General features: G+C 44.5%; 1 protein-coding gene across 1 annotated transcript; it reads right to left on the bottom strand.

Moving 5' to 3' along the window:
• Positions 1–17,318: 17,318 nt before the first annotated feature.
• UGT8 (UDP glycosyltransferase 8) lies at positions 17,319–53,346 on the bottom strand. Its single transcript, XM_059843673.1, has 6 exons — positions 52,969–53,346; positions 37,003–37,826; positions 23,591–23,733; positions 21,976–22,052; positions 20,613–20,832; positions 17,319–19,664 (listed from the first exon to the last, which is right to left on the bottom strand). The coding sequence occupies exons 2-6, from the start codon at positions 37,822–37,824 to the stop codon at positions 19,301–19,303; spliced, it is 1,626 nt and encodes a 541-aa protein (XP_059699656.1). The 5' UTR covers positions 37,825–37,826; positions 52,969–53,346; the 3' UTR covers positions 17,319–19,300.
• Between the last annotated feature and the right edge of the window lie 18,743 nt (positions 53,347–72,089).

Raw genomic sequence — 72,089 nt, 5'->3', positions numbered from 1 at the left:
GCATCCCCACTAAAATAAACGTGGAGGTGACTCTGAGGCTGCCTGGACATGGGAATGTGGGCAAAGGAGGGACCATGCCTGAACCCAGGTATTTAAAACTGCCCTCCCTCCTCTGAGCTGGCCACAGACAGGAGAAACCAGCAGGGATGTACCCATGACTGTTAGGAAAAAAGAGGGCAAAAATGTTCTCCAAACAGGACTTTTCCTCCACTGCCCTCTCCTGGGCTCCTCTCCTGGCAAAGCCAGTTCGGCTCTCCAGGAAGGCAGATGCACAAGGGCCACAACTCTTGTCTCCCACCTTGCAGAGCTTAAACACTCTCAGTAGCAGGGAGCTGTGTCTTCTCCCATAACTGAATTTATTCAGGTTCGAAAGCACTTCCTTCTTTTTTTTCCTTAATGAACTGAGCGTTTGAACCGCACCTCATGTGAGACGAGAGAGGCAGCAGCAAGCAAGGCGGGGAAGCAGAGCTGAGGAGCCCCGCGCAGCATCGGGCAGCCCGGGTGAGCAGCCCCACAGTGCCACCTGGCTCCTTCATCCGGCAGCAGCTCCAGGCAGGGCCGAGCTGCACCATCTCCCTCCTGACTCACACACACACACACCACTCCCCACAACGTATAAATGCAATAGAAGACCCCAAAACGAGAAAACAAACCCACCCTGCTCCCCTCAAAAGACACTTTGCCAGTGTCCAGCCCTGGTGCCGACAAACTTGCCCATCCCAGCCTAGGGAACTGGCTTCCTGGGCAGCATTCCCAGGACTATAAAGCTCTCTGGTGCTGCCATGCTCCAGCTTTCCCCCTGCTGACCTGTGAGAGGAGAGAGCTAAAAGTACCCAGGGGACTCTCAGAGAGTCCCTGGGAGTAGCATTTCTACACTCCTAAAATAAATTAATGCTCCAGGGCAGCAGGGCAGGGCTGCCATGGGCACTTTATGCCTTAAAATCTTACCAGGAGCAGGCTCTGTGCCTTCTCCAGGTGGGAGTTGTGCCTGTTCATGGACTTCCAGCTCCCTCCAGCCTCGGAAGCCTCCTGCCACCCTGCCCAAAAAGCCACCAGCAGGCAGCTAGAGGTGCCACCCCTGGGGACAAACCTCACAGGAATGACTGAAAGGCTGCTCACAGAGATGTTGGCAGCCAGGCCCAACCTGAGGTTACCTGAAACAATCTGTTCCTGCTCTGGAGCCCTGTGGATGCACTCAGCACAACCAGCCTGAGGGGCACAAAAGATGTGCCCAAATGTTTCCTGCTGAAAGATTGCTCCTGGTGGGAATGCTAGAGTGTTAGAGAAGAGAAAGAACTTTTTAATGCCCCTTAAAAAAGAATTCCACAAGGAGGAAAGGCATAAAATCCTGAAGCTTGCTTAACAAGAGGCTGCTCTGGGATGATAGAGCATTAAATTGGTGAACTTTAGGATGGTTAAACAATATTAATATACAACCTGAGGACCACAAACGTATCTATGCACTCCTTACCTGCTCACAAATAAAGCAAAGCTTGGGGGAAAAAAAATCTGGAAGAAATCCAGAGAAATATTGTGGCTATGAGCTGCGATCCCAAGAAGATTCTGGGATAATGAATTAATTAGAAATAAATTACTGAATTTAGGTTTTTATCTTTTTATTTTTTTTTAATTCCTTAAGCTCAAAGCTGTCATAAAGCCTATGACACTGCAATGCCTGGAATACTTATAAGCTGCCAAGGAGAGAACCTGTCTTTATTTTTTATGGATTAATTACATGGTGCTGGGTAGGAGGCTTTGCTCTTGTAGGGCCACCTGCTAATCTCATTAGAAAATGTCTTGTACCGAGTCAGGAACTGTGATGAACCACCCAGTGAGGCTGCACAGGCACAGGGAGGGTTTGCAGAGCTGGTGTCAGACCTGGTGACCCTCGTTCCGCTCCCTTTCCTCACCTCCTGACAGGCAGTGATGGGCACTTGCTCAGTGTGAGGAAAGCAGGGCCCCCACAGAGCCCCTGAAAGCCTGTTCACACCCACAAATACCCACAAAACTGCTTTTTTCCTGGGGACCCTGCAGAGCCTTGGGACATTGGTGCTGGAGTGAGCTGGGGCGGCGCTGGGATCGCTCCTGCCCCGCCCTGGGGAGAGGTTTGCCCGAGCTCTCATCCATCCCAGGAGCCTGGAGCAGCACTGCTGGAACACACCGAGTCTCTGAGCCCACCTGCCTCGGCTCCTGCAGGCTGAGCAGACCCAGAGCCTGCTGTTCCATCTCCCCTTTGGTTCTCCAGCGAGTAGCCAGAACCAAACCCAGCATTTACCACACTCCTCCTCTCCCTGCACCGGCCCAGCGAGAACTTCCTCGGGTTTTGTTTGCTCTCTGATCCAGCAGAAACTGAAGAGGGGCTCTGAAGACAAAGCCACCTTTGTGGCAGCTGTCAGCAGAGTTTTATTATTGTTTCCATCCTGATGGCTGTCGAGATAAAGGAGGAGCTCTTTCAGATCACACAATGGATGTAATTTAATAAGTGATCAACGCAGCGGTGCTGAGCAAAGAACTCCTTCTGTTCTTTCTCCTCCCTTCCCTCTGCAGTCAAACCATTTGTCTCTCATCCCTCTCAATTCCCAGTGCTAATTCCTGCCTGGCCAGGGAGCAAACAGGAGGTGCTGGGCAGAGCCAGGTCCCCCACTGCAGCCACAGTGGACAGTTCAATGCCCACCTGAATCAGGAGTTCTTCTGGAAAACAAAGATGATTTTCTGAAAAAAACAATGGAGGTTTGCACACTTATTTCCCTTCTAATTAGTTATTATATCCCCTCCTTTATGGATCTCTGCAGGGAAAAACTGCAGCATCTGGCCTCCTCCTGTGAGGAGGGTGTCACGACCTGGATTTTTAGCACCATCCAAGACCCTTCACCCTAGAAAGGAACCAATAAACCCCATTTCAGCCTCCTCACAGAGGGAAGCCAAGTGCTGACAGTTCAGCTGTGCCTGTGAATTACAGGAGCAATGGGATGGAGACAAGCAGCAGATTTACAGCTGGAGCAGCAGGATGCAGGGCTCCTGTTCTCCACCCCCATCCAAACCCCATCTGCCTTTGCCAGAGCCTGGGAAAGCAGGGTAGGATCGGATGGGTTCCTCTGTATCCTGCCACCTCATAAACCACCCCTGAAAAACAGCTCCCTGAATTTCCCAGCGAGTCTCCTCATTTTGGGGGTTTCACAACCCACATTTACCTTATCCAAAGGTGCTTTTTTATCCATTAACAGATTCAGCAGCAGGGAAGCGCTGCTGACATTGCACAGAACACTGGAGCACTGGGGAAGTTACAAAGGTCCAAACACAACTGAACTATTCCCCGGCAAACCAGGGCCTGCTCCAAAAAGCTGAACTCCTGAGGAGCTGCAAACGTGCCCACGACAGAGAGAAGCTGAACAACACCATTCCAAGGCAACATGGAAGAGCCTCCCATCCCTGCAGGACAGCTGCTGGATGTGCCAGTATTGTGAGAGATGGGTAAAGCGTTCCCTGAATAAACCCAGCTACCCTGGCTCCTGCTGAGCAGGCCCTGGGAGGTCCCCTGCCCCCCACAGCCTCGGGAGCTTCAGGTGGAAGCTGCTGCCAAACCACAAAGCCCTGGAATGCTTTGGGTTGGGAGGGACCTTAAACATCATCCAGTCCCAAGGTCCCACCACCGGCAGGGACACCACCCACTACTGCAGGCAGCTCCAAGCCCTGTCCAACCTGAGGCACTTCCAGGGATCCAGGGGCAACCCCAGCTTCTCCAGGCACCCCGTGCCAGGGCCTCCCCACCCTGACAGGGAGCAATGAAACAGCTCAGGATAGGGTTGGATCTCTGACTTGGCTTCCTTTCCCTCCTGCGGGGCCAAGCACACCAGGCTCCCCAAACGCTGTCCCGTGGCTCTGCCATATCCCAAGCGATCCCCTCAGGCTGTGGATGATTCCCATTCATAGTAATTCACAGCAGGGCCAATTTTGGAATCATTGTGGGCACTGTAACACTTTGTTCTGTAAATGTTTACCTGGCACACATCAGCCTGTCCACTCCCAGCACCCCGGGAGAGCAATCTGCATGGGAATGACAGGGAAATGGAGACAGGCTCTGCTCCACAGATGCTCACAGAATTGCCAGAGCTTTGGATGCAGACACTCGAAGACATCGCATCGTTCCCCTGATTTATCTCCTGTTGTTCCAGCCAGAGAAAATAAAACCTTAAATAATTCCATCACTTTTGATGTCCGGCCTTTTATGAATTCCAAGGGACATTTGTGGGAACGCTTCCCACTCAGCTTCTAATTTGATGGAGGTTATTTGAAACATGCTGAATATTTTTTTTTTCTTCCTTTACAGATAGAACAGCCCCTCCAGGAGGACGTGGAAATAAATAGCAAGCAAGGGAGATGAACGGGAATCCTTCACTCACAAGGTAAAGACAGCATGCAAAAAATCCTATCATTTTTTTCCCCCTATGGAATGCAGGTCTAAGTGCATGAGGAATACTCCTTGTTTGAACCCCTCTGTTAATTGAAGTCTCAGAGTCAAGGGCTGGCAGATTTAACCTGCTCTGCTCCCTCACTCTGAGGGGGACAATCCCTGCAGGGACACAAACACTGGTGGCCTCGCCAAGGCTGAGCCTCATCCCGAGGATGGGATGAGCTGGAACAAAGTGGGAGAATCCCCAAGGAGACCAAGCGCTGCTTTCAGTCCTGAGCACAGAGGTGATTCCAATCCCATTAGCTCCAGCAGACAGGACTTCTCCCTGAGCACACAAAGGGAGTTCTGCTCTACAGGAGACACACACACTTGGGACCATGGGAATACAAATCCAGGGAGGGACACAGCTCTTCTAAAATGAAGGAAACGAGGCAGGGCACAGCAATGCACTCTCCAGAGAAGAACAAAATTAACAAATTGGTGAAAGGATCCCAATCCCTAATTCCCCAGAAAGACTCAATGATAAGGGATTTGGTTTCCCTAAGCAGGTCCATTGTCTACAAACAGTGAGGGCTTTGCAGCCACCCAGGAGGGTCCTGGCCACCACCTCAGCTCCCCTGGCTCCTTCCTGGCTCCGGCTCCAAAGATGGACAAAGCACACTCATGGAACCTCACAGGGAGAATCCAAATACTGCATAAATCCACGGGATTCATAATTCAGCTGCTTCAGACAATGCACCAACAAGGCTACTTATCCTTTCCACCAAAGTTCACCAGTTTGGTCAAAATGTGTGGTGTCAGGCACAATTTCTGTAGCACAGCCCTCAGCACACTCAGTAGGACACTTCCTTGGGATTGAATTCAAATGTAAAGATAGATTCTGGTTTAATCTTCAGGGCACACAGGAAAAGGGGAAAAGCAGTAACTTATGTTAAGCCCTCATTATCCCTGGATTTGACAACGTTATTAACATATTTAGAGAGCAATGAAGGAGCATTTTAACAGAATTTTTTCCATCTGCTCTACTGGGAAGCAACAGCAATTAATTTCGAAAATATTTATAAATTTTGCTTTGCAATTACTCTGTGTTTTGGAATTATTTGTAATTGCTATTCATTTCTGTAAATATTTATTCTTAGAGATGGTGATTTGGCTATCCATTAGGACAAGTAATTACTTACCCTCATTTCTGCAGCCACTCTTAAAAAGACAATCTCTTGAGAGAGGGAATCCCAGGATGGTTTGTGTTGGAAGGGACCTTCAAGATCATCCAGTTTCAAGCCCCTGCCATGGGCAGGGACACCTTCCACTACCCCAGATTGCTCCAAGCTCCATTCAGCCTGGCCTTGGACACTTCCAGGGATGGGGCATAGAGGGAATAACAGATGCAGCTGCATCCTTGTTTTTGCCCTGGGGCTGGTCAGGCCCAGTCCTATCAGCTCAGCTGAGAACCCACAAGTCATGGGCTCTCAGCTGAGCAGATGGGACTGGGCCTGACACCAGTGCCACCAGAGACAGGGGGAGGAGGGAAAAGCCTAACTCAGAACTGTCTGTCTTGTTCTGGTAGCTCCAATAAAAAGATCCAGAATTCAGACAGTGATCTGATGGAGAATACCCTTGCTGAGTTCAGATGGAAGGGCCCTGATTAAGCAGGATAACACCCTGGGAAGCAGAGGGATTTCTGTTTCCTCTAAGCCAACACCATTGCTTCACCCCAGGATATGCAGCCCTGTGAATGTTCCCTAAGCCACCCTGGGCACTGCTGGAAGTATCCAGCAGGCTTTACCACGGGCACTGATGCTTGCCATCAGGGCAGTTCCGCTCCCATCCCGTTTATTCCAGAGGAATGCTCTGCCAGGGTTTCACTGCCCCACTGACAAGCAAGCAGGCTCTGAAGGGAGAGCAGTGGGAAGCACCCCGCAGCTGGCTCTCCCTGCAATTCCCGTTTCCAGGCACGCTGAGCCCCTGGCAATAAGGCAGACTGTCATCTTTGTCATCTTCCTGTCACTGCTCTCGCTGTCAGCTGCCCCCGGGGAACGGGAATCAGACGGAAAGCGCAGCTCCCACCAGCCGGCACCGGCACCGGCCCCGCCCTCCTCCTGCCTGACAGCAAATCCCCAGCTCTTGCACGCCGCTGGATTATCCCCATCAGAGGTGTCTCTGTCGTGCAGGCAGCGATCCGGGGAGCAGGAGGGATGTGGTGACACTGCAGAGGGTGGTGGCAGGCTGGGGAATGAGCTGTGGGGGTCAGCACACAGGGCACGTTTGTCCTCCTTTGTACTCAAGCTTTGACTTTGAGTTTTGGCCACTTAGTTTCTCTGCAAATACAGGCACTGACTGAGGGCACTCCCCAGGTGTCAATCCCGACTGCCCAGCAGCTACTCCACAATACCAATCCCAGCAGTGACCACTGCCATGGGCTTCAAGGGCAGGCTGGATGAGGCTTGGAGCAACCTATTGGAAGGTGTCCCTGACCATGGCAGGGGCTGGAACAAGATGAGCTTCAAAACCCCTTCTAACCCAGACTATTCCAGGATTTTAGGATTTTACCTAAATAAAAAGCTTTAGACCCTCTTCCAGGAAGAACTGCAAATGAGTTCAGGCATGTAAGCACTCCCCACAAAGACACACACCTCCTGATGTTTTGACCCATCCTCCCCAAAACCATCAAGTACCTTGCCCTAAACAGACTGTGAGGTCACCAGAGCCCCCGTGAGCCCATGGAGTGGCTGTGGAATGTGCTAAAGCAGCAGGAAAATAGCTGCAATATCTGAAATTCTGGTCATCTTGGGAGAGCTGCCAAAGCGCTCCAGCTCAGAGCTCCCGCCTCATCCATTGGGAAGGCCTTGTCAACAGGGCAGCACCTGTGGCAGAGAAAAATCCCTGTCGGTGTTTTCCTTTCCAGAGTGCCATCCATCCTGAGCAAATGGACCTTGTTCCTACAATCCATCTGCTCTGGCTCCAGCATGTGGCAGAACACTTCATAAATGGGGACGTGACCAAAACCATCTCCCACAGCCAAACTCCCCCGTTCCCTCGGCCACCAACACCCCCAGGCTCCCCTTCCTGGAGCAACACGAGATCTGTGTTTGCATTTATTTATTTATGTGTAACTGCCCTTCCTGGTACACCTTGTGTGGGAGGAAGAGCAATTGGAATGACTGCTGTAATTGAGGAGCACAGTGCATTCTGCCTCTTTGCTATAATCAGGAATTCTGACAAATGGTTCCTCCCCAAGCTTCTGGCTGGTGAAATGATTGAAGACACCCAGATTTCAGTCAAGCAGGCTAAGAAAGGCTTTTTTCCCTAGCCCAGAGCAATGGCCAGCACAGCTCCTCTGGATTGCTGTTTATTATACCTCATTTACTCTGATCTACAGCTAATACTGAACCTAAGTTCAAAATCTGTGAAGGTCACATTTCCCTACACAGGCAAGGCAAATCCAGCTTGTCAGAAGCACATGCTTCAGCCCTATCCAGCACCATTTCATCTGGGCTGTCCTTGCCTCCCTTCCCTTAAAACTTTGGGTCTTGTACTATCTCTCCTCCAGCCTACAGACCAAAAGACTTGGAGCAGGCTATTTCATGTATTTATCTCTCCTGAAGATGAAGAAGTGGCACCATTCCCTGTGTCTCTTGGGTAACACCCGGATTTCTCCAAGGCTTTTCTCCAGCCACACCAGCTCCTCCATTCTTTAACCTCCTCCCTGTAACTTTTCCAAGATTTTTGTCTGTGCCACAGGGGATTTCTTACCTCTTTGTGCATCTCCATAAACTGGCCGTGTCTGCAGCTGTGGAACTCCAGGAAACACAGAATGACAAGGCTGCAAAGCCACGTGCTGAATTTCACACTCCAGCTCCCCGACATGGAACACAGCCCTGTCTCCCTCGTGCATCCTCCAGCCTCGCAGGCCTATGGTGCTCAGCAATTTATATTCATCAACCACCTGACAGACAGTTTTATGGATTACACTTCCAGCCTGGAGCCTATTAAAACATCAACAGACAATGCAGAAGTTATTGAAAGCTCTAACCACCCCCCTCCGTCACCGCAGGTAACCAACATCCTCTAACAGTGCTTTAATACACACACAGAGTACCTGCATCCAAAACATTTGGATGTTCAGAAGGGTGAGGATTTGGGGACTATCTCCACTGGAAGGAGCTGCAGAAGGAGAATCTGCTCCCCTGTGTTTCTATCCTCTCCCTCTCTGCCACCACAGACCTGCAGCTTCGCAGCTCCTGCCTTTGCAGGGCAGTTTTTGTAGCAAGCTGAATGCTGCTGTGAGAGGAAGCCAGCCCTTGGAGCTTCAGGCTATCCCCAGCGTATGTTTTCATCTTCTTTGCAATAATTTTTCATATATATATATATATATTTTTTTTTTTTTATTTTTTTTTTTTAACCAGTCCAACAGCACAGGTAAATACAAGTAAATATCCCATTGTATTAAGGAAACCTGAAGCAAAACACATTGCTGGAACAAAACCAAGTATTTGCAAACACAATCCAGAGTAAATGGGCCCTGGGGAGAATCACAGGAATCATCCCACCTTGTACTGTGCTGATATGGCACCATGGATTGTACAAAGCTTACATGGAAACACAAGTTGGAATTCAGCTCCTTCACTTCTCTGAGGGGCTGATTCACCTCTGCTGATGAAGAAAGACCTGAGGTGCTGAAGCTATAAAACTTGGCGTGTCTTTCCCCTGATTTATGGATTGAAATGCATCTGAAATCTCAGGAGAATCATTCCCATGACCAGCAAGGTCAAGCCAAGCAGAATTCCTTTTCAACCTTTCGAGCACTAACTTGCTTTTTAATTTCTTTTTTAAGCCTTTGCAGAATCCATTTGGGTTGAAGATGGATGTCAGAGCAAAGCCATTAAACAATGCCAAGGATGCTCTGAACAACCTCCAAAGTCGCCTTGAGGAGGTCAGGGTGTTAATTCATCAGGAACAACATTATTTGTGATATCCACTGACTTCCACTCTGTGACTCATTCCCACCTTCCCTGAGTTAGGGATGCACTGAGGAAAGGAATATACTGAAATCTTAAACTAGCAACTATTCTTCTGCACTTAGTAACTGATTATGTAATTTACTCCATACAATCTACGTGATTCTTGAAAGGTAAAATGTGTGGAGAAAATGTGCTCATTTCCCACCCAGGAAAGTGAGAAATCCCACAGTTAAAAAACCAGGGGTTTAAAAACATTGCCAATTCTCAAATTCATCTTTGAGAGAGAGGATGCAGCAGAATGAAGGGGTAAGACATGACCTGGCAGACCTTAAAATTATCCCTGCCTAAGGTCACCCTTGTTTGTCAAGGCTGAGATGAGACAAACTGCTGCCTTGGGTTATGTGTGCACGCATGGATGTTATTTCCACATCCAAAATAAATCCCTGCCTGCCCAGTCTGGCTATAATTCTATCTCACATTTCCCTGCCATCACTGGCTCCTTTCACAGCTGCACTTACATCCAGATTTTCTTTCCCTCAGATTTAAAGCTGTGGAGCAGCAGCAGATTAGGGAAACAAGGCCCATCCTCGGCACGGAGCAGGGGCTGCAATTTCATCCCGGGATGGGGCTGCTCCACTTGAATCCTGCCTTTGTGCTGGGGGCACCAATGGGAGCCTCTCCCAATCCCTGAATCACCCCCTGGTATTCAGGCACAGGCTGCACTCGGTGCTATCTAGCTCCTCACAAATCCAAAGGCACTGGGAAGGATAGCCAGGGCAGGGCTGGAGCAGGATCCACCCAGAGCTGCAGGCAGTGTGACTGAGCCCCCAGCTTCCACATGGGCAGTGGTGGCACCCTTCAGGCCTGCAATTAGTATTTGCCAGGGAGATTGCCTGTAAAATAGAGCAATTTCCCATTCTCCTAAGGAAAAATAAACATTACCCTCCTCTTCCCCCAGCCTTCAATCCCAAAGCCCAGCATATTCATGGCCATGACTTTTGCTCCTGACACCTGGTTCTACCCTCAGAGCCTTGCACAACCCAGGAGATGTAAATATGGGAAATTAGTGGGAAAACACATCTCCTGAACCACAGGGATCCTTTGGGACAAGGGTAACATGTGGAAGACTCCCCTTGATTTATTATAGAGATCAAGGAACAGGGATAAGGAAAAGGATACTGGAGAAGGGCTCAAATCCCAACAGCATTATCTAATCAAAACTTCTAATAAAGAATACATAACATCTAAAAAAAACCCTTCCCAGGGAGCAGCTCTAGCTCTGTGGGAGATAGCAAAAAAGCCGCTGTGCTTCCCTTCTTTGTTGATTTGGTTTTTTTGGGGGGGATAGTTGTTCATTGATGGTGGTTTTTTGAAGGTCGCACAGCCCCAAGGGGCAGCAGAAAAAAGACTTTTACTGAGAAGGAAGATGCCCCTTCCCGGCTTGCCGGATGGTGACGCCAGGTGGCAGCACAGCCCCACCTATGGACGGCAGCGGGAAGCAGCGGGGGGGATCGGAAAACGGGAAGAAAAAAAGATAAAAATGGAAAAAAGTGGCGGATGTCTAACAGGCTGTCTGCAGAGAAAGCAGCTCTGCTGCGGGAATACTTCCAATGGGATGCTCCAGCTTCCAGCCCCGGGAAAACGCAGCCCAAGATGCTAAAGGGCTGGCACAGAGGACAGGGATACATGGACACAGATGTAGGACGCTGACACATGTACAGGGATGCACACATTTGTTATTCCTCCTCAACCCCTCAAAAAACCAAAAAAAAATCTGATTTTGAACCAGAAACACACATGACTGTGAATTTCCCAAGAACTGGGATTTGCCATCTCAAATTAACATGTCAGCCAGGCTGAGCAGCACATTTTGGAATGGTTTAGGCTGTTAAACTGCCTTTTAAAGGCAAATGGGCAGAGCACACTTCCTGACGAAAGCCATCCTTTGAATCAGATAGTGAGAAGCCAAGGTGATGCTGGGAAACAGAGATATTTCCCAGCCCAGAAATGCCCAGAAGTGAAGTGGAAAAGGTTTTCCAATCTGCATGCGAGCCAGGAGGGGCTGGCTGCAAGTTTATCAAGCTCCAGGGTGAAACTAAGCAGCATTTTCTTCCTGTGATACGATCAAAAAGCCACCAGCCTAAATCACAGAACGAATCATGGAATTACTGAGCAGCTTGGGTGGGAAGAGACCACACAGCCCATCTGATCCAACCCTGCCATTGGCAGGGACACCTTCCACTACACCAAGTTGCTCCAAGCCCCATCCAGCCTGGCCTTGAACACCTCGATATTCTCCTGGCCAACTTTCCCTTTACCTTTCTGGTTTTGCCTCACAGAATAGTTATTTGGCTAAACTCCCTTTCCAGGCCCTTTTCCACACTCCTTGCTGTGTAACCTCAGTTCCTCCCAGCTTTTGTCTGTCTGTGGGACAGAACGAGCTGGGAATTGGCCTTTCCTTCCCTGAAATCCAGTGCCAACAAACCCAGGACTCTGAGAGGAAAGAGCAGCACTCCTGAGTGCTGGAGCAGCCTGTCCAGAGAGGGGCTGGGGAGACTCCTTCCCTGGGGATATTCAAACCTATCTGGACATGATGCCCTGGGAGGGCAACTCCTGCTGAGCAGGGATTTTTCTGGGAGGTGGTTGTGTCTTCGTATTTCTCCCAGAGTGAGGCAAAGCATTAGGAGAAAAATGCAAATAAAGGCAGTGAGGAGAGTGGGCAGCAATGCTTCAGCAGTTATGGGAATATTGGTGTTCAGCTCGACTGAACTTCCCCAAAAATGTCAATAAGAGTTGTTCTGGCTTGCATGACTGGTCCCCTGCCATGGATAATGATCTCTCAGACCACACCTGACATACCTTTCCATGACCCTGCACGGGGCAGAGCCTGCTCAGGGCTCTTACCCTGCTCCAGCCCTGAGAACCAATTGTTCTCTGCCGGGAAGTTTCTGAACTGTGCACACTCAGGAAGCTGAAGGAACTCTCCCTTGGCACCCAGACTGTCCATGGACACTGAAGGGGGGCTACAACCTGGCCTCCATTTTACACAGACCATGGGGGTTCAGCTAATTCAGCCTCAAACATAGCTCAAGTTGTATTTATAGGCTAAAACCTTGAGAAATCAGCCTTTAAAAAGTGACCAGAACTACACATTGCTTAAATCCCTCCAGCCTGAACACTGATATTTAAACTTGGCCTGGACATCTGCCCTCTGGCTGCCACAACACAGCTCCTTTATTCCCCACTCCCATAACTGGGATGTAGACCGTGTTCCCAGTCGTGGTGTGACAAAAGGCATCTCCCATCCCAGCATCCCCACCTTGAGGGCTCCTGCATGGCCCAGGGCACCTGCCTCCTCCTGCATCCCAGCCAGGAGCACAGAGGGCAGGAGATGAGGAGCTCCTACACAGAACACCACCCAAGATCAAGAAGCAAGTGGTGGGAATAGTCTTTGCTCTGTCCTGGAATAGGATGGGGAAAACTCAGAGCACTAAAGACAACCACTAAATAGCCTGGCCTGAGGAAGGCCACAGGGGTCACCTTTTGGGCAGGGCAATGACCTGAAAAAGGTACAAGGACACAGCAGGAGCATGAGGCAGAAGTGACACAGCATGGGGGGACAGTCCCAAGAGGAGCTCCCGAGACATTCCACAACCAAATTCCTCATGCCATGGGATGGCTAAAAAAAAGGAGAAGGTCAACACTCTTGCCCTTCCTCCCCCACTCCTCAAGGATTCCCTCTGTGTTTTCTCTCTGCCAACACACCAGAGGTGTGCCCTCACCAGGGAGGCCACCCAGGTGGACACGTGGTGACTCCTATGACAAAAGGAAGAGTGTCCAGCTTTCCCAACCTTTCCTCCCACACCCAGAAACCATCCTTAACAACACAGCTGGTGAAATGGTTTGGGTTTGTGGGACATTTCCTGAAGATGAAGAAATGATCTGAGAAAGTAGTAGCAAGAAAGTTGCTCACAGGTCTGGGAATGATAACCTGCCCTAAAGTTGCTCTTACGTTATTTGTTCAGTGATGATAATTTGTTACTTCTGAAAAGTTGTTTTACCAATAATGTTACTTAAACCCTCTTAACTAAAAGCTTTTTTTGTACACCCCCCTCCCCCTTAATTTGATACAGCAATCCCATCAGACTCCCATGGATGGACTGGAATGTTTTTTGGCTATTGTTACCTTGAGATGCTCTTCTCTTTACGTCCACTAAAACACAAAAAACAAAGAGAAATAAAATTAAAGAAGCTGACAAATCTTTCAGCAATCTTAAGTATCATGCACAGGTGAGGATTCATTTGCCTTTTTTGGAAAAGCATGGAGTCAGTCCTGCCCCTCATTACACATCATTCCTCACCCCCTGGTTTCTTCACTGCTCCGACTGCTGTTGTGAGGCTGCTCTGAAAGAGACAAACAAACAGGCAATGACCTGGGGTTTATTCCCTGGGGGTTATTTTTAACCTGGATTTTCTCACCATGTTCATTTGTGGTGCAGCTCCACACGAAGGAGATCTGTCTGCAAAAACCAGGAGCCATTTGCAGTCCACAGCAGGAGGGGTGGCCAGTGGGAACAAGTCCTTACAAAAGGATGGATGAAGCTCTTGTATCTGAGTAACAGAAGCAATGGGATCCAGGGAATAAACAATTCCCCTTGCTGTACCCAACCATCAATCACACTCCAAGTTCTTATCACTTCATCTAAAAAACCAAACTCCAGCATGTTCTTCCAGTAAAAGCAGTGCAGATTTTAATCATGTGTCTTCTTGTCATCCTTTTCCCAGCGCCACCAAAAGACCCAACAGTGCACCTTTCCCCACAGCAGAGGCTGCAGAGCCAAAAACAACAAAGAGGAAAAGCTAAATAAACATTCCTCTCATCAAGAAGCTCATGGGTGAGGCCTAAAGCGTTGAAAGGTCTTATCTGCAGTGAAATCCAATGTCCAAACTTAAATCTCAGCTTGGAAACGCTCCCTGGGGCGAGGTCACCTCCACCCAGGAGCCAAGAGAGCTCAGGGAGGACATCCTGGATACACAGGAGCTTTCCAGACCAGCAGAGCTGGGATGGAGCTACTGGAACAGCTTCTGGCAGAGTTAGGGTGTCCCCAGGTGAGTTACCCTGAAAAGCAAAACCGGGAGGGCAGGGAAATGCCAAGGGGCTTTGGGCAAGTAGCAAATCAACAGGTGGCAAGCTCAGAAATTAACACACAGTAAAAATGCTGCTGAGAAAGGCTGATGTAGCAAAAGGGGAAGGTACAGAAACATTCAGAAAAAAAAGCAGAAATGCATAAAAAAGCAAGGCACAACAGAGTAGAACCTCTTACAAAGACAGACACATGTTAATTCCTTACAGGTCCTTACAGAACTCTATTTTCTCTACATATATATTGGCTGTCTCTACAAAGTTTTCCTTAGCGGGCATCTCCTGGAGCTGAAAACTCTTATCCTTGCTGTAAATCTCACTGGAGCAGAAATTGGGAATTTATTCAAAGCCTCTGAGATTATCACATATCTACTGCTTCATTCCAAGAAGCAAAGAGCTGTTTTGTGTTTAGAATGAAAACAATTTCTTCCCACCAGGCTGTCACAGGAGTTCAGTGCATCTTTTATCAGAGAGCTTGGAAAATGACCAGGTGAGCTTTGAGGAGCACAAACAACACAAAGACACCCCAGAGGCTGCTGAACATCCCTATGCCCACTGCAGCTCATCTCCAACCAGCCCCTTAAGTACAAGCACCCTCCTGACCTTTGCCCCTTCTAGTTTTGAACACCTGCTCTAATTCTGCATTTTCTTGTAGCACCAGCACACACAAACACACAAAATGCTGCTTGAATCTCTCTCAAGTTAATTACTACACTGGACAGTCCAGCTGATTAAACACCATGTCAGGAGGAGAGACACAGAATTCTTCCAGATCCGGAAAGAAACATCTCATTGTCCCCTACAGCCTTCCAGGATTTCCCAATCTCAGCTTCACCCATTTGTCTTCCAAAATCTAATATTCTCTATTAAAAAGAGCAGTGTCTGTATTTATGCACATGTGTACTCACCTACACTCCTTATAATAACTTCTCCATTTTATGAGATCTGGCAAGGCTTTTTCCCCCAAACAAATCCAACTCATAGACACTAAATTACAATTTTGACTGTTAGCTTGTTCTAAGCAATTCTTAAGTACGTAGGAATGTAGTAAAACATTTCTAATAATATAAAGCTCTGGTAAAATTTGATCACTGCACAACAAAATGACAAGAGAAACAGATGCACATAAAATAACTCTGTGTCCATTACTATCAGTACAGAAATGTACAAATTGAGATTATTTCAGTCTCTTAATCTGGAGCAAACGTGTCTGCAGGTGTTCCCTGCATTAAGAGAATTTGGCTGCCAAAAATATTGGTAGTCATCTGCAAAAGTCAAAGTCTATGTTGTTTCTTGCCTTAGTAACTATTCCCCACTAGTTCTTACCCCCAGAGATATCATTATTTCATTAAAACACAATCACACTGACACGGAACAATTAATGCTCCATGCAATGCAATTCTGCTAAGTCAGTGCTTCTGTCTTCCACAGACCAGCACTCCTAAACCTATGGAAGGCTGGTGTTTGTGCCTCAAAAACCCACCTGACACAGTTACATCCTTCAATCTCAGCCCACACTGCTCTTTTAAGGAGCAATTACTGAATCTGCTCAGTAACAATCCAAGGAAGGTTTGCATTCCAGAACTGTTCATGTCCTGAACTACTGCTTAATACCTAAGTAATGTAAGCCTCATGTACCTAAACAATTGGATGATTCTGTCCCCTACTCTAACAGTAAATTCCAGAACAGGAATTCCCAACCTTTTCCAAAACACTGTTCAGCCTTCCATCCCCTCAGTCTATGAGGAACACAGTCATTCCTAACCAATTTTGGTTTCATTACAGAGTGACGAGGACTGCCTAACTTAGTGTGTTCCTTCATTTTGCAGTGAAATGAGATTCAGCAATTGCTGCCTTCTGCTTGAGAAAACACACACACACCCCCCTGTAAATAAATCAGGTTTATAGCTTTCAAAAGGTGATTTTCATTAGGATAAGTAAGGCCCAACTGTGGTATTTTCCAATTGGTGGCAGAGCACTGTCTTGGAAGATGAACTCAGTTTCCTTTAAGTGTCTTCTCTGTTCAATGCCTAATGACTAATATTGATCAGAGGGGTGACTAAAGCCTCAGTCCTGACACTGTGACGCAGTCTGGAGATACACGTGTATTTTTAAACCCTTCCTTGAACATTCCTTCAGCCATCTGGCTGATTTCAACACTGGCTGGGCACCAATAGCAATCACTGCTCGATTCTGTCTCTGAAACACAGGAACAATTTGGGGGATTGAATAGAACAAAGAGGGGATGGAAATAACCACAGTAACAGCTTGTGCTTGTACTTAGAAGGAAGTTGAAACACAACAGGTATTTCTAGACATGAAGTGAATCAGCCTCATCAGCAATTTGGCAATACAAGGAACACAGCAACTGCCTCTTCCTGCAAAAGAATTGCAGCATGTTTGTAGCTACAGAGAGTACTCAAGAAACCAATCCATCATCTCAACTAACATCACTGTGAAAACCCTTTCAGCCCTGCTTTTCAAATGAAGAGTTTACCACCTAGAGGAAAACAACAACACAAACCACTGTGCCATCTATGCCCACCAACCTCAAAAAATTTGAATTGCCTTTAAGCAATGTAATTAACCATTTTCTCTTTCAATTCAAAGATCCTACAGGAAATGGACCTACACTCACCAAAACCAGCAATATTTTTGATTTCAAACACATATCATACACCACAGTAGACACTGAAAAGTTGTGTGCACCCCAGTAAGCATCCACATTTAGGTCCACACACACAGTGGGTACTTGGAGACACCCAGCGTGCAGCTGAACAAAAATATACTTCCAACAACAGAATTTCTCTATTAAATCCATGTTTATTGCTTAAGTTTTATCACAGTGGAGATTAAATTATGCTTAATCATCCGGTCAGTGCTTTTGTACCTTCTTTAATGCCAAAACACCCCCACATTTTAAACCAAGTCATTCATACACTCGAAGTCTTCTCACCATCCCACCATTCATCGCCTCTGTGTGCCCCTGTAGTTGCCACGGGCTGCGAGATTGTAAAAAGGTATAGCTAAGAGGCTTATATTTATAATACCATTTTTGTGTTCAAGTATTCAGAGAGCAGCACGAGTAGCTGCCCTGCGTATTAGAAACATATCTGCACTGTTATTTATTGCTGTAGGACGGAGGCTCCTGATGGAATGGTGATGAAATTTTGCATCACTGTGTATGAAGATGAGCTCAGCATCCCGTCATCATCCCAACTCCTCCCATGTTAGTGAGCGACACAAGGCAAAACCTCTGGGCTTCCCTCCTTTCCCTCTCAGCCACGGGACCTCGAACTACAAATAAATAAAGCGTACACTCACAACGTGTGTAGTGCAAATTCCAAGTAAACAGAATGACACGGAAATAAAACTCGGAGTTGCCAACTTTGGTTCAGCAGGGCAGCAAGGACCCCGTGCCCGGCATTCCCGCCCCGGGAGCGCGCACCACCGCCGGCGTCCCGTCTCGGCGACAATGATTGAGGGAGGCCGCTGGAGGCAGGGGGACAGGGGGCCACCTCCGCAGCCAGGTGGCCAGGCCTCACCCCACACACGCCACCAGCCCCGGGCAGGACGGCTGGAGACCGCCCGCGGCGCGGAATTCCTATTGGCAACTACGTGGAACATGGATTGCGTGGCCCAGACTAATGGAAGGTAATGTTTCTGTTTCTCCAGAGACAAACGTTGAAAGAGAACATCTACAACATTGCGATTCAGAAAGAACTTAATGAGAATTAACAGGAAAGACATTCAACTCTGGGGGAGCGCTGTGTGGGGTCGTTCCCTTGAAACAAACCCCAAGGAGTGGTTCGAGTCTTGCACAGCTCTGGGCCATCACAAAACCTTCTGCACTAAGCACAGAACTAGATTTTTACAAGTTCTTTTTGGTTTGTTTTTTTTTGTTTCTTTTTTCTTGCTGTTGTTTCACTTATTTTTCTTAATTATGCACATCTACTTCCCACACAGCCATATTTGGAACTGAAATAAGACTCCCTAATATTTTTGTGGCATAAATTCTGTATGCAGAGAAAGGCGACAAAATTTTGTCTCAGGTAAAGTTAGGACACACCGTAGACTTACTCAGGACCCTTTTCTCCCAAGTACTGGTAGCGAGCAGAAGAGTCATGCAGCTTTATCAGTAAAACAAGTACATATTTTTGCCATTTTTCTTCAGTGCTCTTTAAGATTATCCCTATTTTTTTTTTTTTTTTAACGTTTGTTTTCTCAGTCCACAACTTGCTAGTTCTCACATAAAGACTGGGGGAAATCACTTGAGCTTTAAACAGCATTCTTACACAACAGGTTGAACCTTCCACAAAGGAAACACAGAACTAGCACTAGAGAGTTCTCTCAGCTAAAAGGATGGAGATATTAAAATAATAAAAAAATAAAAGGAGAACACCTCTGCAAATAAAAAGAAACATCTCCTGGTTTGGGACACACACACTGAGCTTTTAAAAGCTGAAAATTCATAAATACGGTCATTGTATAGAACTTTAGAGAATTAAGGCTTCTAAAAACTTCAGTGCCAAAATAACCTCTCTGCATATCAGTATTAAGAATAAAGTATTTTCCATTTTAGGTTGTGCTTGCCTTTTTTTTTTTTTTTGTTTTTTTTTTTTAAAGACTTCTCTTAGTTCCGTAGAATTTTGTCACATAATATTACATACTGAGGGGGAGTGTTAGAACTGCTTATTGAGGTTTTAAGTAGTTGTTAGACTAAGTTACAGCGATAAAATTCGATTACTGATCTGATTCATTACTACTTTACATGGGGCTGTTGGCTCATTTCACCTTTTTTTCATGCTTAATGTGGCCGTTTCTTCTATACTTGCCATTGGGGATCCCGTTCTGGTAGTGTCCATTAACAGCGCTATGTTTGTCATTGGGCCAGAGATGTTTGCTCTGCTTGCAGATTAACTTTGCCATCCTGGCCAAAACATAGTAAAGTAAGGCAGCACCCACTAGTAGGACCAAGGCAATATCCAGTAAGAAATACTGAAAGAGGGAGATGCTGTAAACAGCAGCACGCAGGTGCTGGGCTCCGTTGTGGCGCAGGATGTAGTTGATCCAGTACACAGTCCGGTTCACGGGGTGTCCAGGCTGGTCCTTGTGGATCTCCGACAGCCTCCGCGCCCGCTGCCGGTAGCTGGGGGGAGGGAAGCAAACAAGGAACAAAGGAAAAGCTGTCATCTCGTGTCATTGTGCCACTGAATGACCAGAGAAATGCACAAGAGTGAGAAACCTGGGGTTGATTTTGCAGTAGACCATTTCCACCCGGGTCCAGAGTTTCACCCAAAACTTTTGGTTTTTCACCCTGGCAGCCGATCCTGCCAATTTCTTCCTCTCCTGTCTGCAGCTTATTTACACAGGACTTGCCTTTACACCAAGGATAATTGCACAAGGGGAAGGTGATGCAACTGATGTTATCGAGGTCATTATCAACATTCCCCCTCTCTGCCGCTGCTTACTCCTGACAGCAATCTCCTTTCCCAGAAAGACTCAGCTGCCATGAAAGCAAGAAGCATCAACAGCATCATGCTCCAAGATTAGGGTTAGCCCAAGACTATATACTGCCAGATAACCCCTCACTAATTTTAATCAGGTGATGAGTGGAATTACAAGCCAGAACAGGAAAATAACACTAAAAATAATTTTTTTTATAATAAAACCACAGAACTTAGAGCCACTCTTCATGAACACCACCCTATTTTAGCTAAAACACAAACTGTGTACAGGTATCTTGCTCCAGGCCCTGCAAGTAGCACCACAGCCAGACTGCTCGTGTGGAGTAATCAAAACGGACACAAAGGGACCTTGGTCTGCAACACGGAATAAGTTGGGACAGGTTTGTTTCCATAACCTCTGTGCCCTCCACATGGCAACTGCTACAAAGAGCAAGTGAGACAATTGAGTTTTGGTGCTGAGCAACTAGCCCAGCACCCACACAGAAACTTCAGCTGTTGGGTAACCCTGGGAAATAGGACAAACACCCCAACTCGCCTCAAGTGTACACACAAATAATAAAAGGCAGTTTTTTTTCCACTGCACAAAGGTTTCCTACCCATTCACACACAAACAGTCGCTCATTCCATACCTGGGGTCATTAATAACTTTTACTAGGGCTTCATAGAGCTCGCTCTCAGTCATGGTCTTCCAGTTGAGCAGTATTCCCATCCCTTTGGCCTGCACACGGGTCATGGTGTCGTAATGGTCTCCGAAGAGGGGAATGCCCACCACCGGCACCCCGTGGTACATGGTTTCAAAAATGCTGTTCAAGCCTCCGTGACTGAGGAAAGCTTTAATGTTAGAGTGACCTGGAACCACAAGAGGCATGAAGGTTACAAAATACACTTCCATCTCCTTTATATGAAGCTGTTGAAGCACCTGGGTACAACAAATTCATCACCATGTTTCTGTAACTGCAACTCAGGCAGGTTACAATTACTGGAGCTTGTTCTGAAGTTCTTCCTAAACCCACTCCGCAGAAATTCCTCATGCATTAAATCATTTCCTTATACACTGAGAGAGAGAACAGCCAAAGTAAAGAAAGAAAAATTCTCATGTGTATGAGTCCTGTAAAATGATTAATGGAGTAATTAATATGCATTGCCTACTGCTGAGGAGCTGCAGGTGGTGACTCCAGCAGGTTCAGCAGAACACCTGAGCAAGGGGGAGCACACTTTTGTAGGGAATATAATAATTTTTTTTCATGGCATGACAACTGAAGTCACACTCTCCCTAAAGTTTCACATGCCTTACTTGAGCTTAGCAAGACCTGACAAATCACAGCAACAGCCTCATGTGATGGAAAAAGCAGCCTGGCTGCCTCAGAGCAACTCTGTAACCAAAACAAATCTACCTGCTCTAGGAGTCATCTGCCTACTCACTACATTCTCCAGCTCACACACACACTGATGCTGAATGCACTCATCAGCTCCCATCAGAGCTGCTTGGGGAACACACAAACATCCATGTCTCCCAGAAGTAGTCAAATATTCTGTGGCCTCTCAGATCTGCAAGGGGCTCAGGTACCCTTTGAGAGGGAAGACAAAGAAAAATAAAATATCAAGTTTCATTTCCCCCTGAGAACATGAAGCACTTCAGTTCAACAGAAAGGTTATCAGCTTACATCATGTACCCAAGTTATGGTAGAGCTTTCTTGTCTTGATCAAACAGTATTTACAGACTCTGAAACTTACTCTGACACTCAGTTTCATGACTCCTCCTTGAACAGTGTTTGAACTTAGAGAAAACATGAAATTCATATCAGGGAAAGACAATTAACAGAGAGGTGTTCAATTCTCTCTTCAGATCCTAATTGAATATTCTTGCTCCATGACTGCCACGACAGAAATTATCCTGGCTTCATAGTAACTGCTAATTGAGTAGATTATTTCTGGAAGAACAAACTGAACTCAAGAGAGAATTAGCATTAAACAATGGAAACAGATACTCACCAAGGAGGTCATTTTGTGGCAACCATTCGATCAGCTTGGTATTGTTGCCTAAATTCCTTGGTTTGTTTCCTGAAAACCTAAACCAGCAACATGAAATAAAAACAGTTAGCAAACCCTCCCAAGTAACCACTAAAGGATAGGGTTGTTTTGTTCATTAGAGAGGACTGGAACTGCAACTTCAGAAAGAACCAGCTACACTTTGCCAATGAAGCAAAACATACATTGTTGGAACTCTGGTTACTGAGCAAAGGATCCACAACACATCTTGGCAACTGGCTTGTACTCCTGTATGTCAAAAAAAGCCTAAATTATTTCTGCTTAGTTAAAGAAAAGCAGTCAATTATGTTACTGGCTCGTCCTCACGAACCAAAAGGGCATAAAAAAGACAAAAATCCTTTGATTTAGCCTCATGACATTAAGACTGCCAAGCAGTACTCACTGCTTTGCTGCCCAACACACAGGTCCATGATCTGAGGAACAAAACCAAACCCCAAATCCCCAAAAAACACCAAGTTACAATTGACTGATACATAAATACCTAAATTTTAATAGAAAGCTTCAAATGAAATTGTTGGGTTGGCACTTCAAAAAAGCTATCCTCATGAAAAATCCTCCAGATTTATTTACTACAAAACAGGGATGCTTCCTAAAGAGACATACTCCAGGGAAAGCAAAGTAAAAGGACAGAAGAACAGCAGTAAGATAAATTGGGATTATTAATTAGAAGCCAAGCAGTGTTGTGGGATTCATAAGAAAACAATGGCTCTACTCCAAATGAAAACTGATGTTACCTTTACTACCACAGATTCTGTGCCACAGAAAAAATTCCATTTTTCCTGTTCATTAGTGGGATTTGATCATTCAACTACACATAGCAGCAAGGACATGCCCTGAAATATTGTGAGGAACAGGCCACCCAAACTAATAATACAACTCCAAGAGTATGGCAGGGTTGTGAGACACCTACATGAAGTGTAAGACACTGAGTATTTGAAAAATAAAAAAAAAAAATAGTTCACATGAACTCCACCAAATCATATCAGCGATGCTTGACACGAAGCAGAGCTGACTAAACCGTTTTTGGATTTTTACAGGGAGTTGTGAGCACCACTCAAGATGTTTTTAGAACTAAGAACGCTTCTTACTCATTCTGACTTCTGAAAATTTCTCTTCCTTCAATTTCTCACAGAGAACAAGCAAGTGGGAAAATCAATAATGAAAGGCTGTGTTTACACATAAAAGAGGAAAAGGGCCTAAAAGAGTGAGGGAAAAGGGGAAGAAGAAAGAAAACGGAGCCTTTTCATCATCAGGATTCATTCTTCAGCCCTGGGGTAGTTCCTTCATCAAAAATAGAGACAGCATGTCCTAAATGTTACGATCTTAGCTTCTTTCACTGTCCCTAAACGTTCCAAGGACAAACTCAGCCTAGGAGTGTAACCACGCCTTATTCTGCCACGACAGTAACTGCTTCTCCTTGTTACCAGGATATTGCAGTGTTTCCATGCCAAGTGTTTTTCAGGAGTGTCACACCGTCTGTGCCACCCAGGCAGCCTCAACTCCAGCAGCAAACAAGCACTGCCCAAAGCACCCCAAGTTCCTCCAAGAATGCCTTTACCTCCAGATGACCCTCTGGGGCAGCCTTGCCAGGGCGTGTGCCAACTTATTGGCGATGTCTTCCGACAGGTACTTGACTCCAGCGCCGAAGGAGACGAGGACAAAGCCGTTGTCGTGCGCGCCGTTCACCCACGCTTGCAGATCCTGCGGAGAACAAAGTTCACACTGAGCACCGCAGAGGCAAGGCACGGGAACAGTAAGCAAGTGTGGCTGAGAAAGAGCAGTTGGTGGTGCCTTTGATGCTTCAGAAGCCAAGGTTCACAAATGCCAAACATACTAGAAGTCGCTGGGAACAATGGCTCGAGGTTCAGAACCCAGAGCAGCACCATGAACAGCAAAACCCTTCCATGTTTGTTTTAGCTGCACTATTAACCACCACTTCAGACAATTTGTCCCTCCTTAACTGAGCAGTTGACACACATTCCCAAGTTAACAGGCTGCATTTGAACTCAGCAAGGCATAAATAGATCCATCTCAGAGTATCAGCTTGGAAGCCCTGCACAGGAGAAGTGTGAATGAAACCCGGGACTCAGCTGTGTCATTTCCAGCCTTTAGCAAAGGGAGAGTGCTTCAAAAGCCTTGCTTTGCTTTCATTTATATAAAAAGAATAAACACAACGTGAAAGAAGCCAGTGCTTCTAAAGACACTCTCAGCTCCTACTGCACCAGGAGTAAAGAAAACATACCTTTTACTTTTCAAAGCATAGATTTAATTTCTGGGTTTTTCCTAACACAACTGTTAGCAGTGTAAAAAACCCAAAAAATGCTACAACTGACATATCAGTCACAAGAAGACTATCTCAGGATACGGTTTAATTCTGGTCTTATCAATTTTAAGCACAAGCCTGCTCAACACCAGGGCAGCAATAGGAAATGAGCAAAGAGAAAGTGAAGAGCCTTGCTCACAATGTGCCTCTTGTCCTGGTAATAAATAGGAGGGCAGACAGTCATGGAGTAACGCCGCGCTGTCGTATCCGAGCACAAAATCCAGCACACAGCACCGGGGCTGTGCACTGCTCTCTGCTGTACAGCAAAAAAAATTTCCATTTTCTTGAAAATCCACAGCTCGTCCTTCTCCAATGCACTCTTTTCCTTTTTTTATTCATGTGGAGGGAGAGGGAGAAGGCAAATGTGGCAAAGTGGCTCTGACCTGCCTCAAAGCCAAATCATTTATTAGGGGCTGAACTTCTGACACACAAGTTTCCAAGTGGTTCTGTGATTTATTTAAAGCTCGTCCTTGAATCTTACTTCAGGACCTAAGGCACACTGCAAATGTCATTACATTATAGTCACTGCAGTGCTTCAGCTAGTTACATCTTGAAGTCTTTCCCATCAGCTGCTTAAAGCTAAAGAGAAAAGACCTTTTTGTGGGCTCTAGGACAAACCATCCTGAAAAACCCAGTCTTCACAGGGCACTCACCCAGCCAGAGGGGCAGATTGCTGGAGGTTTCCAGAGTGCCTTCCCTGATAGAGGTGCTCAGGAAGCCACAAGCCAGGAATTGGTGCTGGCTCTCACACAGACATGGCAGACCTTGGGACACAAAGGCCAGGGCAGCCTTGCCTGCAGTGACCATGAGATGGAGATCAGGATACTGAGGCAACGTGGCAGGGAGCAGCAGCATCTCCTGGGCTGCAAGGAAGCCAATTCTAGCCTGGAAGAATCCCATGAGACACAGACCTAGAACAACAGGCTTGGGAGAACGTGTTCCAGCACCACTTCCTCTGAGCTCAAGCATGCTCCATGCTGATGAGCAGGAGGCCAGCAAAGGTGGCAGGAAGATAAAGATGTAAAAAGAAAAAAAAAGAAAAAAAAAAAAGCACACAAGTCAGAAACAGGGACAAGTGGAATACCCAGGCACTGCTTGAGCAGGCAGGGATGGGGTTTGGAAAGCCAAAGGTGAATGGGACAAAGGACCTGGTGTCACAAAGTTCCAAGTGCTTCCTGCTTTCATTTTAGCCTTCATTGGTTTGGCCTTGGGCAATGCCAGGCCCCTCAGGGCAGAGGGAAAGCCTAAATAAACTGGACATGGACTACTTGCACAGGACCCAATAGGATGCACCCAGAAATGCCAGGAGTCTGGAAACTGGTGTGGAATGGGTGGGGAAACAGGATAAATAGCAAGTGTCACATATGTTTTTATAGAGGAAAATGCATGGAGCAGTCTACTCAGCTTCAATTTGATCCCTGGAAAGTGATGAAAAAGAATCCTGGACCATCCTGGCAGCAGAAAGTTCTCCCTGTGACTACCTCTCCTTGGCTAGACATTTGATTTCTGCTGCTGGAGATGAGCCTTTTCTGGCTGAGAACTGGCTCCCAATGCCACTTCTCCTCTGGGCTGTATGAGAAATTCTGAGAGAATTCATGGGAGATCCCATGTATTCACACAGTAACAGTCATTATAGATGGATAGAGAAAGTATAAATATTTTCCTGTGATGGAATTTCTAAAATAGCATTCAAAACCCCCCCATGTATAATAAAAAATAGCTGCTACGTACTTATGATTTCATGTAGAAGAACATTAATTCCTAAAAAATGAATTTTGTCACCTACAGACTTTTGCATTATGTTGTGCAACAGCAAAGCAACCTGCTCTGTGTTGTTATGGTGGTTTCATAGCCAAGCCTCTGTAATCCTTCCCTTTGAAGGTAATCCCACTGCTTCAGTGGAACATCACATGGACAAAGGTAAATTAAAATCTTGACAAGATTCGTCTTGGCAAGACAAGATCCTACCATCAGGCCGAAAGCATGGGATTTGTTTGCCATATAAAATGGGATTACATTAAAAAAAAGCATACTGGAATACAAAATAAAATAGTTTCTATCAACAGAACCTTAATATCCAGACTAGAGCTGGATGATGCCTAGGCAAAGCTGAAGCAGAGGAACCTAATGCTGTCCTTGGAGTTTCCTTTAGAATGAAAAATTACAAAGAATGCAATTTATTCCTCAGGGTCAAAACTGCCCAGTGCCAACCTCAGAAAGACCCAGAGTGTTTCATCCCAGCTTGGTGTTTTGACATCAACTGAAAGGTTCTTTCCCACCCCAGATTTTAGGTGTGCTTCACACGGTGCTGTTAGCAAGAGGAATTGCTACCTGCCCTCTGACCTGCAGCCCCTTTCCCATCTGCTTCCCCAGAGAGGTTCTGGACATCACTACTGCAGAAAATCAACTGCAGACTTGTCAGGATGAAGGTTCTTCCTACAAACATCTGTGTCATTCCTGGCATAACACAACCCTGATTCAAGGGGATCACTACAAACGGAGGGATCTGGGTAAAAATTAGGCTATGGAAAAGAGGGAACTTACACTGCATCCTCTTAGAGCTCCTGAGTTTGTGATCTGTAGGAGTCCATTATTCCCAGGTTCCCGAAACTTACTGTAATTATTTCTGTGACAGCTTTCTAGCATGTACTTTCTAAGCAGAGGATCAAGTGAAACTGAACCCAAGTGAGTGGCATTGCCAGGCCTTGGGTTTTAAGACACTTCTGAGTGTCCTGGTACAACTAGCCAGGCCATGGCACAAAGCCTCAGTATTTCCTTGTATTTTGCCTGTTCTTTATGCAGTATACAAGGTGTAGCTGTGATACCCACAGCAGATAAAGAGCAGGCTGTGCTCTTGGCACATCTCTGAAAGGGACTGAATACTTCAGCAGCACTGTGACTAGTGGCTGTCAATGTCACTTAATTCTCGCACATACACTCCTAATGCTCACCAAAGACAAGCTGGGTGCAAGGCTCACAGAATCTGAACGCTGGAAAAGCACACACTGATGCCACAGAACAATTTTGTCTGCCTACAGTTTCAGCAGCCTTCAGTCACCTTCCTACCTTCCCACACTCTAGGGCCATATTAGCCCTGACATCCCCCACAGCAGCCTCGATGAACCCACCAAAGAGCCCTCAGAGACAGCCAAGTTCATCCCCATGAACTCACCCCTTTCTTCCCCTTAAATCCACTTACACTTTTGACCTCCAGCACATTCTGCCCCAGCGATCTAATTACTCTCTGTATGAAAAGGCACTGAGTCAGGATGAGTCATTGAGCCGCCCTCATTAAAATCAGCATTCCCTGGTCAGGCAGCACTTCCCAGCTCCTGCCTTGCAGCACACCCTCCTCCTTTTGCCCACTTTAAAGGATTTCCAGGTTTCCTATCAACTCGGGATGGTTTTCTTCTAACACAAGGAAAGGAAATTACCCTTTTGGAGGTCTAACCTACAAAAAAAAATTGGGGGAGGGAGTTTGTTACATGCCAAGCTGCTTTGAGCCTTCCTCAAACTCTGACTCAAACTTGAACTGAGCACAGAATTGAAAAGTTAATTCAAACTTAAGCTATACATCATCAGGACATGCACTTCTTTAAATGGGTGTTTCTTTCAGTGACTGGAAGAGAACACCTAAGCCTCTCCCTCACCCCAAAATATACCTAATTTTCAGGTTTTCCTTAAACTGAGGCAAGGGCTTTTCCTTCTAAGTCCTAGCAAATCCAAAAGACAATATTGCCCCTCGTTGAGGCTACACTGCCAACCTGACAAACCTAGCAGAGACTGAGAAACAGGGAATCTGGGTCTTCCCTTCCAAACCAGCAATCAAACCTGAAGGAATTATAACCCGCAAACCTGGATGAACTTGACAGCAAGACTGCCAACAGAAAGTCTAATGAAGAATCAGAACAGAAACTCCCAGAGCTTGTGTACATCATGTCCACTGAAAGTGTAGGCCTGGCGAGTCCAATACAGCACATTCACATTCTAAACTCAACTGGGAACTACATTTTCCAGCTCAATTTTGGTTTTCAGTTACAGATTTATACACATTCATAATAAAGGACCATCTGATACACATATTATAACCGATTCAAATTTTCATTTAACTGGTTTAAAAACCAGTAAATAATGCAAATATTACCCAACACCTATATTAATTACCATTTTCACTGAAGTTATTTTAAAAAATAATTAAAAACGCACACTAAAGCATAAAAACCTTTAAAGGCCTCTACTCAGAACACTCTGCCCAACCCTGCTGGGTCTCTGCTTGTTTCCATGTAAGTTCTGTGCAAATCCATGTCCTTTGGGAGAAATAGTACAGGACTCTGCGCTTGCATAGGGACAAGAAGCACTTATTGATCCGTGATGTACTATAGGAGCAAGGGGGGGAGGAATAAAGAAATCAAATCCATCTTTGACCAATGTGAGACAGGAATGCTATTGTGCCAGCCCCACTGTGTGGGCTTTGTTCTGCCTGGCTGTCTAATTAGCCATTCTCTGCAGGCCCGGGTGCTGAACACACAGCTGCGAGCAGGGAGTGAGGGCCCAGCTGGCAGTAACCAGTGGTGCCTAATACTGAGCTTTGTTTCAGATAAACAAAGTGCACAAATACAAACATAACCGGGTGTCATATCCGAAGCTTCCCCTGTTCAGCTGCTCCATTCAAATGTGCAATAGCACAAACGCCTGTTCTTCGGATACGGCTGCAAACCACCCTTTCCCCAAGGCAGAGCACAGGCATCCTATGCAACTTCTCCTACCAAATGTGGCTCAGAGCAGACAAAACCAGATCTATTTTAAAATAAGAAGCCACATTAAGTCATCTTTAGAAAAGAGATACTCACTGAGAAAGTAACAGAAAGGTATAAAGATCATTTTTCTGAGTGCCCCAACTTTTCTGCTGTCCTCTGAATAGTACTTCTCTCATGTGACATACTTAAATTCTGTATTAATACATTTTTGTTTCAGATTTTACCAATGCAACGTATCAGAACAGGTGGTCTAAGGTCATGCAGGTGCCCTTTTACAACCTTTACTATCACAAAACAAACACGATCATATCATACAACCTGAAAGTTATAAAAGCCCATAATTCCACAGCAAACTCAGACACTATCACTCCAGGCCAAGTAAGCTGTTTGCATTTACTTGCCATGAATTTTCAAGTCAGTCTAGAACCAAAAATAGGAGTTTTCATTTGCTTGGAGCAGCAAAGGACACAGCAGAGGCCAGTGCACACCGAGGGCACGAGGCAGAGGATGGAGTCAGCCTCCCTGACTCCGCACATCCAGCTGCTTCTGCTGGCTCCGCACCGCCCGGCGCCTCGCTCACACTCCCAAGGTTATTTTCCACTGACTGCACTCCTGCCTTTTAACAACTAGGGCCACCAGGCAAAAGCCATCCTCCCATTTTATCAGGACTTGCTCCATTCCATAGCACCCGTCTTAATTAAGTTCTTAGTTCAATTAGGAGCAGACACACAGCTCCCAACAAGGACGGGATCCTCCCGAGCCCCCATTTCCCTCTGCATTAACAACAAGTTAATTCTTCTCTTCCCCGGGGCTCTATTTACGAGCTCTACCATACAAGAACTGCATGCAGTTAATATACACACAATCCTTTCATATTTTCTAATTTATACTGGCACAGAGTAGGGTTACTCCAAAAATAATACCTTGCACCCATTAAAGAGTACCCAGATTGTGGCATGAGACTAAATCTCCGTTTTCTTGCTGGCTAAGAAGAAACAAACTTGCTAGCTGTTGGGAAACAAACTCTAAAAATCTGAACTGTTTCCTATCAGAATCCCAAGCATTGCTAAGTACAGTCACCACATATTCATCTGACAATGCTGTTAAGTTTTTTCAATATTAGACTCAGATTGAGTCCTGCTGAAACACAGACATCTTCCTGTCATATTTTTAACTAATTATTTGCTGTTCCTGTGTATATGCCTTATCCAAAACACATGAGGTATAAAATTAAATTTAAAAAAAAAGTCTTTAAAATCCTACAAAGTTTTCCAGTGCTTAAAATGTTTTATTTTCTGATCCCAGACCTTGACTGCCTTTCCCCGTTTATCATCCAAGAGGGACAGCGAGCTTAAATCCATTTAACTTCAAAGAGGAAGGTAATTCCCAGTCTAAAGCAGAGTGAGGAAATGCAGTCCCCCAAGCCTTTGCTGCTGCACCCGAGCCCCCTCTGGAGATGCAGGCATATCCAGTGAAGCTCTGGGAACAGGCTCTACCCAGAGCTAGAGGTCAACCAGGAAAGTGCCGCGCAAGGACTTCCCTGGTGCAAAAATCCATTACTCACCAGAGCTCTGGCAAGCACCCTGGGAAAGCAACCTTGCCTTTCAAATGAATGGGAGGAGTGGAAAACAAGGAGCTTGCCCTTCAGGAGAGGTTATTAAAATCACTGCAGAGAGTGGCAGGTGCAGCAGAGGGATCCTCACACCCAGGGTTCCAATTAGAAGCCTTGCTGGTATTACCCCACAGGCAGTACTCTGTTAAAAAACACCCCAACCACCACCTTCCAAAGCAGGAATGGAAAAGTTGATGATCATCAAATGGAAATGCAAAACGAAGTTTTACCAACCCTCTCAGCTGCTCCATATGGAGCAAAAAACTCTCTACGGGAGTTAATAAAAAACAGCACCAAGTATGGAGACAGTTTTTACTTACTCTGTCTACAGAAGTCAAATTAAATTGGTAAAAACACCCTTAGGAAGAAAATGGACAAGAAACTAAAATATAAACACAGACCTCTGTACTACAGATATTGACATACACCCCCACCTATAAATCCACATGATAGTCTCATTTAACTGAGAAATTTTGTCTGTCATTGTTCTTGTATGGCACCTGTGCTCTGTGGATGGTAGGACATAAGAACTCTAACCTGGAGCTTGAAATCCTTTAATCTAATAATTGCAATTGCTTCTGCATTTTCCTCTCCAGATAAAACAGCTTGTCCTTCGTCCTGGGGTTTACTTCCTCCCTTTCATTTTTTTTTAATACATATTTATAAATACATGCAAAGTGTACATATACATATGTACACAATACCCATATATCTTTTCATATTATTTTTATGTAAAGAAGCCATCAGTCACCAGAATTTCTTGGAAAAGCCTAAGATCAGCAGGCTTCTGAGCCTGTCTAAGACCCACATCCTCCACCCAGAACCCTCTTGCTCAGGGTGAGCAGCAGAACATGCTGCTACCTGCAGAATTCCCCCTGTGAACAGCCTGGGAAGGCTCAGGAAGATGTCTCCTCACAAAGCTGGAGACACGTCACCCCCCAAAGCAAGGTATTAGCCATAAACAAATTATCCACTTCACCTTTAAGCAACTAAGACATCTGAAAAGCTGTCTTGATTAATGATTTTTTTTTTTCAAGTCAGTAATATTAATAATTACGTTTGCTACTTGTAAATGTCAAGTTTCGAGTACATCCCAACTTCCCAAATTAGAGGAAAGCGGTACCCAAACTCAAGGATGTTCCAAATACCCTAGGAAAAAAGAACACTCTTCGAAATAAATTCCTATCCTCTGTTTTATGTTACAAATGGGATAAATATGGGAAAAACACTGGCTTGCTATTTGTCCTTTGTGGAGGTCATTCGTCAAAATTTCGAAGAGACACTCAGTTAAACCACCACACGTTCCAAAAAAGAAAAAATCTTGTTAGTTTGTGTGTTCCAACAGGGACATGATCAATTAGAATATTGAAAACCACAAAGCCTGTTTACAGTAGTAGCTTAGAGTGTTGGGTTGCTACAGGTTTTTTGGGGCTTTTTTTTTTTGTATGAAAAAAAACCCAAAAAGTCACTTGTCTTAATTTTAGTTTTCAGCTTTCATCATCTGACCTATCCAACATCTAAGGTCAGGAAATTCTATTTTCCATTCCCAATACAACCAGCTTCTTTAACTCAACAAATAACCATCCTGGACTGGAACCCATGAACCACATCAACTTGCTTTTTGACAGACAGCACAGGCTCGCTGAAGGTTTGGCGCTCCTTGGTCGGCTCATGGGATGCCAGCTTTACACCTGGCACGTGCACCTGGAGGACCTGCCTTCCTCACAAGTTTAACTGGAGACACTTAGCCAAGCTCCAGAATCAGCCCTGGGTCCTTCACCCTGTGTCTTGCACTCAACAGACAAATGCTGAGTCACATTTCTTCCCAAATTTAAAATGCAGCAGTACAGCAGACCAGACACGGTTCACCAACCCAGTCCTGCTGGAGCAGCTGAGACTGGACACTACAATTTTAGGATTGTGGGTACCTGGATCCACAACACTTTCTTGTGGAGCAAAACAAAATCTGGGAGAAAAGAAGCTTTATCTAAAATCATTTCAGAGCCAAAAGACATGATCATACAGTTCAGAACAGAATTCACACAGTGCTGCATCATCTCAATCATTCTTAAAAGACTTTTTGCTTCCCCAGCTGACAGCCACATGCATTTTAGAACAGCTCTGGAATTGCTTCACAACACCAGAAATTTACTGTCCAAACACATCTGTAAGAACCATTCCCTGGACTTCAAAAATAATACTAAAGTGATGGTGCTATGCCATGCCCAACAATGCACTGCTACAGTCTGCAAGGGCTTATAGATGTGTCCTTGAATCTGAATGAAGGAGAAAAGCCAGGTTTAAGGAATAAAACATCTTTTGATTCTTCCACCTCTTTTTCAAGATACATATCAGTATCAGCTAACACACCTAGTAAACATATGACTGTCAGCAAGGCTCACGAAGGGAAAAAGCCAAGAAAACCTACAAAAAAACCAAAATACTTTTTAGTGAAGCTATTTCAAAGGCACCAATTTGCTGCATAGACTTTGATCTGTATAATAATGAGCTCAGATAAGAGATGTCCATGGAGGAGTGAGGAAGTTCCTGTAATTATCTGTTGACAACTGCAGCTGAAAGGACAACTTACTACACCAAAATGAGAGCACCCTCCTCTGCAGCATAAATTCAGTTTACTCATGTACTCAGTACTTCCCAAGGCAGCTGCTTGGAGCACCCCTCAGCTTCTTCCCTGATTCAGGATGATTAATGCCTGATATGCATCAACCTGGTCACAAGGCAGAAATGCCAGAGGAGACATTTCCCAAAAGAGTGCCCCTTTAAAAAGCCAGCTTCATTCAGGTCCCTCTGGAGAACTGTAGTAAGGAAGAGGCAGAGGAGCCTTTGATTTCCTAATGGCCAATGACAGGTACCTGCAAAATCCTGCCAGGGAACACTATATCCTCAATAGTTTGAGGCACTGATGACCTTAAGGAGTTGATAGCGAGTCTGTCTCTAGCTTTTCATCTTTTACAGCTAATTCTGTTCACACTGTCCTCTAAATAATTCAGCATATGGTTTTATGAGGTATGTACACAAATCCTGGACTCTGCACCCATCGCCCATAAGCAAATAAAATTTCACAAGCACGTGGGATAAGTCACCTTAACCATCTCCTTGTCTTTTACTGAGCAGCACAGCACACTTAGTGCAAGAAGCACCGTCCAAATCCAGTTTAACCAGTGAAAATGTCACACTGGCTGTCACGGAACTCATCTACAATCGCCTGGGCAGAGCTTGGCAAAGCCACCATCGGCCCACCCAGCACGGCAGAGCAGAGTGACAGGGTGCGCTCGGTTCCATCCACCCGCAGCAGGGATCCGAAGGGGCCATGTGCCATGCCCAGGCACTTCAGCCACCGCCCGCCCAGGTGGGGCTGTCCCTGCCTTGCCAAGGAGGGAGCCGCAAGGCGCCGCAGGGAGCCGGGCAGAGCGGCGACCTCCAAAGGACCCGCTGCTCTCGCCGCTGGCTCCCCCTCCTTGGCACGCCGATCTCTGCGACTTCCCGAGGGACACTGCGCCAAGCGCAGCCCGACACCGGGGCACTGCCTGGGAGGGAGAGCAGGGAGGAGGATCGGAGCCTTCCCGAGGCATCTGGGCAAGCTGCAACCCAAAGACACGCTCGCAGGTTTGTGTGCCACAGCCGGGGGCTGCAGCGTAATTGCTACAGAGCTCAGCAGCAGCTAAAAATCACGCTGGACACAAGGTAGCTGCAGGAGCAGCAGGGACGATGTGCCCCAGGATCGAAATATTAACGCAGATGGGACAGCAAAGCTGGGTCAGGTTATGTATATGTATATATACACACATATATATAATATTAACACAGATGACCAGCAAAGTGGGATCAAGTTATGTATTTGTATATATACACACATATATATAAAATATAATATTAACAGCGATGACCAGCAAAGCTGGATCAGGTTTGTTTCCCCTCACACTGTTACACTACATGAATATTCAGCACCCACTCCTATGTGCTACCTTTAAATCTGTGTTTTTCCAACTTTTCTTTCAAGAAGTTCAAGGAACAGGTGCAGAATCTGAGAAAAAAGCAGAGCTACCCCATCCCCTGGAATGAAAGAATGGCTGCCATGTAACACCTTTAAAGATCTTGACCTTGATCTCCTCATTGACTGCTTGTTACTATCTGCCTCTTAATTTCAAGATGCTGCTTATGAACAGAAAGACAGAACTTTTAACTCATGTGTAGGCCACCCATGATGATTAAACAAACTACTTGGTTATTTTTGGTGGGGGGGGAAACTGTTAACAACACAGGGGTGCCACTACTGAGGTGCCCAGGTAGTCTGAGCAGGTATTTTGGACTTGAAAGAACACCCCTGATTTTTTTTCCAATATTTCTCTAGCAGACAAAGTTAGGCTACTTTCATGCAGTTTTGGTGAATGCAAGACACCTTAAAGGCTTGTAATAACAGCTTTAGTTGGCATATTTTAGCTGCTGCGTCCTGCTAGGTGCTCCCCTTTTCTAATCATCAGCCATGGACAAGAAAATGACTTGAGAGAGCTGCTGAAGCATCACCAATTCCAGCCCAGCACAGAAACATGAACTAGCTCTGCTTCTGGCTCACCTTAATGCACCAAACTAGAAGCTGCAGAAAATAAATTAGCCAAGGCTGCTGCCTTGGAGATGCAGCAAGAGCAGAGAACAGCCGCAGCACGCGCTACCCGCACTCCCAGTTCTCATCTGCCAGGACAGAGGGACACTTAGGAATTTCATCCAACTGCTCAGCAAACAAACTGATTGCCTAGCAATCTACCTGCAGTACACCCCACAGGGGGATGTGTAACAGCTTAGGCATGGAGAAATGACAGGATAAAAGAGGAACATGCTCACTTGGTCCCCCTCTCACCTTCAGTCCAAACTCAGCTTTAAACACTATGAATGAATTGCCTGATAACACTGAAAAGGTAAATAACATCTCAGCTCACTAATAGGTAGGTAGTTTCTTCCCCCTTCTGTAACAAATATTTGCCATCATTTACTTCAAACAGACACTACAGGTCTGTTTCAAGGTCACTGTCACTCCTGTTACACTGAACATCAAAAGACACAAAACAGCGTTAACCTCATTGCCCAAAATGATTATGCAAATACCTTTTTTCTCTTACAAAAAAAAAAAAGGAAATATCAGTCTGGGACATGAAGGAAAAATTCAATCCAGCCGCCAAGTGTTCCTGGAGGGAAAATAGGGATGAACTTTTAGACAGTGCAAGGCTACCTTCAGTCTGCTCTCTCAGGATACCTAACCCTTCCTCAACACAAACCCACTGATGCACATGTGGAAAGAGCCAGGGAAAAGCAGCACTGCTACGGTCATCTCTGATGACACCCTGGAGAACTGACAATAGTGCTTTCCATACAATAACCAAAACCACAAACAGCCATTTCAAAAAGCAAATTGTTGAGCGCTGCAGGAATACCTAGCCCTTTTTATCATCAGACCAAAGGCATCCATTAAAAATCCCCTCCAATTCAAGATCTATTTGTTTATGTACACATAAACCAAAGGGCAAATGACATTGTTTTCTGTGAGATTGTTCTGCCTGTCACTCACCAGTGTATTGCTCAACAGAGGCATTCTTAGGTATAACATATCACAGATCACTGAACTAATCAAACTTAATAATTAATCCCTGCAGCCAGAATTTCTGGAGTCAGTCCAGTCACTATCACTGCTTCAGTCTGAAGTTCTGAGCCTGATGTTGTGCACGTGCACAGTAAAAACTGATATCTGAGTGCAGCCTTAGTGCTATTTTGGCCAACTCTTCTCTCCATTTCTCACTTGGTACATACAGTCTTTCCAGGCTTACATACTCCTAGTCTTGGAGTCATTATCAAACCTAAGGGAGGCACAAAAACAAATACCGTAAAAAAACACCCATACCATGAAGATACCTAGCATAAACTACCAGCAAGCTTCTTTAAGCATAAACAGTATTCAAACATTCTCCCTCGTGTTCATTTTAAACCACATCTGGTTAAAAGCTACTGATGTGATTTCCAAGGCAGAGTGCACTGTTTCTCACCTCTAGCGCAGCATTAAGCACCTCACTCAAAAGCAAAATACTTCCTGCAACTAAAAACCATGAATTTTGTGGAATTTGTGGCTAACAGTTCCCCTCACCACCACGTGAAGTGACGTCCACAGAATATTTCACCAAGCAACAACACAACAGGTACCGCCTGAAAAATCACTGACATGAGGCCAAGCAGAAAGCACAGGAATGACTGTAAAACTCAGCAAACCTTACTTCTGGCAGAGGGCTGGCCGGCTTCGTTAGGATTCCTCCCACATAAACAACGTTGGGTAGCGTAGGTCTCGGAAACTCCAGCGCTACATCAGTACAAAGCATCCACAGGCTGGATCCATGGACCAAGTCATACATGGACCGCTCTGGAAGAACCTTGTGTTTCTGCATTATCCTTTCATATTTTGGCAGAACCAAAAAACTGACTCCAAATCTTGAAATAAGATAAACAACAGTATTTTTAATCCTCTCGAATAGGTTCATGTGATCCGTGAGCAGCGAGTTAAATTCTGGAACGTAGGACAGGGGAGCCGGAGCGCCCACTTCTGCTGGATACCAGAGGCCAGTGGAAAACACGGCATACTTAACCCCTAAAAGATGGGCTATAACAAATCCACACATCTCATTGGGATCTACCAGGAGCAGGTCAAAGTTCTCCTGCTTGAGGGCACGCATGAGGTTTCGGTTGCCAACCATCATGTCGCAGTTCTTGGAGTAGTGGTCCAGGATATCAAACAGTTCGAGGGCGGTCAGCCTCCCCGAGAAGATACTCCTCATCTTGGACTGGAGGAAATCATCCGAGGTGCTGCTGTTAAAGATCCCTGGGTAGCGCTGCAGTCTGTAGTGATTAGATGGAGGAATCTCTCTGCCCTCAGAGAGGAGAAACACTGTCTGGTGACCTTGGTCATGCAAGGCTGAGGCCAGAGTCTTGAAAATATAAAGATGGCTTTCAAACATAATTGGCGGCACAACAACGATTTTGGCAGCCCTCGCTATCCCAACAGCACTCCACAGGAGAATGAAGGCTGGAGCGTACGGCTTCATAGCTGCAAGGAGAAATAAGAGCATTACATCACACAACAGGACTGCATTTCACTGTTGAAGCACACCACCCTTCAGCTTGCATGGTTATGAGCACTTCCACTGCGGGTCCTTCTCTGATCGTTACCCACAGGCTTCGAGTTGTCCTCCTTCAAGCTGCAACTTTACTCTGATTTTAGCATAACATTTTCTGAGGTTTTGTTTTCAAAACAAGCTAACGGGACAGAGAAGATAGAGGACTTGCTCCCTCCTAAAAGGATATGCAAATTCATGGTATGTTTTTCTTTAGTATCAATGACGATCAGATACATAGGAGTGGAAAGCAAAAAATCAGGCAGGAAGATGCTACCATTGAGTAAGAACCAACTTTGACCCTCCAAAAATGACATTCTGCTTACAAGAACAAGAGTAGTAACAGGAGTTAGTACTGCCCGTGTGAACACAACTTCCACTGAAGCACTTGAACAGGTACTTGATTCTCAACCTACTTAAATCAGCACTTGAACACCAGCTGAAAAACCCCACTGCCATCCTGAAAGCACTGCTCCTGACAGCAGCACACCGCTGGGGAAAGGGAAAATAGTTTTCACACGTGGCTGGTGATTTAAAATGCTGTACGCAGCAGAGGAAAGCAAAGTGCCTTAGAAGCACATCAAGGACATGTCAGAAACTCCTCAGTCACCATCACCCTCCTAGGACAGCGAAATGAGTACAAGCCAAACCAAACAATCTGCTCTTTCCTCGTGCCAAATCAATCCAGGTGGAAGCCTGAGTCTGTTGCAGTGTCCTTTATAAATAACAACAACAGATAACACTGCTACTCAGTCCTTCTCATCTCCCTGTGGTATAGTCCTATAACCCTCCTACAAGCCTCCTCCCTCCTGAGACGGCTCAGGACTTGTTCTTAGTTAATGTTATATGGGTTACCAGCTAACAGATAGAGCATCTCATATTTTATACAGCTATTTATAAATTACCATATTCTTATATGCTCATTACATTAAAAGTTTAAGGGTTTTTTTGAGTTATATCACTTGGTAATAAGTTTTCTGAAGGATGACCCTTTCAGGTAGTTGCAGACAGCAGGTCTCCCCTGAGCTTCTTTTTCCCCCAGCTCCCTGAGCTATTCCTCACAGGACTTATTCTCCAGATCCTTCCCCAGCCTCACTGCCCTTGGCAGGATGTGCTCCAGCACCTCCCTACTGTTGATTGAGGTGAGAGGCCCAGAACTGGACACTGCACTCGAGGTGTGGTCTCAAAGGGCCAAGTACAGAGGGAGAATCACTGCCCTGGCCCATGCTCAGTTATCCTGAACAGGACCCTGCTGGAGGGTACTGCTCCTTAGCTAACAGAGGCGTCAGGAAAAGTAAGTAAACATGGTTCACCAATGAAACACCCAAGAAAAATGATAAATCAAACTCAGAAAAACCCCATTATTGATTCCATCTCCCCATGCTAGAAGCATTCCCACGGTATTGAGTTACTGCTCCTGTCAACAAGAGCGATATTACAAAACCCTGAATGGAGGCGCAGGACTGGCAAACTCAGCTATGTTTCTATCAGCAGCAGAAATCAAAGGCTCCAGGAGCCTGAGGATCCAACACGTTGCCACAGGCCAGCTCCACTTCCATCTCCTGATCCGAGGCCTAGAGCACAGCACAGAAGAGACAATCCTTAGCCCTAAGGCATAGTTCCCATGGCTGGGGTGACACACGTGCCACCAAGAGCCATGGGAACTACAGCTATCCTTCCCCAGGACGTTGACAGTGTCTCCCCACTGCTTCCTGTCCCCACGCTTACCTGGCAGCCAAGTTTTAAGCAGGAATCACATGGGACAGGCTACTCCATGCGAAGGTATTGATACTAACATGAAAACCTGGCAATATAACTAAAACCATTTACCAAACATTATTTTTTTTATCCTCTTGCAGTCTATCAGTGTCAAGAGATGACACAACACACTTCCCTGGCAGTCTGTACCTCGTGGTATCTTCAGAACTGGTAAAACAATCATCACTTCTCAAAAACCTATTATGCAACTCCACTTTTCAACATAAGCACCTTCCACAGGAGCTGGAAAATATATGTACAGGACCTGCCAAGCCATAGCAATATTCAACACATGATGCTATTAGAGCAATGCCGATTAAGTGACATTTTCACTGGGAAAAATTGCATTGACCTTCTATTGAACTTCTGGCAGGAACCTGCAGCCTCATAATTTCATGCCCTGGCCAAACAGAAGCAGGGAGCTCAGGTTTGAATTCTGCAGGAAAAAGGGCAATAGGTAACAGCATTCTGTAAGAATTAATCATGAGCCTAATTCCCATTTGGCAGACTGGGACTGGGGAATAGGTGGGTGCCCAGTCCCATCAGCAGGGAATCAACACACAAGCACCCAAGCTCAGCTCCACGGTCTCTCCCAGACACTCCCCCACTCCAAGCACCCTCAGCAGTGAGCTCCCCCAGCACAGCAGGTGTTCCCCCTGGGACTCTTGCCCATCCCAGTGGGAATTTCTGATTCAGCTCATCTCCCAAAGCAGCAGGCAGTGCCCAGGCACAGAAGCCTTTACAAGTGTCAGGACAAGGCCAAGGTGGTGCTCAGCTGAAGCCAGCTAATAACAACTAGAGCTCAGAGATTCTTCCTACTAGCTCCCAGCCACAATCCACCTGTTAACTCCCAGAACAAATCATGGGCCAAAATAAATAAAAAAGGATCAACGTCCAATGCAACTGCCTTCTGTTTCTGCACACCAGAAGCATGAAAAAGAACTGTCAGGTGTCCTGAAGGAAAAGAGGAAAGAAAAGCCCAGAGACAGAGAATGATGCATTTCTCTAAGATGGTTGATAATATAAAACCACTTAGGACCTCTACCTTAAGTCCTTCTTCTTAGGATTTGCCTCCAGTAAACGTGACTGTTTTGGCATCTGAGCTGGCATGCAACATCCTTTTATCAGAGAAGGTGAAAAGGAAAATCCAAATTTGCTAACACTTAAACCCCCAAAACATAACGTAACGCCCAACAAAACAACACCCACAAAATCATCACTGAATTGAAGCCATTCCTTTCAGCCAAAAAGCCTCAAAAACAAAGATATGGAGAAGAGCCAGATGCAGAGTGGCATTATAGTAGTGAAACCAATTAGTCATTGAAAAGGGTTTTCCTATTCCACAAGAAAAAGTTAAACATTAACTTCTTGGTATGCCTTTAACTTTATGAGCAGCTGTTGGAGTAAGTTTAATGACCTCCATGTGGGGGTTTTCAAAAGAAAGAGTAAGGATGAGTTTTCAAGGGTTACAGAAAATCAAGCACACTCCGGCACAGTCAGACTTTTGGGGCAGTTTTCAGATGACCAAAACACTTCGAAATCACAATTTGTTTTTTTTTAAGGAAGTATTTTTCCATTCACCCAGAAGAACCAAGCAGAACCTACAACAAGAAGTGTGACTACATGGAAAATAATGACTTTCAGAATTGGAAAAAAGGAGGGAGGATCTTCCCCCCTCCACCCCATCTTCTTCACAGAGTTCCAATACTTGAAAGCTGGGAAATGTGGAAATGAACGGAATGACTTGGAAATAAGTGTAGTGCTAGCTGAATTGCAGAATACCAATTGAAACATTAAGACATAATGTCATTTATATAAACATCAATCTTAAATTATTTTAGATAAATTCCAAGTAGTACTTGGTATAACAGTCAATTACAGTCCTAGAACACGTACCCAAGATCACATTTAGATTTGCTGCCAATCCTTAATAATCTGCTAATCACTGCTAATATAACTTTTTGGCACGTTTGAGGGTTTTCTCCTGCTTTACACTCCTGGCTGCCTACCTGCTATTTCTGAAACTCAGAAATAGCTACTTTCAAGCCAGCAATACCATTATCCACATTTTCCTCCATCGTAGAGAGATCCAGAAGCAGAAGAGTGTCTCACTCACCTCCATCCAGCACAGCCTGAAAGCAAACTGCTCCCACATTTATCACTACTCAAAAGATTAAGCAGTTCTTAGGCACTTACACGTAAGGATATAAGGAGTCTTTTTTATTCACTAACCAAGAACACTCCTAACTTCAAAAGCAGCAAAGGAAGTTTGACAGAGCTTCAGTTCAGCAATGCAATCTGCTTTTTTTTAAATTGCTCCCTTCTGTTCAGCCTCTCTTTAGATCTGCTGAGGTTTGCTGAGTTCACCTGGGCAGTTTGAGCAGGACCTCTGCTGGAAAAGGTGCCCTTCATCCCAAACAGCAGCGATCCTCTGACAGCAAAGGAGCAATCTCTGAGCTGCTGATCACTCACCTTACCCAAAGGGCTCAAATTACTCATTACCATTTCACAGAGACAGCACAGGTTAAAGGAACAGGCTGCCACCTCTGCAAGCCCAAATCCGGGAGCTAATTAGCAATGAAATGACTGTGGCCAAATGGAAAGCTAATGTGTGTATCCCGGGAATATTAGTATTTTTTAAAACGGGGAAATGTGAGATTTTCATGTAATCCAGCAAACCAGCAATTGCCAGAGTTGTGGTGCTAACACACAGATTTACTCCTTCAGCTTGCTCTCAGTATGGTCCCCCTCCCTCTACTACACCTCATTACACAAAACTCTTTATTTTAGAAGGAAGAACACAAACTCTGTTCTTGGAGCTGTAAACTCTGTAAAACTTGACATGACTGTCTGAGCCAATTGGAACAAAAAGGCAGAAACAGCATTTTTTAATTTTACCTTTTTTCCAAAAGAAAGATGTACTTATCAGAAACTAAACTTGCATTAAAACCTGCAGATCTAATGCAGTTTTCACATAGGTAGAGGGGCCTTGACCAGTTTTCAGTTACATACAGCAACCACCCATGCCAGGCTCCAGAGCCAGCTGCTTTCCTCCCAGGGAGGCATATTTGGCCTCAGTTTTCCTGCCTGAGGTCATAAAAACCTGGAATCCCAAGCAGGGCAGTGTCACCTCAGGAGCCAATCCCACCCGACCATGCCCAACTGCAGCCTTCACCACAGATAAACACAGACAGGGTGTTCATTCCTCTCAAAATCAGATCTACTGTAGCTGTAGGAGGAGACACGTGGTTGAAAGCATAGCAAGAGAGATGCTGAGGGAAGCTGCAGAAGAACTGGTCATGGAGAGCACTACAAAAAGCCTCTTGGGAAAAAAAACAAACAAACAAAAAAAAAACATAAGCAACTGCTGACTATGGTTTACTACTGCTCTCAATAGAAAGGAAGCATTAAAACAGGAAAAGAAATGACCACTGATCCCAGATTGTTGCCTGATATTATCCAATTCAGTGCCACTCCAGCCCTGCCCACTCCAAACTCCATTGACATGAATGTTCTTCGTGTGCAGTTCTGTTTGCTTTAGCTGCTATTAAAAACAGTTTTACAAGTAAAACATGATACCCATCCTCCAGAGGCTTGTGAACACCTCACTTATACAAACACAGAGCCAAGCCCTACAACCCAGGCTGCCCGACCAAAGGCCCTGTAAGCAAAGCCTTTTATCAAGACCCAGATAGGCAGGAATGACTAACAGAAGGCACTTGCAGTTAGGTATAATGCTGAAAGACAAATAAAACACTTCAAGACAAAGAGAAGGTTTCACTAAAACTGAGGACAGGATGAATCCATGCTAAAAATGCATGTAATCAACCCAAACCTTAGCTGTGCCAGCCAAATACATGCAGTTGATAATAAAGACAAAATACAAATAGACATACACACAAATATGCGTGAAGTGCATTGATTCCAAACCAAAGGAGTGACCAAAGAAAAACTCCTTCCTTTTACACATACCTCAACATGGCTATTTTTTCACATTCCCCCCAAACACTCTAAGATTTAATAGCACTCCACATCAGCATTTTTTGGCCAAGCACCCAGAAATGCTACCTGTGTGACAAAATGCACTGACCATATCATGTCGGACAGCAAATCTCAGAAAATAATTTTATCATGGAGACAGGAAGATGTTAATTAGTGGCATAACAGATGACAGTAAGGAAGACCATGATCTTCAAGCACAAACTTGCCTCCTAACCATTCCTTGAAGCTAGGAAATATAAAACATGTTCTTAGCCCATAATATTGTTCGCTGTCCTGTACATATTCCACAGGCAATCCAAAATACCCTAATCCTTCAGGAGCATTACAACATTACAGTCAGCATCACACAAGCTGACTTGAGGCAGCCAACTGCAGTTTAAGATTAGGAAGCACTAGGTACTAAGTGACCTGCATGTTGAAAAACAGCAAAAAAGCACCAGAAATGCAGAAACATGCAGAATCTGGGAGCAACAAATCAGGAAACCATCTGGGAAGAGACTCCGGTACCGGGCATTGTACAGCCTTTGGGTTTATGTCCTTAAATTTTCTCTATCACACATCCTGTTCCTAATTGCTGAGGCACAGCGTATGCTGTGATTGCTATTCTGTGTTGCAATCTTTTAGATGAGTGGTGTGATTTGGCTTCCAACCACAGGCTCCTTTTTTTCAACTAAATGAATAAATTAAGAAATTAGTAACACACGTGTATCAACAAGAGCAGGCTTTTGCATTTGCTTTGTACAATCTCCCAAACAACAGCTCCTATCCAATGACTGAAGCACCTCAATGAGTACAAGAACATCTCATCCACAGACAAAAGAGGAAGATTTATAGGCATTACAAGCCTCTGTCAGACTTACTGCGTCAGCTATGCAAACAGCAAAGGAGCTATCAAGAGGGAGTCAAAAGGACATGCAATTTATGAAACCACTTTTAGTGACCACTTACTGTACATGCAACACGTTTGATCAAACACTGAAGAGTTTAACCTAAGCTTTTGTACTCAACCGTGATAGAAAAGGGATCTTAGAAATCCTCACTTCACAGGTAGCACGGCAGAAGAGGCACTTCTTCAAAATAAAGCTTTCACCGTTTACACACAAAATATTTTCCAAAAGGATGCTAGCAGATGGATCTCTCAGAAGTTACATGGGAACAGAACTCTTACACAAGGCATTCTGTCCTATTAAAATAACTTTATAGCAAGTGATCAAAGTACACCACTCCTGGTAACACTTGACCACTGGCTTTTGGAAAGAAGTGCTCTGTGGTTCTTCATGGTTACAGAAAACTGCCCCAAACTTCTACAAAGACTGACCATATCGAAAAAGATTAAATACTTACAAATATTATCTTTATAAAATGGTTATGTTCTAAATCTACTCAGGATTTCCAAATCTATTAAGAGCAATAATTCGATCTTTTAATCAAGTTCCTTATAAACCTGCATGCTTTGGGGTCACAATGCTGCAGTAGTGACTGTATCAGTCAAAATCTGACTTCCCTGAGAGTAAAGGATTCAAGTCTAATTAAATAATATTTTCATCAGGTGAACTAAGTCCCAAGAGGGCCAAGGCACCTTTCACTCCACATGATCTACATTCCTTAATACTCCACGCACTAAAACTGAGCAAACAATGCACAGTAAAAATTAAAAACTTTACAAAAGGTCAGTATTGTACGAGCATCCATTTTCCAAGTTCAGCCCAACTAACTGCATGGAATTGAGTTTCATCAAGATTTTAAAACCTGTGAAACATTAACCTCCATAGACCTACCAGGTAGGGTAATCAAAACAAATCAAAAGACATTCTTGAGTCATTTTAATAACCCAAATAAAAGCAAATAGAGCAAGAACAGCCAGTCCTTTTTGTCCTGTTTTGCACTGGGCATCTCAAACAGGGCATTTCAAGATCCCTACAATTGGTAGCACTTTACAAAGTGAGGATTAGCAAAGCCAAGCACTCAGAGCCTTCCACCGAGGGCAGCCTGACTGGGTGTGCCAGCGGCTCGGATTTCTCCGCATTGGCGCTCTCCACCACACGGCTCTGCTCCTTGCTGCCCGTGGTTTTCCTACCCCTGGCACCTTGGAAAGACACCTGCTGCCTGCACACAGCCAAGAGCCATCTGTTTGCAAGTGAGACACACACACTCCTGGTGGAGAGATTTGTCTGCTTCATCAACACAACAGGAGAAGCTTTCCTGACAAATGACACCTCTTCCTTCGCAGCTTCCGGGAACGAACTCACGACACCCTGTTTTGGCAATAACATCCAAGTCCCTCGACAAAGTCTCCTCAGCTCCTGGAGACCCTGCCTCCAAGTACCCAGACCTGAAACCCTAAGCTCCTCCACCTGCTGCAGCCATTTTACACCAGAAAGAAACAGAAATATTGCTGCGACATCAGGGCTGGGGGTATCAGAGAGGAGCCAACAGGTTATTCCACGTTTCCCGGGGACGCCATGCTGATAAAGACATTTTTTACCAGCTCTTCTCCTGCTGTGTGACCACCGTGTCTTGAAGAGCCCAGGAACAGAACAGCTCACCACAGGACTAAGAGCTGAAAGTAAAAGGAAACTTGCTACCTGCAGAGAGGACAAGGCAGAAGTGCCACAGGAGCTGATGGAGACAAAGATGCCTCCACTGAAGGGTCAAAGCTGCCCATGGTGTCTTGGCTCTCACACCGGCATCAAAAGACAGGCTGAAAGAGTGCCTGAATGAAGTGCTAAAAAGATGGGGGAAAAAAAACCCCACAAAAATCCTCACTCTGCTTCTCAACACTTGAATTAATGACTGAATCTCCCTTGCTACAATGACCCTGTGAAGAAGGGGCTGGAGGAAACTGCAGTGTGCTTTGCTGCGAGCCTAATTCCTCGGTGCCTGCAGTTATGTGCTACCACAACCCAAGCATGAATTTTGGCTCCTGAACAAGCCCCAGGGCCTGAGACAACATTAGTTTTAAACATCAACCCATTTTTTTACTGGGATTTTCACTTAACTTCAATAATTATTGGGGGGATGCTTTGCTTTTCACTCCAGCTGGCTTCAGCTTGGTACAAGCTCTCCCTGGTCACGCCATCACATGACACCCAGAAGCACTCAATGAATTTCTTTGTTCCTTTTCTGACTTCATCCTATAGCAAATAAGCACATTTTAACAAGCCACACAAACACCATCACAAAGGAAACTATCACAGGTTTGTGTCAGCAGTGGGAAATACAACCTGGAATAAAGTAAAAACACTGCATTTCATCATGCTTTGCTCTTATTCAGCTCCATTAAAATAATTGCAGCAACACCACATATGCCAAAAACATTTAGCTTATTCAGTCTGTTAATTAATAGCTTCTGTTTCGAAATTTACAGGTCGGTTTTCTTCCAATTCAGTTGTTGTCTGTTGCTTTCAGATTTGTATTTTGAATGCCTGCTTTCAACGACCTCCTAGTAGAATCTGGGCCTAGAGTAAGGATAAAAGCGTAGTGTAACAGCTGTCCTCTGTAGTTTAATCCTGAGATTCTGGTTTTAAGAGCAAGACCACAACACTTACCAGTGCTACAGGGGACAGAAATCAACTTGGGAACCTTCCAGAAGGTGCAAAACACACTCCAGTAAGGGCTGGGAATTATTTTTTTGTAGCTGTATAACAATTTTTAAACACACATAAGCTTCCTGCAAATTTCTAGCACCAGTAGTTGAGTAAGACTAGAGTATGATTCAAGAAAGCAAAGCCTAGGGTATAATTCCAAACCTAAAGACAGCATTTGTAGCTTTTCAGAGAGAGTCTAAGATTTAAGTACAATCTGTTAATTCACAAACATTAGGAAAAAGAGAATATAAACCTGAAGGTTCTAAGGGGTCAAGACCAAGATGATTCCCATCTCCAAGGCTACAAGTCCCAGAATAATCTGGGTGTAAAACCAAAACAAATTACCAATAACCCATCCAGGCACACCCCAAGTAGTTCTACACACACACATGTCTGTTCCTACCCACCAAAAAGGCACTTCCCAGGTATTCCTCCACTTCTGCAAAGCAGCTACAACTTTCTCAACATGAACACTACAGAGCAATAAATACCTGACGGGGGGTTTAAAACAGAAAGAACTTTATAGCCTATACCTGTAGGTATTTAATTGGTAAGCAGGTCAAGGCAAGGCTGATTGTCTAGTGAAAGTACAGTCTGAGATAAAATGATTTGGAATACTCCAATCCTCAAGTGTACTTCCCTGAAAATAAAACTAATTGATAAACAAGCAAAATAATTACCAGCGTGTCACAAAGCACAGCAACTAATGATTTATCATTAGGAGTGGTTAAAGAAATATGACAGCTTCACTCCTATATTTTACACACTCAGATCTGTTTTTCAAGATTCTCAACTTGGAAAAAAAAACTCTGATAACCATCAACCGTCCTTGGGCAAGTTTCCACACAAGTCCTCACAAGACTGACACCAGCAGCTCCCATTTCCTTTTAGCCCCACGAGTCATGGATGCCCCAAGCACTAGACTGGCCTATCCAGACCTGTTACTGCAATAATACACATGCAATTTTCCACTTTGTGCTGCTGGGAAGCAAAATGCGTGTGGACAAAGCTTCACAGGAGCATTTTAAGCTTGATTAAAGTGATAAGGTTTTGTGCTCAGGGACCAAACATCACACACACCCCTCAAAGCTCAGTTTCAGGAAATAATGTTCTTCTAAGGACCAGCAAGGCTTCATCAAGGGTGTATTTCTCCAGTAAATCATTGATGTACAGGTTTGAACTGAGCTATGGTGACTTTGGACAATGCCAAACCCAGCTCTCCAGGGGCAGCAATCTTGGAGCCAAGAACACTCCTGAGAAGGACACTGCTGCAAGGTCCACCTCAGGATACCATGCAGTTAAAAAGAATTCCTTCTGAGCAGATGCTTGAATTATGATCCATTGGCACAAGTAGGTTCCCAAACAAACCCACAAAAATAAAAAATCTAGCTCCTTGCAAACAGCAGCCCTGCTCTCTAACAACGATCTCATTTGAAAAATCCCTAGCATTCACACATCTGAAGCAGCTACTACAGGAAGTGCTAGCACAGCTGCTGGGGCTGGCCACGGCTCTGCTGCCACACTTCCCCCCTCACCTCACAGGCAAGCTGTGCTTCTCGTGTTGAGAGCAGCACTCTGGGCACAACTGCTGCTTCTCACCCAGAGTTCATTCAGGGAGAGACGTTCCTTTCATCTCACCTGCAGGGTCAGCCAAACCTCCTCACTTGGCCTCAAATTTGAGTATTTCTCAGTAGAAACATTAAAGTGGGAAGACAACAATGATGTCCTGAAAATAAAGCTAAGAGGAAGTAAGAACACACTGGCCATGTGTTTTCTTGAGGCCTTTTTGTTTCTCTTTTTGTTTGCTTTGTGCTAGCTTCTTTGCAATTTTTTTTTTTTTAAAGCTAGTACTTAATGTTTGTTGAAAGTTTTTGCAATACTTAAAAAAATGGGTCTTTCATGAATTGGTACTCCTGGCACTAAAGCACCTTATTCATTTGACTTATGTCAAATAACTTTCAAATCAGATGGGGACTGCAGAAAAAAACCTAAAATTAACCAAATAAAAAAATATCTAACTGCAGTTTAATCTAAAATTCTGGACATCCAAAATTAACATTTGAAGTTTTGGTTACACTTATTGCACTCCATCTTCAGTTATAACAAATAAACAACTTTTTCCAGACTGGTGGTGAAAATAATTTCTCTAATGGAATATAGTCTTAAATTAACAAACTTGAAAGGTCCCCCATCTTCTAGCTTCACACTGTTACCTCCCTCTAAATACACTGAGACACAACCTTAATATTTGAATTTTTTCTTAGAGCATGCTGTTTCTGCAGGGCATCAAGGCTGACTTCCAGCTCAGCTCAGAATCAGAAGCTGACTCAAGACTTCCCATTAGCTCTCCCTTTAGTTACTGAGTAAGAAGGGAAAACAGTCTTAAGTTGCTCATTTTTTGTGAAGCTGAACCATCCATTCATAGGAGGAAAGAACAGCACAGAGCAAAGAAGAAAGCTATGCTTGTTTCCCTATACAAATAAAATTATGGGCATGACAAACCAGTTTATAGGCACAGTTTGGGCTACCAACCATTTAAATGCTTATTTCTTGCATGGAACAGCAGGACCTCACACTCTGAGCATTTTAACAGACATACATCCAAGTGTCATAAAAGATCAAAAATAACTCATCAAAAGGTTCAAGAAACCTTATGTCACAAGTCTTGGAAATTTCCTCCCAGCAAAGCTGTCCTGGGGAAAGGACAGAGAATTCTATTAAATGTTTCCAGTGTATTTTACTTCCTGGAAAACAGGAGAAGAGCCCTCTACAATACCTATTCACAAACACTTGGAGCTGTATCAGAAAGTCAGTTTTCAGCCCAAAGATACTTTCTGAAACAACAATAAGAAGTCAATCCATGCTGAAATTTTTCAGAGGAGTAGAAATACCAACAAAGGAGGTGAATGATGTCAAATGCTTCTCATGTGTCAGCATTTCTCAAACACACTTCTGTTCTCTTCACAAATATGACTTTGTAATAACCAAACAGAAATAAAAATATTTTTTGAAAGTCTAGAGCTGGAAGAAAACAGTTATTTCATTTGCTAATTATCCCACAAATTTGATCTCACCACAAACAACCCAATAGGCTTTAATACTGCAGTGGGATTTCTCTGGTGAGTAAAAGACAAGAGATTTGACCAATAAGGAATAAACCAAGGTAATTTCTTGTACTGCTCTGAAGGGAGCAACCTGGCTAAAACTGCAGCGTGGACAAAAAGCACCTGAAAGAGCCCAAAGTGGACAGCAACAGGCAAGGTAGGCAAGGGCAATAAACACCAAGCAGTTTAAGTCAAAACAAACGTATCTCATGGTCAAGGGCATCAATTAGAAAATAACCAAGTCAGGACAGACATTGTTACTCTTTTAATTAGCTCAGAACACTTCTCAAGTAGTAGGAAGAGTCTGCCAACCTATCATGCCCTCTGTGCATGTCTCAACAGGTGCAGGGAAGGCCCCACACACAAAGCCATGCCAGCGAGGCACAGCAGCCAAGCACCCAGCTGTAATTGCCACCGATTGCATCCACCAAAACCAGCCCACTGCTCCATTAGCACTTAGTCAGCAAGTCACTCACACGGGCAAGGAGAGGACTCAGAGCTCAGGTGACATCACCCTGCACAGGAGAAGGATGCAAGATCATTTCAGATGTCCTCTCCTCCAGTCCTGGTTAATCCCATGGGTTTCTCCACCCAAATCCTGCTTTAGAGCAACCCAACTGTTTAGAAGCACCCTAAGAAAATGAAATCTTCTGTTTACAAAACACTGCCATGATTCTCACCTCTGAGTCTCAATATTTAACAGACATCACCAAACAAATATTTTCTTTTCTCGGGTTCTATAAAGAGCTTCTGTTAACAGGAAACAAAAAAAAAAAAATCACAAGCAATTTGTGCTAAATACTCATTTCCCTGTACTTCAACTGAAATGTTTTCACAACAGCATGAAAGCTGTCTCGGAGCACAAGACTCCAGCACAAACTGGTTGGTCTTTTGGAAAAGAAAAGCCACTGCAGTATCCAGTGTTCGGCCTGGATCAATGACTGAAACAAAGGAACAAAAACAAGGAAATGTGAAGCAAAGGTTAATTGCACACTAGGTAGGGTCAGTGCTTTAAAACTAGCTCAGCTAAAAATCCAAGTGACCTTGTGTGATAATTGCTTGAAAAACCAGGCAGCTTCAGACTGGAAACGCGAACCGAGAAAATGCTGGCAACAAAAATCTGGAAATAAGTAATAACATGTAAATTATTCCTAAAACTAAATAACTTGGTCATAAGACAAAAAAGAGATAAAAAGCATTTGTTTCAAGGTGTTGGCTTGGGGGGACAAGACCTTCAAGGATGCCTACTACTAGAGTTGCTCCCTGCTGTCCATCCCCAGGGAACTCTGAGGAGCACGCAAAACGGGCTGCGCAATTCCCAAAAATTCCCTGCTGTTCCACGGCCAGGGCTCAAACGAGTAGGTTATTTAAAGAATAAGAGACAAAATGATACTCGATACCCGCTTAAATACCGCAACTTCAGCGATGTGTCGCCCGAAAAGTTCACGCTTCACCGTTTTCCTCCGTTTGGAGCCCAACCGGGAGGCGCAGCAGCAATTACGCAACGCTGTTCCTTCCGAGGCAGCGGGGATGGAAACTGAGGGAATATCCAGGGAGGACACTGCATCCCGGGCGCCCTGGGAGCCATCCCAGGCCTCCGCTCCCCTCACAGCGCGTCCCCAAGCCGGCAGCCGGGTGGTAACCCAACGAGGCTTGGGGGGGGGGGGGGGGCTCTGCGCCCACACGCCGTGGTGCTACCCCCGCTGACACCACCGCGGGGCGGCTGTCGGCGACAGCCCCTCACGGCGACACCAAGCAGTTACGGGGGACCTGCCGAGAGGGGCCAAGACTCGGTGTCCGAAAAGCGGCGCCTTCCCGCGTCCCCCCCTCGACCCCGGCCCCGCTCCCGCCCTCAGCGCCCCGCGCGCGCCGACCCCCGCGCGCGCGCCTCCCCTCAGGGCTGCGGAGCCGCCGCTGAGGGACCCCGGGCGGGCGCCCCACCCCAAACCCCCCTGCTCCCTCTCCCCTCACGGCGCTCCAACTCCCTCAGGGAGCAGCGCCAGCACCTGCCGGGCTTCCCCGCACTGGCCGCTGCGGCGCCGGACGACGACCACGCCAGAGTGCCCGCCTGCCGCGCCGCACAGGTACCTGCGCGCCGCCCCCGGGCCCCTCTTGTCTCCCCGCCCCAGCGCCCCTCACGAAAAGGGCGGGAAGGAACGCGTCCTTCTGGCGCCCCTCAGGACATGGCGCTCCCCCGCACCCCTCAGCTCCCTCCTCAGGTCACACCGTCCCCTCGCCCGGAGGCACCGCATCGACGCGGCTCCCCTGCGGCTCCCTCTCTCGGCTCTCACCCCACGGCACGGCTCTTCGCCTCAGCTCCCCACTTCTCACCCCGACTTGCACGGCTCTTTCCCTCAACCCTCCGGCTCTCATCCCCCTCCCATAGCGCTTCCCCTCAGCCCCTCGACTCTCACCCCCTATCCCCTTGAATGGCTTTCCCTCCTACCGCTACATCAGACCCTCCACCCAGGGCACCCCCCCCCCCCCTTGCGGGAAGGGAAAAGGGAGAAGATAGACTGGGACAAGCAGGGAGGCGGAACGACATTCTCTCCCCACCTCCCCCCCGGACCCTCCGCGCCGCGACCGGGACCCCTCGGCCCCCTCGGTACCCCGAGGCCCCTCACCGCTCTCCCTTCAGGGCCGCTCCTCCGCGTCGCTGCCTCTGGTAAGGAGCCGACGACCGCAGCTCCGCTCGGGGCTCTTGTCCTTCAGCCGGGTCCGCCCGGCCCGGGCTGCGGCGCTGCTGCGGCGCCGAGAGCGCCGGGCCCGCCGGTGCCTCCGCCCGGGCTCCGCTGCACCTGCTGCGGGGCTGGGCTGCCCTGCGAGCAGAGGAGGCTCCCTCGCTCCGTCCTCCCTCAACTTCGCATCACTCCGGGCTGCCCCCGCTCCGCCCCACCGCATGCACCGGCGCTGCCGCTCGCCCCCGCGTCCGGGGAAAGGCTCGGCTGCCCTCCCGCCCCATGCACTGCCCCGCGGCCGGGACGGCGGGCAGCTCCCGGCACAGGGCAGGTCCCCTGTGCCCGCCTCTAGCGGGCGGGACCGGACCGCCCCCACCAATCAGCCCCAGTGCAGCTGCTTTTCGGGTCCAGCCCTTTGCCGTGGATAGAGATACCTTGTCCTGGACCAGGTCGCTCCTAGCCTCGTCTAGCTGTTTAGCTAATTAAGCATCAACTAAACGTAGTTATCGCGATTTCGCCCCCCCTCCCGTCTTTAAATACAAGCGCTAATTAGCCAGTTGGTTTTGGGTGTGTGTCGTTTGGGTGGATGTGGATTTGGGTTTTTTCCCCGTGTTATTTGCTTGTTATCTAATAATGATACGTCAAAATATATTAAAGCTGTTATCTCATAGCTGACGCTAAAGTTCTTTGAAACAACAAGATTCGACCCTCACCTCTCACACACTCTAAAGTCCAAACTTTCCCTGTTTCTTTTAACATTCACGTTCACTAGAGTTTTTGCAATGAGCTTTAAAGGACAAGAAGTGTCAGACTGTCTTTCTGATTGGACAGATCAAGTTACTCCTTTAATAAAAGTGAAGGTTTAAGTTTCATCAGACAAAACAAAAAAGTTAATGAAATTGGAATGATAGGTTAATGAAACAGCATGATAAGAAAAATGAGCATAAGCTTTAAATTGATTTCCATTTTAGTCAGGACGGCTTGCAAAAGAAGATGAAACTCAATTTTCATTCAAATTAATCCAATTTATTTGGGGCATATAGTTTTCCTCTATATTCGTCATACAGCTTTTTAAGAGCCCTTCTGTTTCTTACACATGGAACCAGTCATTAAAGTTTGGCAAACCTCTAAAAGCAGCAATTGGTGCAGGTACTTGGCAAATTCTATCACAATTATTTACCAGACCTTGGTAAAAAATTAAAGATTTCTTCATGGAACGTTGTACTGAAGATGTCTTACAGTGGTGGTAGCGCTTTGAATTTAATTACTGAATTTAATACTCAGGAGTGAATGTTACTTCTAAAAGCTTTTATGTTATTCCCCACTCGCTCTTCTGTCAGCACATCAGACTTGCTTAATTTTGTCATTGTTCTGCCTTCCCAGTTTCCTGTCTTGAGCAGATGAGAATAGGTCAGACGCAACGTTTTACCAAAAATTAATGTGTTCAAGAGCTAATGATTTTCTCATAACATCCTACACTTATTGTAATGGCATCTTTGCTTGCCTTGTAATGGCAGCTTGCCTTGAGTTTCCATCAACTCTAGGTACATGTACATCATAGTGTCCTGTCTTTGCCTCTTATGGTTCCACGCTATTGCCATATTAATTTTATTTCAAACTCCAGTTATGTGTATAATTTGGTATCTAACAGTTGTGTATTTCTTTCCAAGTAAGTATGAGGCATTCATTATTAGCTGAACTATGATTGTAAGGTGTATAAGGTATACAGCAAAATACTGAAACAGGAATTTTTTTGCTCTCCAGTATGTCCCAGACCCTGTCAAAGAAATTCTGTGTTGCAAACGTTTTGGAGTCTTGGAATCTGAAATTGTCATAAGGAGATCAGATTCAAATAAAATAATAAAAATTCACAAAATGCTATAAATATGAAGCATCCTTAATTTTTGTTAAAGTTTTACAGAGTTAATAAACACTTCAAAGCACTTTTGAAGAACCTTGAATTGCTGTCCGAAGGGACACCTTTATATTATTTTTTGAGGGAGGAATTTAATTAATTTGCTTTTAATTTGGACACTGATGTCATCAAAGTTATTTTTACTGGCTGAGGAACAAGAAATGCCTCTTGACGTGACTTATTTCTCTGAGGTTGTAGAGTGCCTTCATCCAAGAGAATGAGGTTAGAACTTGGTTATGTTAGAGGAACACTGGTTCCCTGTCATGTTTTCGTCCTGATGGAGTTTTTATCGTGCTCGTAAGAATCAAGAAATGCCACACTGTTAATTCCAGATTTGTGATTCTGCAAATCCAGTTAATTGAACAGTGCAATATGTGGAAGTTATATTGAAGATTATGTCCCTTGTGCATTTCTACTGATTTGCACAGGTCTGGCCAAAGAGGAAGGAATTTCTCCAGTAAATTACTGGATCATGATGATTCACATCGAGTTCTTCAAGTGTTTTGCCCCCAGCCTCAATGGTTTTGGCTATACATGAACACACTTCAAGAGTTTTTAGAGAGCAAAGTACAACTATCACCTTCCTTGTAACTCAGGTTCCAAGACGGTGTTAGCTCCCTTTGCTTCCCAGTTGATCTGCAGTCACAAGCAGCCAAACTAATTTATTTAAATGGGGTTTGTGCTTCTTTAGCCTTTCCAATATGCCAGAAGGAATTGATCATCTGAAATGTATAGCACCCAATTTAACTGCAGTGTTACCAGACCACCAGCACATCTGGGTCTGCCTGCCATGTCTTTGGAACCTGCTCACAGATCCTCACAAAAGCAAGAAAAATGCCCAAACGAGTCAGCCTTTGCAGTAGGCAACTGTTGCCCTTATTGCCTTCCACAAGTGACACTAACACATGAGTTATTTCTACCTGACCGGGTGAGCCCCTTAACTGTGTGTTACAGCTGTAAATGGTGCTCCCAACAGAGAACTAAAGTGACCACCCCATGCTTTGTGGCTGGTGGAGGTGTGAAATGGTAATTTCCAGCTGGCTGATGTCATTTGGGTAGCAGCAGACGGTTTTTCTCCTAGGTGAGAAATCTGTGATGCGCCTGCAGTTGTTCTTTCAGTGCAGCCTGTGTAATTACAAAGCACAACGTTCTATTTCCTGGGGCAAAAATTTTAACAAAGGAAGAAGGAATCCTTTATGGACAAATTTAGGTGAGACCTCATGTCTTATTTATTCCTTACTTGGCAGTAAGTTTCTGAGCAGATTTGTTGACCCTGGGGCCAGGACACTTTAATGTAGAAAAATGTTAAAACCATAAATCCCGCTTTGCTGTGCCTTGTTGCAAGGGATGTTCTGTGGTTAGAAAAGGCACAGAGAGGAGCACTTAAAGCATTTGAGCAGACCAAGGAGCTCTTCCATGATGAATGACTGAAGAAGGTGGAACTCTTCTGTGTGGAAAGGGAATAGCTGAGAGAGGATTTGGTCAAGATCTGCAAAACCATGAAGGGGGTAGAGATGGCAGCTACACAGCTGCTTTTCACTAGAAGCTGTGGTTCAAGAACAGGCTACAGTAACTGCAGCAAGCACCAAAGCAGGTTGAAGAGATGAGAGGAAGCTTTTCACAACAAGCAGCTGACCTTGATTTCCTTGATTACCCCCAAGAAGTTAAAAAGGCAGGCTGGGGGAACAGGGTTAGTTGTGGGGTGAGCAGTTTGTGGATGAGGGTGCCTGCTCTCAGTTCTGGAGGGTGCTTTTGCCTCTGTTGCTGTGTCAAAGCAGTAACTGAGTATTATGAGTGAGTAACCAACCAGGGAGGGGGTTGGCAGAAGGAATTATGCTGTCTCTTAAGGGTGTCTTCTTTTCCTACTCTTAGAAACTGCCTACTGGTCTGGAACAACTTTGTTAACCCTCAGAGAATCTCTCTGGTATGGACAATTGTAGTCTAGGGAGCAGCAACACTCAATGAGCTATTTCTTTCTGAGTTTTTTACTGCTCTAAGTAGAGTTCTGAATATGAAAATGAAGTCAGAAAGTTGAAAGACTTTTTGAGTGGTTTTCTTGTTAGTAGGTGGAGATAATATGTTTTCACAGAAGTTGCTTCTGGAAACTTAGGCTGTGTTTATCCCAGAACATTTTCAAGTTCTGGGGCACTCCTGAAACATGAGTAGGCAGGAAGTGTTAGGTATGGGGCAGGTGCTTCTTAGTTGAATAAAGTTGTTTATGTCAACTGTTCTGGAGGCTTTTTGTTCACTTGGTTTTGTTCCTATGCTTAATGGTGGTTTAGCGAAGGAGGTTCAAAACCTGTGCCACTCCCTGTTTCAGTCCTGTGTTTCAATGCTGTCTCTCCCCAATTGCTTAGTCACTTCTTGAATTGTGTGGTAACATATTCCTGAGTGTGCTTTTATAAAGGAATATAAAAATGGAAAGATTTAAGTTTCTGTTCACACTTTAGTGAAAGTTGTTTTAAATTCAATTTCATAAGATGAGTCATTAAATATGTAAAAACCTTGCATGTGAAAGTGGTGTCCTCTTAGTTGCAGTTAAAAATGTTTGCACATGTAGTTTGCTTTTTTACGGGTTTTTGTCTTAGCAAATAACACCACGATCAGCTCTCCTCATCATCCTTCAAAGAGAGGTATTAGGACTTCATCCCTTTAGAGGTGAGGAAAACAACATGAAACAGGTATTGGTGGTAGCCTTTTTTCAGCTTAAAATACTGGAAGGTGTTCCAAGTCTGTTACCTGGTGAGAGTTCCTTGTTCTAATTCATTAGGCAGGAAGAAGTAATTACCAGAGGCTACTACAGTAGTTTTATTTCACAAGGCAAACAAAGTTGCTATAATACCCTAGCTTGGACCTAGTGCTGATTTTATACCTAGCTTTTGCAAGAGGTTTTTTTCAGACTGCTGCTGACATTATGTACTTTTTTGAACAGGTACAGATTCAAAACCTGGCTGCAGAGGGAGTAAGCCAATCCAACAAGATGTGTTGGATTGTGTTTGTTTCTACACTTCCTTGTGAGTGTCTTCAGGAAACACTGCTTAGTTTGACATCTGTGGTTCTAGTTTAAATTATCTATGGTAATAAGCTAGGGTTTGTGTGTCTTTCCTGTGTAAGGCAAAAAAGGTTAGTTTGTGTACAGTAAGTAAAATAATTAATAGTGCCTGGATACTCTATTGAAAGGTGCTGCTGTTTGACTGAAAGTGGAAAAGAAAACAGTAAAGCAAATAAATGTATTGCTCCAGCACTAGTGTATTGTATTTGGTTCTTGAACCATTTCTCATTGGTAAAAGAGTTCTTGCCACACCTGTTAAGAAAACACCGAATACCAAAGCTCTGTGCATCTTGTTTGCTCTCCTAAGCCCCTCTGGGCAGTAAGGAACAGAGTGAGAAGGCAGCACCTCAATAGGGCTTCAAGGAAATAGTTAAATCAACTGAGATCTGCTTGGTAATCCCATAGTGACACAGGTGATGGGGTGTGGTATGGTGTGTGCATGTTTGTTTTTCTGTTTCATTAATTATTCTAAGTCAGTCTTCATAGCCTTGGCTGTAGCATGGTGAAAGCTTGACAAAAGATGAGTTATGGAACTCTTTAAATGAAGTTCTGCATTTCCTTTGTGTCTTATGCAATTGGCTCCTTTTCTTTTTCCTTCTGTTTTCTTTTTTCTTTTTCTTCTTCCTGCTGTCAAGCCCTACTGGCCTTGGCATTTTGGAGTCTTTTTAGGAAAATATGACACTAAAAAGCAGTCCGAAAATATTTGTTAAACAGTATTAAGAGTCTGCCAAAAAGACATCATGCCATTCCTTCATTGGATGTGTTCTGTCTCCTCAGCTCGTTATAAGTTCTCCTTGGTAAACTAATCATGACCCTAAGCTGTTGTACCAGTTCCTTTGTCAGAAATCTTGTCTGATTTTAGGATGGATTTGATGGGTCTGTGAAAGCCCATTGTAGGGATGGGTTCTATGTGAGTTAATAGTCCCAGCCCAGGAGGTCCCTTTCAACCCTGAATTGCTGGTTAGATATCTAGGAGAAGTGAGAGATTAAGAACCAAAAAAGGGCTCTCCAACCTTCTTTTTGGGATGTTTGGGAGCAGGGGAGAGATGCTGAGTTGAAGCTCTAGTGCCAAGTGACTGATAGATGTAAGCTTACATACAAAGCTGGGAGGGGTCGGGGACAGTGACTTCCAGCAATGGCTAAGAAGCAGAACAGCCCAAGTCTGGTGAGTGCAACCTGCTGTGGGGATCACGTGTGGCCCCTCATGTGAGTCCAGAGAGGGGAGAGAATATGGCATTCCAGTTGCCACAAGCATGTCTCAGCTCTGCAGTGCCTTGGGAAGCCAGGAGCTTGGGATACTGAACTTGGGATACTGCAGCTGCGGGTGCTCACCAGAAGTGCTGGTTCATCTTGTTGTAGCTCTGCTGTTGGGGGTGATGGGGAAGCGTGCCAAAGTCACTCTATACACCTACCACATGCCAAGAAGTTATTTCCCAATGTTTGGGTAGCCACCACCACATCCTCATGCCACATCTTCCAAACAAGTTCGTCACTTGCGTGTCTGTGTTTCATTTTGCAAGCATTTATGATACTGAGACTGTCATATTGAAACCACTGCACCCAGTATCAGAGGACCTCTTTGTGCTCCAGGTGGAGAAGCAGGCTTCCCAGGAACTTGTTGTGGTTTTGTTTTTGATCTTTACAGTAATAGACTTGGATCTTTATGCATTTCTGTGTGCCTTACAAATAATTTTCCCTCTTCTGTGCTTTTTAAGTAGCCCTAATAATAAAAGCATTCTGACAAGCTGTTTTCTAAATGCTGTGGAAGCCTTTTTTACTTAGGTGTCCCTTCTGCTCTAAGTAATGTACCCCTACTGTGCAATCCCACCATCAAAGTCTGTTTATGAGACCACAGCTTTTTGCAGCTGAAGTTGTCTTGTTTTTATAGATACACCTTTTAGAATACCTGCTGGGTCATTTTACATTGTCCCTTTCGTGGCCTTACCATTTCTTACTGGTTTATCTGTTTTTAAAGAGTGTGCCCAGTACCATTTCCTACAGTGTTGTTGGTTTCAATTATTTCATGCTGTCCTTGTGCTTAAGGCAACCAGAGAGCTTGGAGGCCTGAAGAGCAGAATGAATCATTTAGGGCAGGCGATCGGCTTTGGAAGAGAGAACAAATTGCAAGTCATTTTCTCTCCAGACTGCTCTTGTTAATTTAGTTCCCAGTGTAGCCTTTCTTCTTCCCTTTTATTTAGAAGATGAGCTCAATATCAAGAGAAGGGTTGGAAAGACAATTCTAAGAATGTCAGGAACCCATTTCTATTCCTCCCAAAACTAGGGAAAAGAATAGCCTTAATAAATTAGAGCGCCAACAAGCTAAAAAGAAATTTTTAATTATATATGTAGTCATTAGAAATCTCTTGGTGTGCCATGTCGTAGCCTTGATGACATACTTGTTTCTTTCAAGTCAAAGGTCTTAAATGAGTCATTATATGTATATTTGTCTAAGTTCTTCATGACTTTCTTATGTACTAACTCTTGAACTTTTAGTGCATTTAACAATTTTGATGTAATTCTGAATCATGTAATGTTGAAGGCTGCCTTCAAGTAACAGTATTAAATAGAACAAGGGGAATATCTTTAAGCAAGTAGCAACTTTGTACAGAATATCAGCAACATGATTTATACAGGCTCTAGGAAGTCAGTTTTAAACAAGTGCAGAAGAAAGAAACTAGTATTTTGTATCATAGAAAATCTGTTCTCTCCTTGTCAAATCAATATTTGGCTGCATTTATTTTCTAGCAATCTTCTTTTCTCTTGTGGGGAAATTTGCCTTCTGTTAATCCACTGTTTATTTTCATTGCTTTGTTTTTTCATTACTACATTCTCAGATAGTTGTGTGGAAATGGAGCTACCTAGCTTGTGTCTTGTATCTGTAGGTATTTCTGTAACCCCATCTCTGCTTATGGTGTGCCAGGTACACCAAAATTGGCTAGGAGTAATGTAATTGCAGACAGATGCGTTGGCCCCGACTTGTGACTTTCCCAGTACAGAGCTCTTCCATCTCCCTGCAGCCCGGGGCTGATATCATCACATAATGATGTATTTCCTGTGTTTGTCTCCTTGTATCAGTGATCTTCCTCAGCAGGACCTCAGTGATTTAATTGAAGCTATTGTCTCTTGCTGAGTACATCCATGTTAAATCCCTCCTAGGAACATGGAATAATTGGCCAAGGGAACCTGTATCTTATTTCATATCAAGAGTGTGTTAAACGTATGCTAGAGCATGGAAATGTTTGGAGCAGTGAACTGTTACCCTTCCCTTTGTCCCACTTTCCTATTTCTCTAACTGTAGTGACTGAACTGCAGCTGATCAAAGTGTATGTGTAGAGAAGTAAAAATCTGCCATTTCGTGATTAACCTCTCCCCTTATGCTGTTGTTTTACCAGCAGTTTTGAGGGTTGGTTCTTTTATCGATAAGGCATGGTAAAGCTTGATGGGTTTGCAGTTAAATGTATTTTTTTCCTTTTGTTGTGGTTGGGGGGGGAATGTTTAGATATTTTTTTCTATGTGATCATTGACTGAGACTTAGTTTTTTGGTTTTGTGTGCTGTGAATAGAGTAATGTACTAAAATCCATTACAGATCTGTCATAGGTAGATTTGAATATTTGGGAGCCTTAATCAATCTTCCTTCTGTAGAAGTCTGCTGCTCCATGTTGCCCTTGCAGAAGTTTGGGAGCACAGTTTTGGAGATGGTTACTGGCTACAGGTACTGCAGCTACAGGTATCCTTGAGCGTAGCAATCCTAAAATAATCCAGTTTGGAAGCTATGTCTGGAGGCCTAATCTCACCCCTGGCAGGAATTGTTCATATTAGTTTTGGATGCTTAGGCCCTGGCTGCTTCAGTCTGGAACATTGGGGTATCAAGTTTCCACAGCCTGTCTGGGCAGCCTCTTTCGGTGTTTGATGACTCTGTTGGTTTTTTCAAGTATCTAGGCAGCTCTTCTTGGCCATTGTGTCCACTGCCTTTCATGCTATCACTGAACACTTCCCAAAAAACCTTGCTGTTCCTTTACCCAGTCCCACTGGAGAGCTGAGGACAGTAATGAGTTCTCCCCTCAGCTCTCTTGAGAGACAGGACACTAGAGAATCTAATTCACCTGCGTTCCTTCCATCTTCCCAAAGTGGGCATTTTGTGTGAGAGTATGGCGATGTCCTTCCACACCTACTGAAATCTTGGCTTGTTCTGTAACTCTGGTGCTGTGGGGTTTGTGTGGATCAGAAACAGTGATTCCCAGAAAGAAAGTGTTCCTGATAGGGATTAGATCTGGAAGTCTGTGAGGGCTGGAGGGAAGACAGATTTGGTTCTTCCCTTTGGTTTTGTATCTGTGAGATGACCGAGAACATACTTGGGAAGGAACTCAATGCGGAAGAGGCAGCTTGACAGATGGAGTAAAGCCATAAAAAAGATAGTATTAATGAAAATGAAGGCATTGGTAGTAGCAAAACCAAGAGTTAAATATAGATGGTGCGGATGCAAAGAGCAAGTTGGAATTGTTGTGTGGTGGGCAAGGGATGGCAGACATTACTGCCTTAATTGGCTTGGGCTTTCTCTTTTTAATATCACAGTAATGTGTTTGTGGATGAGGGAAAAAATGAATACAAATACTGCAAAGGCGGCATCATGGATATCACAGAGTTTGGGTTTTCTGGAGTGGAGAGGGGAAGATTATTGGTTGAAGGGGAGGAGTTGTTCTGCTTTTTCAGCCACTGCTTTGAATAATGAAATATTTATTCCCTTGGAGAAGAACAGCTGAAACAATAGAGCTGTGTTTATAGAAAAATGGTTATTTGTCCGGACTCTGATTTCTGGTTCATCAATACCTCTTTGTGAGAGGTACTTCCCTCAAATATGCCTTTGTTTCCAATGGAATGCAACCAGGGGCGTATAGTGCAAGGAGTCTCAGTGGGGCTGGCCTAAACAAACAATAAAACAGTGCAAAGACTGAAATTAAAATGTATATATTTGTTCTGTGCCATGTTCTATTCATTACCTGCTTGGAGCATGAGACAAAACAAAACATCTTGAAGCTTCCAGCTGGCTGAGCTGTGTATCTGTACAGCAATGTTACATGTGTTTTAAAACATGATTAGCAAGAAAGATGCCAGACTTTTCTTATGGTTTGTTTAATGAGCTTCTGAATGGTAGAAATAACGAGAAGTTCTCAATTCATGCTTATCCATAAGGACAAACACCAACTTTTTTCCTCTTTTTCCCAGATCACTGAGCCCAGTGATCCAGTCTTATGCTTGGAGGGACTGTGACAGGTGGTAAGTGAGATGGCTTCAGGTCACTTTGAGTGTAATTCATCTCTTTTCTGAAAATGACATCTGCTTGCCCAGAGGGTGCTCGAGTCTATTTTCTTCTCTCCATGCCCTGGTATCCTCTGCTGGAAGCAGTTGGGAGCTCAGAATATTTATTACCAAGTCATTGCTCGTCATGTCCCTGTTGTGATGACAGGGTGTGTTAAGGCTTCCTTTCTCTGCCGGGGAACCACAGTGTGGCCTAGAACACAACTTTAATAACATGAGGCTATGTTTATAGTTTGATTTGTTGTGCTTTTTTCTCTCGGTTCTGGTGCGTTGACCTAGTCTGCTGCTTTGACTTGACTTGTTTGGTTCTCTTGAAAGCACCATCTAGTGGTACAAGCTCCTTAAGGAATAGGTTATGTTGCTTCTTGCTGGGGTAAACCTGTCTCTTGTTTGGCCTTTGCTAAAAATAAGGCTCAAGAGCATTTCTCCAGATTGCCTTCCAGCCTAGTTCACTTTTGGAAAAGATTTGGCTGCATCCCCCCCACCTTTGTGGTGCCTTTAAAAAAAATTTATTGACAGGAACTTTAGCCAAATGGATTGCTCTCCAAGGAGAGATCAATGATAAGTATAAAAGATGGTTGCTGTCTTAGAGAGATGGGTGGTGCTGAGCTGTGGTCTGCTCTAGAGGCAGAGATGGGTCTGCAGGAGGGATGGGTCTGTGGAGGAGAGTTCCTTTCTGCCAACTGTTCAGGGCTTTTCCCCAAGGGGTTTATGTGTGTTTCGGATACAGCCAGATAGTAAGATCTAAGGATATTGCCCTCTGTGCAGCAAGAAGGGTGGCATTCAAGGAACAAGGAGTGCACACTTAAGCAGGACACGAAACAAGGACAAGGAAGGCAGCTGCAGAGAGACGGAGACAGCTTTTGCCACTTATTGCAGAGCAAGCTAGCACCATGGGATACAGGTGTGCAAGTGACTGGGAGCTGCAAAGTAAGGAACTGAAGGAAGTCATGGAGAATCTGAGTGTGAAGTCAGTGAATACCACAGTGCTGTGTGAGGAGTCCATTGAGAAGTCAGGACAAGTCATTAAAGAATTTGTGAAATGACTTGCACACATTGGTGACAGGGCTGGCAGTAGTTGCTGTGTTGTGTCCATATGACAGCCTGGGTTTAACGGGATGGATATCATTGTGCCAATAACTTATTTGTTCTGGTCACTGAACAAAACACAAGTACAAGGAGCACTGTAAAGTGAGTAATGTTTCATTCTAGAAAACAGAAGAAATGTTCATCAACAAGTGAATTTCATTACCATTGACAACCACAGTGATGGGCAGATGGTGTCACACCTTGCTGTCTTGCCTGAATCAAATGCTGTGTGACTAATAATGGGGAAATCTCTCTTGGAAAATTTCTCTCTCCCTGCCAGATTAACACTGCCTGCCCTTTTTAGTGTCCCCATATTATAGAGAAGCAGAGGCATCTTTCAAATTCCTTAATAGTATCAAGGAAAATGTGTTTACTGATGCCTGGTAAATATGTCAATATGTAAGGTGGCATCTTGACAGATCCATCATAAAAGACTTGTCCTGTAGAGTGATACAAGCTGCTTGTTTGAGCATTTGGAGAGCAGAATCTGAGTTTGAGCACCTTTAAATAGAAAGGGATTTGAAGTCCTGTGGTTTTTGGCCAATGAAGATGACAGAGAACTACCAAAATGACAATTATGTCTTTAATTTTTTTTGGCCTAACTTCATTCAGTTTTCAACCAACTGATATGAGGTTTCTGGTAAAGTCAACCATCAGAAATGAAAGAAAAAATGCTGCTTGTCAGAGTTGTGCTTCCCTATGAAGCTTGTGGTTACAGCAGAGCTGAGATGGTTTTTAAACAGACAGCTTAGCTTCAAAGATGCACTTAATAAGCAAGAGGGACCAAGTGTTTTGACTATAGAGGGAATGACTATAGACTGATAATGAAGGTGAAACAGAAGTACTTTTGTGTGTATGCAGTGCATAGAAGTACCCCCACTTAATGCATGGCATTAGCAACATAAATTACATCCTATTTTATTCCATATTGTGACAGTATATGCCCTGAAGGAAACACAGGAGGAGAAAATCTACAGACTAAACCAGCAAGGACAGCAGGCAAATTGCGGAAATGCTTCACACCCAGAATGTTGGTGAGGTAAGTGAAATTTAAGTATGTGAACCTTGCCAAAATAGAAGTTACCGGCTTCTCTTCTGAAATTGCAACATTCTGGTAGATAAAGCATTTTGTAAATAGTGACACAGCTAGAAAGAAATGAATGCTGTGATTTGGGAGGTATGATGGGATTCAATTTGCATTAAGGAAAGGGTCATGTAGTGATGCAATGTCAAATTATGTGTGAGAAAAGGAATTGATTTAGATGCCAACTGCATGAGATGGGAAGGTACAGTTGATGCCTGCGACTTCCTGCTGTAGACAGGTTATGTTTACCTGGTCAAGTCTGAGAGCATTTGGGGCCTGGAGCAGTGCAGGTTAGCCCTGAAAACCAAGGACCGCTACTGGTGTTCTGCTGGTATTCTGCTCTTGGTATACCACACACACACAAAAACTCTAAACAAAAAAAAAAAAAAAACCCAATCCCAAATATTAAAAACAGAAACAAAAAACCCAACAACCCACAAACCAACAAACCCAAACACCACCCAAAAAAAATAAAATCAACTACACCAAAAAACCCTCCAACAATTAAACAAAAAACCCCAGAACAAACAGAGGAAAAAAAAACCAAAAAAACCACCCAAGATAGCAGAAAAAAGTTGCTTTGCAATGTGGAATTATTTGTTCTAGCCAACACTTGATTTACTTGCTGATTCTGGCCAGGTTAAAGACTAAATAAAACAAGTGATTTTTTTTTTTAAGGCCTTTTATGCCAATAAGGTGAAGTAATCCCTGCTGCTGTTTTTGGTTGTGCTTCTTTCCAAGTCAATCAATTAATTTTTTTTTATTTCTTATTTAGTCTGAGTTGAATTTCATCTGTGTGGTGGAATTTTCAGTTTCTCACTAACATCTGTGCTATGGTATTGCAGTTGATGAATAAGTCTATTTCCCATGCATTCTTGTATTGGTATTTTGGGGTTTTTTCTTGTCCTTTCTTAGACTATTCTGTGTAATGGCTGTCAAATTTTCTTTCCATGCTGCTGCTCATCTCCTTTTGGGAGGGAAGATGTGACACATGCCCCTGATTTCTGTTCCACTGTAATGTAGCTGGGCTAGCAGAAGTCTTGACTGTCCCCTGATCTGACTGTGTGAGCTGATAGCTTTTAAAACAGTGGGTTTATTGGCAAAGGGCTTCACAAATGTGGTTGTAGTGGTGGCTGTGTTCAGACTGACATAAAAAGTGCATATATTGATATTTCAAAGCACAGTCATCCAATATATCTGTGCATTTCTATTCAGAAATGAGTGAATTTCCAGAAATAACTTGGAGCTGTCTGTCATGTAATGCACTGAAAACCTATGTGAGCAGCAAGAAAGCAGTGTTTGTGCCATGAGAAGCTAATGGGTAAGTAAAGTATCATTTCTGCATTGTGGGCTCCTGAAGCAGTCTCAGGTTTTGTACCCTAAAGCCTCATCAGATAGATGATATCTTGCACGTGTGTCATTGTATGCAAAGGGTTTCATTTTCCAGCTTCCAGAGCATCTCCATAGAGGAGTCTGTAGTTTTATTATGATGCTGATGGGACATGCTGATGTTTATGTACAGGGCAGAGCTCACATGTGGGTCCATTACTAGGGTTCACATTAGGCAAGAAATTTTTGGATGCTCAGTCATCTTATTCTGGTGTTTTTCAGTCTGTTGCTTTGAGTTCACCAAGGTGACCTCTCGCTGAGTTTTCTGTGACTGTGTGCCCAGGGGTTTGCCTAACAAGACTACCTGTCCCTGTGAGCCTGACCTCTCTTGGATCACCACAGCTACGGAATTAGTGCCTCAATTTATTGTGAAAACCTTTGCTTGGCACAGCTTTTGGAACGTGGATCTGCGTATCTTTCTCCAAAGATCCCATTAGCTCTGAGACACTGCCTTACAAGTTCATGGCACTTAGGGAGAACATAAAAATTAACTTGGGCATTTTATTAGGGTCGACCAAGGGATTTGGGGCAGTATAAGTTGGTTTGGTTTTTGGGAAATGCGCTTTGCTTCTTACTGAAATCTTAGGAACAGAACTCTACAATGGATTTATTAGTGCAAGAGTTTCCACCATGTAATTCTTCAGGTAAGCTGTGGTCCATGATTGTTCTCTTTAGTATGTGATGCTCTCACATGTTTTTAGATGTACTAAAGAAAAGCAGAACTTTTCTTTTCATGATCTTTCCAGCCAGAGTTGTTGATAATATCCCGGTGTAAACAAGAAAAATGTCTTCATCTCTTCTGGTTTTCCTTAAGGGGAATGCTGTGACATGTGTGAAGAACTATCCATGGGGGTTCTCAATTCCTATGTGATTTGTCTTTTTTTTATGCTCTGTGGTAATAAAGATATCACTGTATTATGAGGTAAGGTATGTCTGTGCCACTTGCTTTTTCCTTGGTCTGTTTATTCTTCCAACTCAATCCATCTTGCTACTGCTTCCATTTTAACTTGTTTATAAGTCCTCTGTTAGTTACAAATTATAAATATGTGTGTAAGAATCAGACAATATATGTATATTTAAGAAGATCATCTGGACCCAGGTGTTCAATCTTTTTTGTTCCCCTTCATCCTGAAACACTGGTGAGTTAAATCAGGATGAGAATTTAAACACAGAATCCTAAAATTGACGGTGACGTTTTTGTGAGATCCTGCAAGGACCTCAGTAAGGGTTAAATGTGGGCTTAACTCTGGTCTGGCAGAGAGGCAAACTTCCTGCCATAATCCATTGTTTTAAATATCTCTGACTCTGCAGGGGTAGGCAAGGGCTGAGATGTGACACTGTGTAAGGAATACTACAGCAACAAGCTCCTGTGAGCCATGCTGGGCGTTCAGATTGCCTGTACAACCCGTGTTCCAGGACATCAGGCACTGGGTACCACAGATGTTGCTCTGACTTTTCAGTAAGTGTCACCCAGTCTGCCAGGGAAACTCTGGACAAATATTTGTTTCCTTTATTTATGGTATGCTAACAGAAGGGTGCTCAACACAGTTCTCTTCATCTTCACGCTTGATATGCCTCCTCTTGGGCAAAACTGCTGGGTTGTGTCATAGGCTGGCAGTTGCCTTGGCAGTGAGTGCCAGTGTGGCCACAGTGGCTGGGCTGGTTCTGCCCCAGACGGGTGTGGAGATGTCAGTGCAGAGATTGGCATCTCTGCTGCGTTCATAGCCCAGCTCCAGCAGCATCAGGGCAAGAGTCATCGGTGTGTGCCTGTGTTTGGACCATGGCATGCACAGGTATGCTCTGGAAGCCATTTGTCTGTGTGCCAAAGCATTGTGAGGATTTAGAAGAGAAGCCTCAAGTGCTGCTGCAGCGTAATCATAGCTTAGCAAAGCATAAATGTATTTCTGCTAGAAGCTACATTATTGTTGTAATTCCAATTGCTGACTGCTGTGTCCTTCTATGTATGTTGCCTTTGGAATACAAATGGTAAAATCAACAAGGTTGTAGCTCAAGTTCAAAAGGCTCCAGGTCATAACTCAGGAAATCAAGTTCTAATTTCTTCCATTGCCAAATTTTTGTGACTCATTCAGATTGCTTGATCTTTTACTGTCCCAATTTACTGCATTGGAATTTAACATCAACCCACCTATTTCTTCCCTAAAATTTTCCAGCCATTGTTGAGGCATAAAAGATAATGACTAATTTCAGATGTTCTCCTTAGTAGGGTTGGGAAGGAGGGCTATCAACTTTGTGGTGTCATTTGGAAAAGTTACTGAGGGGACAAATGCCAAAAGTAGAGATTGTATCATCATCTGTGTATTGCGTAATTATTCTTGTCAGTGTGCGACAGCAAGAGATCCCCAGATAATAAAGGGCCATGTCAACTTTATGGAACAGACATTTTGGAGGGCTGCTTTCAACATCAGGAAATTTATTCTAAATATGCAGTAACTTCATGTTTTCAGTGCTAAATTACCTCCATTTGTTTAAATATAAGGTGGCCAAAGCTAAGAATCCAGGGCATTTTTGGAACTATTTTATTGGAAAGCAACTTGGTGTTAAAATATTACATCTTGGACTTTTGCTGCTTAACTGGAATGTTAAGGATAGGGGTTTTTTCCCTAATTTAAAATCTGGGTCAGGAATGTGGCTGAAAATGTTAAAGCCAAGTCAGACAATGGTAGTCTTTAGTATCAGGAAACCTTCTGTGTGCTGGCCTGCTTTAAGAGAAGTTGAAATAGTTTTACACACTTCCTGTGCAGAGCTGTTCCTGACCTTGTAGCAATTTTTCCAAGGTGTTAAGCACTGGTGGGACCATGTGTTGGATAATGTGGGCTCCTCAGCACAGGAGAGACATGGAGATACTGGAGAGTGTGCAGCCAAGGGTGGGAAGGTGTTCAAGGAGAAGCACCATCCTGTCTGCAGGGAACGGCTGGGAGCACTGTAGTTCTTCAGCTCAGAAGCGAAGGCTCCAGGGCATCTCATCAGTGGATAAATAGCTGGAGGGAGGGTACAGAGGAGACACAACTTGGCTGCCTTTGCTGCCTGGTGCCAGAACCAGAGCCACTGGGCACAAAATGAAACAGGGGAGTTTTCCTCTGAACATCAGGAAACATTTTTTGCGGTGAGCGTGATCGAGCACCCGTGGGGGTTGGCCAGAGAGGCACGGCAACCACTAAGTCACAGCCAGATCTGAGAGCAAGCCTGGGACAGCAGCAGGTACCTTCCAAAGGCATCAGAGCATAACTTCAGGAGTTTTCTTCCAACCTCAGCTTGTGATGATGTTAATGATTCATGAACAGGGGCATCAGAGGACCAAATCAGTTATGCTTTGAAGGTTGGAGCTCTGACTCTCTGCCGTAGCTCTACTAAATTGATACACTAGTGTAGAAAGTTGTGACCTAACCATTACCCATAGCTAAAATGGTACTAGGGTTTGCAATGTCTGGTTAAGCTGGCTCACTTCTGTCAATCTGTCACCCAGTTACGTTGTATATTTATGGTAAAGCACTTCTAATGATGCTTATCAGACACAAAATGAAATTCTTTTGGGTGAAGAGGGCTGATGTCAGGGGAATCCAAGGAACTTCTGTCTGGACATCTGCAAGCTTTTCCTTAACTTGTGGAAATTCCAAGCTGTTCTTCTTGCTGCTGTAAGTTCTATGCAGTGTTTAGGCCCATGAAGAATAATGGTAAGAGTTGAATAATGCAATGTGCAACCAAAATCTAAAATCCCATCCGTGTTAGACTGATTTATATTTTTCTATTCCATGCGATATTTTAGATTAGTTTGAAAGGCTTTTGTTGTATCTGTCTGGTCCCTGACTTCATTATGTTGTTGAACGCTGCATTCCTTACTAGATACAGGGAAATAGCAATGCTCAAGGTTTTCCAAACAACAGATGTGTTTTAATGTCACTCATTAACCAGTCCCATGAGCCATTAAAAGGCCACTTGCCATTTTCCCAGCGCTGCTTCTCCTAAGCAGGACTCTGAAAAACTTGTATTTACCCTAGCTATGTGTCTACAGAGCAGTCTGTGGAGTTTGTGCTTGCCAAGGGCCAGGTTTTTACATAAAGACTACAACCTTAAGTGTGTTTGTGAACATAGGAAATATGTATTAATTGGGCAAAATAATGGGGAATAGATATTGTTGCTCTGATCAGAAACCCCCCAGAATGGGCTATTTAGTCATGCTGTTTGTAGCTAATGGAGACTACTGTTTAGTTTTTCTTAGGGCAGCTATTTTCTGAGTACTGTGGTAGTGCTGCCTTAGGTGCCTGGCTTCATGATTTCATTCCATATTGCTTCTTATGTGGTAGATTTCTGTTACATGTTACGAATTTGGGAAGTCCAAGAACTTTATTTGCACACTGTTTACAGGGAGTGCTGCGTACTTGCCCAGATCCCAAACTGATGGTGATTTAATCTATATAGCACTATGTCATCCAGATATCATGGAAAAACAGGGGGTTCTTTTCTGGTTTTTTGACCTTTAGAAATGATTAGTGGGAAGTCAGTCAGCTGATCTAATAAAGTTTTTCTGTGGAACAGTTGTGAAGTAGCAGCCCTGAAGATTTCCAAAGGAATATAAATACAGAGGAGATATTTAGCAGCTTCCTCAAAATTTGTTCAGTTGGAAAGACACAGTGGGAGGATGAACAATTAAAACCAAGATCAAGTACTAGAAATTGTTAGTTTCTCCTTGTTTCTGAGCTTGCCGGGAGGGTTCCAGTGCAAATTGAAGTAAATGATGATGGTGAGAGCCAAGCAACTTAAACCACTGGCTGCTTTGGTAGTGGTGACCTGTTAGCTATGCTATGGGGAAATCATGTTTGTCACGACAGTTTATAACAGCCAAACTGGGATCATAATGTATTAGGACTTGTTAATCTATTTTCCTTATCACACTGAGTTCCCCTTCTTTCAGGATATTTAGTGGCAGCTTACCTGATTTTAGTTGACTGGTGTTCAGTGCCCACAAGACCACAAACACGTTTGGTCTAGACATAGTTGAAGCACTGGTTTTAGCAGCAAATCATCAGAGGGAAAGGTGTTAAATCATCTTGAAGATTTTGGTTTCTTTAGGCCTATGCTGTGTGATTTTCACAGGTCTGTGTTTCTGGCCTTGCATTAAATCTTGTTGTTAACTTTGTGGTATGGAGATGCTTCTAAGAATGTTGATATTAAGGTTTTCTTTTCCTCTATAGATAGAGATTTC

This window comes from Haemorhous mexicanus, chromosome 4 (assembly GCF_027477595.1).
Source record: "Haemorhous mexicanus isolate bHaeMex1 chromosome 4, bHaeMex1.pri, whole genome shotgun sequence".
Lineage (NCBI taxonomy): Eukaryota > Metazoa > Chordata > Aves > Passeriformes > Fringillidae > Haemorhous > Haemorhous mexicanus.
The sequence above is the reverse complement of the archived record's forward strand: the minus strand, read 5'-3'. Positions and strand labels throughout refer to the sequence as shown.

Coding starts and splice junctions, on each gene's coding strand:
- UGT8 (XM_059843673.1), bottom strand. CDS start 37,824: ATGAAGCCGTACGCTCCAGCCTTCATTCTCCTGTGGAGTGCTGTTGGG. Junction 23,734..37,002: donor CGGCCAGCCCTCTGCCAGAA/GTAAGGTTTGCT, acceptor TGTTCTCCGCAG/GATCTGCAAGCGTGGGTGAA. Junction 19,665..20,612: donor AAAGTTATTAATGACCCCAG/GTATGGAATGAG, acceptor CCCTCCCCCCAG/CTACCGGCAGCGGGCGCGGA.